Source organism: Notechis scutatus, chromosome 2 (assembly GCF_049901735.1).
Source record: "Notechis scutatus isolate UNSWTSFEM ecotype Mainland chromosome 2, rNotScu1.2, whole genome shotgun sequence".
NCBI classification, from domain to species: domain Eukaryota; kingdom Metazoa; phylum Chordata; class Lepidosauria; order Squamata; family Elapidae; genus Notechis; species Notechis scutatus.
In genome coordinates, this window is record NC_142010.1 from 154903372 (window position 1) to 154959399 (window position 56028).

At 40.7% G+C, this 56028-nt stretch overlaps 1 protein-coding gene across 1 annotated transcript; it reads left to right on the top strand.

The window, feature by feature from the left end:
• Nucleotides 1-39149: 39149 nt before the first annotated feature.
• On the top strand, nucleotides 39150-54910 carry LOC113430242 (intercellular adhesion molecule 1-like). The gene is made up of 7 exons (XM_087956912.1): nucleotides 39150-39732; nucleotides 42738-43004; nucleotides 43893-44210; nucleotides 44455-44733; nucleotides 46011-46280; nucleotides 49677-49919; nucleotides 52768-54910. The coding sequence occupies exons 1-7, from the start codon at nucleotides 39675-39677 to the stop codon at nucleotides 52962-52964; spliced, it is 1632 nt and encodes a 543-aa protein (XP_087813038.1). The 5' UTR covers nucleotides 39150-39674; the 3' UTR covers nucleotides 52965-54910.
• The last annotated feature ends 1118 nt before the right edge of the window (nucleotides 54911-56028 follow it).

The window sequence follows — 56028 nt, forward strand, 5'->3', positions numbered from 1 at the left end:
TTTAGACTCATAGTTCAGTGAGGACATTCCCGGAAATATGTGAGCAGAATTCTAGAAAATAGATAGAAAATACCTATTAGTTAGCCTAGGCGTCTTTTGAGCTAGCATTAGCTTAGGCTGCAGTTAGGCTGCAGTGGCTCTCCAGATGTCACTAAGCTACAATGGCCAGCAAACTCTCTCCCTCCCCATCAAGCCAATATGCTCATTAATACTTGGAGGACACATATTTCCATATTAGGCCAAAGGAGAAAAAAAATGAATCCATTATTGAACTAGGTGGTAGCAAGAGCAGAAATTACAATGCAATGAGGTCCAATTTCACTATCTAGAACTGCCATCATTAATGTCTGGCAGAGGATTATTCACCACCATTTTAAGTTTTCCATTGATTGATAGATTAAGTGCCATCAAGTGGTTTTTGACTCCTAATAATCACATAGAGATCTTTTCTTTATGACAATCTATTCCTCACCTATTGTCTCAAGTCTCTCAAATAGGGCACTCATCCACCCTGCTTGCTTTCTCTTTTTATCTTTCCTCCTACCTTTTCAGATTTAGAGCCTTTTAGGGAGATAATTTGAGCCTGGTCCATTTGTGTTTCAAGTAAGAACACTGGGCTAATTTGTTCAATGATCCATCCGTTTGATTTCTTGGCTGTGTGTACAGTATTCTCAGGAGTGTTCTCCAGCACCAAAGTTCAAAGGCATCAATACTTTTCTTAACTTGAAACTTTAAAGTTCAACTTTCACTTCCTTACAGGAAATACCAGTGTATCTCTAAAGGAAGGATGACAACTGCATATCTTGAATTGGTTTCATCTGGTGCAGGGAGCCAGCCAAGGAAAGGCAACAAGGAAGAAAACAAATATCAGGAACAAGAACAAAAGCCACTTCTCCAGATTTTCTGATGTTTTGCCAGGAGATCTCTGACAGCTGTCATTTTTCTGACCAATGAGCAGTTAGTTACTCATGGAGGCAAAATAATAATAATAGCAATAGCAATAAAACTTAATTATATACCACTTAACAGTGCTTTTACAGCCCTCTCTAATTGATTTACAGAGTCACCATATTTATTGCTGCCAACAATCTGGGTCCTCATTTTACCAACCTCAGAAGGATGAGTCAACCTTGAGCCCGGTGAGATTCAAATTGCCAAATTGCAGGCAGCCAGCAGTCAATAGAAGTAGCCTGCAGTACTGCATTCTAACCACCGCGCCACCTCGCAGTAATAAATACATAAAATAAAATAGCCCATTAATGATTCAGTTATTGCCACAGTTGACCTGGGCAAACAGGAATGGGCTAGGAAATAACCATATTATCAAACTCATTTCTGCATTTGGTAACCATGATATGATTGGGGAAAATGAAGAAATGGACCAGGCACTCTGGAATCCCAGTGTGAGGTACAGTGGTTGATAAAGTGATGGAGGGATACATGTTCAAGTCTCTCCTCAGCCACAGAACCTCACTGGTAGCTTTGAGCCAATCATATTCTCTCAGAGAAACTTATCTCACCCAGATGTTTGGGGATAAAATGGGAGGAAATCCCTGTATCCTCTTGAATTTCTAGAGAAGAAGTGAGGATATAAGTCATAGGACAAAATCTACAGAATATTTTGAAATAATGTGAAAATAGTGTGAAAAATTCATTAAAATGAGGTGATACTGCATAAAAGAGAAGGAAAAGTGGCAGTTGGCATTTTTTTGGTGGAGGGGGATGTTTACCTGATATTGGCTCTGAAATGGCAATAAATTCTGCAATTGGTGCCAATTGATCATTAGTTTGTTTTTTTCTACCCAATACCAGATCACTGTCACAGCACAGAATGGGAATATCTTCAGGACTGAACACTAACGTGACTATGAGGAGTTGACAGGGAATTAATCATCACAATTTGATAAATAAAATGTAGAGACTTTGGAAAGAGTGCAACAAAGAAGAACAACAAAGATAATTAGGGGCCTGGAGCCTAAAACATATGAAGAACAGTTGCAAGAATTGGGTTTGTCTAGTCTAGTGAACAGAAGAACTGGGGGTGACATGATAGCAGTGTTCCAAAATTTGAGGGGCTGCCATAAAGAAGAGGGGTCAACCTATTTTCCAAAGCACCAGAAGGCAAGGCAAGAAGCAGTGGATGAAAACTAATGAAGGGGAGAAGTAACCTGCAATGAAGGAGAAACTTTCTAACAATGAGAACACCCAGCAGAACGACTTTGCTTCAGAGGTTGTAGGTGCCCCATCACTGGGGCTTTCAAGAGGAAACTGGACAGCCATTTGTCTGGAATGGTATATGTCTCCTGCTTGAGCAGGGGGTTGGACTAGAAGACCTCCAATGTCCCTTCCAATTCTGTTATTCTGTTAAATCTATCCTCTTTTCTCTCGGTTTCTCTTTACTATGGATCTTTCAGTGTTCCTTTCTATATATATATAAGCCAAACATACAAATGGATTTTAAAGATATATATATATATCTTATATATATCATATATATATATATATATATATTTGTTTTCTTAAGTTTTCGCGGTACTTACATGTATGGTGTTCGGCTTGGTTCGGGTATTTTCCCACGTCATTGTAGTTCTTTTAAAGTTGTAGCAACGTTTCAGCAGAATCTCATCTGCCATCATCAGGCTTCTGTATTGTGTCTGTCTGTGGGTCAGACTTTTACAGTGGTTTCAGATTTAAATTTGGGGCAGCCTATTGCTGTGCCAGAATGGTTTTTCTTCATCCTGATTGGTTGGGAGTCTTGGTCTGTGTTTATTGGTCTCGGAGTTTGCTGTGTTCTGCTTGATGGGTGTTTCTGATATCTTCTGTCTGTTTTTTGGCTCTTTTTGTATCTTGATTGGCTGGCAGCATTGTGTTACTTTAATGGAGGTCTTTAGTGCAGCTTGGCTTCGGGTAAATGGACGGCTATCATTAGTTAGGAAGCTGGGTTTCATCTGGGTGCCTGGTTGGGGTGTGTTTGAGCTGGAGGTATCAGGGGGATCTGTTTGTGCCCAGGTGTTTGCCTGGCTTGTGGTGTGGAGATTTTTTGTTTGTGAGTGCAGGCTTCCAAATGATTGACAGCCTGGTGGAATCATCTCTTCTGTTCATGCTTTCTGGTCTTTTTCAATCTCTATGGCTTCTCTGATGACTCTGTGGCTAGGGTTTTCCATAGTGGCCAGGGTTTTGGTGCCATTGAAGTTGATGCTATGACCTGTAGCTTCCATGTGTTGGACTAGTGAGGAAGTGTGTTCCAGCTTTTTGACTGCATTTTTGTGTTCATCCAGGCGGGTACTTATTCTTCTATTGGTCTGTCCAATGTATGTGGCCGGGCATGATGCACAGGGACTTCGTATACGCCTTGGTTTTCCAGGTTAATTTTATCTTTGGGGTTGCTAAGGATGGCTGCTATTTTTCTGTCTGTTTTGAAGGCAGTCCTGATGTGATGTCTGTGTAGTACCTTACTAATTTTGTCTGTAGTACCTCTTATGTAGGGCAGGACAGCTGTTCCATAGGTCTGTTCATCTTCTGGGTCTCTATTATGTTTCAGTGTGTTTTTGTGGATCAAGCTGGTGATTTTGCTTTTGTGGAAGCCGTTGGCTGTCAGTACTTTAGTCAGGGTGCATAGTTCAGCCTTAATGTGTGTCTTGTCTGCCAGGCGTTTGGTTCTGGTAATTAGTGTTTTAGCCACGGAGTTTATCTGTGCTGGGTGGTGGTGGGATTGGGCGTTGAGGTAGCGGTTGGTGTGTGTTTTCTTCTGGTATATGGTGTGTCCTAGTGTGCCATCTGTTTTTTTGTAGATTAGTACATCTAGGAATGGTAGTTGTTTGTTTGTTTCTGTTTCCATGGTGAACCTGATTTTGGGGTGTGCGCTGTTTAGGTGTGTTAGGAAATTGTTTAGGTTTTCTTGTCCATGGGGCCAAATCACAGAATGTGTCATCGATGTATCTTAACCATAGTTTGGGTTTGAGGATGGCATTGGCCAGGGCTCTGGATTCAATTCTTCCATGAACAGGTTAGCAATGACAGGTGACAGTGGTGATCCCATGGGGGCTCCTTCTATTTGTTTGTATCTTTGTCCTTTGTATATGAAATATGTGTTGGTTAAGCAGTGTTCTGTTAGTTCCATGAGGTGTTTGGCTGGTTGGTATTTATTTTTGATGATTTCAAGGGTCTCTTTTATCGGGACTTGAGTGAATAGGGAAACCACGTCCAAAACTTACAAGCAGATCTTCTTGCTCCACGTGTAGATCTTTGATCATTTCCAAGAAGTGGTATGAGTTTTGTACATGTGAAGCTGCTGTTTCAGCATGGGGCTGTAGCTGCTTTGCTAGGTATTTGGCTAGGTTTTGTAGTGGTGCTCCTCTGGAGCTGACTATGGGTCTGAGAGGTATGCCTTCTTTGTGTATTTTTGGGAGGCCGTATAGTTTGGGGCATCTGGAAGATTTCTCTCTGGGTATAATCGTGTGTTGGATCTCTTTGCTTATGTGGCTGGTTATAATTTTCTTCTTGGTTAATTTTCTCCACACCACAAGCCAGGCAAACACCTGGGCACAAACAGATCCCCCCTGATACCTCCAGCTCAAACACACCCCAACCAGGCACCCAGATGAAACCCAGCTTCCTAACTAATGATAGCCGTCCATTTACCCAAAGCCAAGCTGCACTAAAGACCTCCATTAAAGTAACACAATGCTGCCAGCCAATCAAGATACAAAAAGAGCCAAAAAACAGACAGAAGATATCAGAAACACCCATCAAGCAGAACACAGCAAACTCCGAGACCAATAAACACAGACCAAGACTCCCAACCAATCAGGATGAAGAAAAAACCATTCTGGCACAGCAATAGGCTGCCCCAAATTTAAATCTGAAACCACTGTAAAAGTCTGACCCACAGACGGACACAATACAGAAGCCTGATGATGGCAGATGAGATTCTGCTGAAACGTTGCTACAACTTTAAAAGAACTACAATGACGTGGGAAAATACCCGAACCAAGCCGAACACCATACATACATACATATATATATATATATATATATATATATATATATATATATATATATATATATATATATATATATATATATATATATATATATATATATATATATAAAAAATCCATTTGTATGTTTGGCTTACAAATTTGAGATTAAAAAAGTTTAAAGTTTCATTAAAAACAGGTATTCTTTTTTGTTTGCAATGTTAATATACACAGTGTATAAAGTAATATATGATACATACTGTATAGTCTTCATTAACAATTTCCTGGCATTTATTTTGTTGGCCATATTTTCATGAATACACCTGTGGATTTCTCTGCTATTTAAATTCCATAGCATGTTTTTTTTTTTTCTTGTTCACACACATACAGTAGATTGTAGATAGGGCTCTATTCTGAATATTGCAGAACCATCTTTTTCAGCTTGGCAACTTTAAGATGTGCGGACTTCAACTCCACAAATTCCCTGGCTAGCATTCCACATTCCATCACACTTGGAAATTTTAAGATTCTACACTGTTTTGTTTGTGAGATGGCTTCAGGTAATGCAGACTTGCCCTGGAGCAGGGGTCTCCAATCTTGGCCACTTTAAGACTTGTGGACTTCAACTCCCAGAATTCCTCAGCCAGCTTTGCTGCCTGAAGAATTCTGGAAATGGAAGTCCACAAGTCTTAAAGTGGCCAAGGTTGGAGACCCCTGCCCTGGAGAATATATGATTGCATCCAATTCAGGATTAGAAATTAGATTGTACCAGTGGTGAGATTCAAATTTTTTCACTACTGGTTCTGTGGGCATGGCTTGGTGGGCGTGACAGGGGAAGGATACTGTAAAATCTCCAGTCAGAGGTGGGATTTGCTGATTCTTCGAACTACTCAAAATTTCCGCTACCGGTTCTCCAGAACTGGTCAGAACCTGCTGAATACCACCTCTGGATTGTACCCGATGAGAAATGAATATGGCTCCAACTCTTCTTTCTCCAGATCCAAACTTTGATGAGATTATTGTCTATAGTGGCTGTAAGTGCAAAACAGATGACCTGTCAGGTGGGAGAAGGCTACCCGAAAGAGCAAGAGGCTCTTTGCTGCTTGGAACAATGAAGTCAGGATAATCCATTATACACTTTCCTTACATTGTTCCACATTGAATTTGTAAGGACAGCACCATTCATCATTTCAGCAGGAAACAGAGGCGTAAAAAAAGACAACTGTAGTGCACATATTCTTAACATTTTTAAACTTTAATATTAAAAATATTTTAATTGGGGGAGTGCCAGGGTGCCAGGATACTGTTGATATCCTGGCACCCTGCACATCCATCCATCAATCCATCCTGGTAGTAAAAAAAATTTTTTACTACCAGTTCTGTGAGCATGGCTTGGTGGGCATGGCAGGGGAAGGATACTGTAAAATCTCCATTCCCTCCCCACTCCTAGGGGAAGGATACTGCAAAATCCCCATTCCCTCCCTACCCCACTAACCTGCTTTCCGGCTCCGTTCTCCAGTGCAGGGCAACAAAAGAAGACCCAGCCAATCAGCTGGGACTCGGGAGGCAGAGAATAGATGGGGGCGGGGCCAGTCAGAAGTGGGATTTGCTGGTTCTTCGAACTACTCAAAATTTCCGCCACCGGTTCTCCAGAACTGGTCAGAACCTGCTGAATGCCACCTTTGCATCCATGCATCCATCTTCCATTACCTATCTAATTATACATGTTAATTTTTTCTGACTGCCCCCTTTTAGCCTAATGCCATATTTAGACATTTGGAGAGAGAATTTTATTCCAATCCCCACCCTCGAATGTTCTCCTTTACATAGCAGAAATATACGCCTCTTAAAAGGGAGCCTTCTGCTATTGTAAATCTGCTCCAAACGGATTGCTTCCTCCCCATGAGATTCCCTTCGTTTTCCCTCTGGACTTCCCCAAACTATTGAACGATAAACAATCCTTGAAGCCCAGAAACAGATGGAAAGCAAGATTTGCTTTTCTACTGCTCAGAAAAGTCCCAGAGTAAAAAAATAATAATAAAATAATAATCCAAAGGTGCTGAACATGATTCACAGTGGCCTACAGTGTAGAATGAATGGAGGGGGGAGAAATAGCAAGGAAAGAAGCCAACTACTGCAGCAACCACGGAAAGTCCTAGCTGAGAAAAACCCATAGGAGCTTTTGGTGCAGACAATTGTTTCTTGCTGGCCGTTTTCCTCCCAGAGGCTTTGCAGATGAAGGGCCCCCATTCCTCAGATTCCTAAGGAACAAACAACTTTTAAAAAAAACACACACACACAAAAAAACCCCCCCTCTCATTGCAAAATCTCCAGCGTGGAGGATTTGAAATGAAACTATTTGACCTTGAACCAAATTCTGAGAGATTCCTGCTGAGATGATGGAAGAGCTGTTTGGAAGAGGGGCCCGGGCCAACCCTCACAAACTCATCTCATTTGTCACGGCTAAGTCAGGAATTTGGTAAGAGATCAAAGCCGAAACAAACTTAGTTTCAGAAGATTTGGGGGGGAGGGGTGGATTTTGTTTTCACAAAGACTTAAAATGCAGTTGTTTAGAGCTGGGGCTATGATTTGGGGACTGGCCTACTCTCCTTGACTTATAGAAGTTATTGAAGTTCTTTTACAAATGCATTTTAATGCTGAAGTCTTAAATTTTATGTATACTGTACTGGTCTATGACCATAGTAACCTGAATTGAATCGAAAAGATTGCTGTTACCTGGAATGGAAGGAGAGAAATAACACGAGATGTAAAGGTTTGGTAGGTTAGTGTCATGCCTAGTTAGAGTACCCAAGGCTTTCCTCGGTTCAAATTTCGTTTCTGCTATGAACTCACCAAGGAATCTAAGACCATCATTCACCTTAGTCTCCCCTTCCGCTATCTGCAATGTGGTGATAATGTGGCTGACAATACTCTGAAGCATCACTAGAAGGACTACAAGAAACAATGGACATTGGACACAGCATCAGGTATAATTACAGCAACCAAATCTGACATACTTGGGCAAATACCAGGGTACCAGGAGATGACTATACAACCTTTGACATCTCAGCAGACCACTTTCATTTTTATTGGCTGGTTGCTAACACACACATTAGACTAAGAGTAGTTACTACTCTTTTATTTTTCCATAATCCATGGCCCTCAATCTAAGATGACCTAAGGGGGCCTCGCTTATAGCTATGTTCTTGGTTGCTAAATCAAGTGGCAGGGCTAGGAAGAAGTTTTCTTCCTGGTGATTACCCTCCTCCTATTACACCCCCCTCCTACTTCTTATGAGTAGAGAATAAAGAGGACTTGTATGTCTCATGGAAACTGTTCCTCCCAATTTCTCAGGAAAACCATCAATAAACATGATAAGAAAAACATGATAAGAAGACCATGTTTGTAAGTATGGGAAAGACTTTGGACTACACAGCTTTTTGTGGATATTTATGGAGGCAGAGGTTATTACATAAGTTTATATATGCTGAAAGCTACTTGAAAACAAAATGCTTAGTGCCACTATGTTTAGCATCTGATGTGACTCAGGAAGAAGAGGAAATATTTCATTTGGTCATCTGAGCACATGAGCATGAACTTTCCCTTTAGCAGCAGAAACCACGTGTGTATCTAAATAAGGGAGAATATACAGATTAAAGTAACACCTACTTCACTGACATCAATTTAATAGCTCGTTATCAGAATGACAAGTTCTCATTTGTAATCAAAACCAAATCAAACACAAGCACTGGTAAATATGCACATGAAGACCCATTCCTTTGAAATCAGGGGCACTGGGGAAAGAAATCTCATTTCTGGAGTCTCCTGAAGTAGTTGGCACACTCCTGCTGGATCACAACTAATATCATGGAAATGCCATTACATATACAAGTAATTTTCTCTATGCATGATAGGATTCCTGTTATGGAATTTCAGTGACCTTGGAATGAAGAAACACTTAAGATATGAAGAAGAAACCCTAACCATAAATATGTTTCAAATCATATCTGTGTGGCCAGAACAAGTTTTGCTCTGTTTTTAAGCTGCCTTTTTAAGGTCATTCTTCTCTGAAGCTGCCTCTGGATGGGTAGCTGGTTGTTTGCAAAATGTACTTGTTGCTTCAGAAGTCCAACAAAATCATATAGCACAGTGCCATATATAACAGTAACAGGACCATGAAGTACATCATGAAAGATTTAGGAAATTATAGAAAAATCAGCCTGATATCAACATCTGGGAAGATCATGGAAAAGATAATCAAGCAACGTATTTGCACACATCTAGAAACAAGCAAAAGCTATTACTGGAAGCCAACATGTTTCTCAAAAACAGACCATGCCAGACAAAGCTTATTGCATTCTTTGATTAAGTGACTAAATTAGCAGACCAACGAAATGCTGTAGATATAGTTTACTTAGACTTCAGTAAAGTATTTGACAAAGTAGACCATAAACCTACTTTTTGATAAGATGGAAAAATGTATTACAGACAGCATCACCAACAGATGGATTCATAACTGACTGACAAAATGCTCTCAATGGGTAGTCCTTAATGGAACCACTTCTATATGGAGGGAAGCATGCTACCAGAAAGCATGTTGCATGCTTTGTGGAAGCATACCACAAAGTTCTACCTTACGTCCAATATTCTTTAGACCAGGGGTTGGCAACCTTGGTAACTTTAAGCCTGGAGGACTTCAACTCCTAGAATTGCTGGCTGGGGAATTCTGGGAGTTGAAGTCCTCCAGGCTTAAAGTTGCCAAGGTTGGAGACCCTTTCTTTAGACAACACCAAGCTGGGGGGAAATAGCCAATACTTTAAAAGATAAGTTCCAGATCCAGAAGGATCTTGACAGACTTGAACACTGGGCCCTATTCAACAAAATACAATTCAGTTGCGAGAAAAATAAGGTTTTGCACTTAAGCAAGAAAAAACAAGTACACAGATGTAGAATAAGTGGCACCCGGCTCAACAATAGTAACTGTGAGGGGGATCTAGGAGTCCTAGTGGATAATCACTTAAGTGCGAGCCACCAGTGTGTTGCAGTTGCCAAAAAAGCCAATGCAGTCTTGGGCTTCATCAACAGAGGGATCGTTTCAAGATCATGTGAAGTTTAGCACCATTTTATACTGCTTTGGTAAGACCACCTGTATCCAGTTTTGGTCACCACAATACAAAAAATACATTGAGATTGTAGAAAGAGAGCAGCAAAGATTATTAGGGTGATGGAGGCTAAGGAATATGAAGAACAGTTGCAAGAAGGATTGGGAGTGCAGTCTTCCAATATTTAAGGGCTGTCATGGAGAGGAGGAGGTCAATTCTCCAAAGCACCTGAGAGGAGACCAAGAAGTAATGGATGGAAAATTATCTAACAGAGATCCAACCTAAAGTTAAGGAGGAATTTCTCGTCAATGAGAATAATTAATCAGTGGAATGGATTGTCTCTGGATGTTGTGGGTGCTCCAATACTAGACATTTTAAAGAAGAGATTGGACAGTCTGAAATGGTATAGGATTTCTTGCCTAAGCAGGGGGTTGGACTAGAAGACCTCTAAGGCCCCTTTCAGCTCCCTTGGATAAGGGGAAATCTGAGTGCCTGAGCTTTGGGTGAGTTGTTATTTCACAATTCAGGTATATCAGAGAATTTAATCTTCTAATCAGTTTCATAATACCAAGAGTAAACTCTGAATTTAAAGTTCTCTATTGATATACATTGCTTATATCTCACATGCAGCAAAAACTAACATGAAGGCCATTGTCCAGAGTATTTTAGATGTGGTAGGATAGATGTAATGGAATTTCTGTAGTATCCAATCAAGAATGGACATTGTTTATACAAAGAAACTGATATAAACTTCTATAAAATGGAATCTCCTTCATCAGAAGCATGAAAGCTTAAATGTCAGAGATTTTCATCGTGTGGAGTAGAAATCCATCAACATCATTCTCTGAAAGGGTAAACTCTTGTCCATGAAAGTGTAATTTGCTAGCCATAAGTTCCTTTGTTTTTGCTGCTATCTCTCTGGAACTTTACGTTCTGTTCTCATCCATAATGGAGAAAAAAATGTAATAAAGCACATCAAAAATACAATATCTTGTCCACCTCCCAAGTATAACATTTAACCACAGTTACATTACATGACCTGCTATTTGTTGAGTGTAACAAATCTACACAATCTGAAAATCTCCTCTGCCTTGATATGAACAGGCTCTTTGTTATATATATATTTTTATCCCTCCTTCCCTGTATAGCCTGTGACAGATATAAATATTTAAAGAAAGTGACGTCACTTGATAAGTTCCAGAATCCCAGAAACATTCCACTTGGCTGTGCATACATACCAGCTTTGCCAAAGAATAGCAAAATGTTTACAGATCGTTCTTTTCTCTGGGATTGTTTTGCCTAGAATTTATTTATTTTTCTGTGATGAGGGTCAGAAGTCAGAAATAATCTTTTTTCCGCCAAATTAAATTGGAATTGAGGGGAGATGCAGACTTAGAGAAGACTCAATCACTAGTTTATTCTAATCAAGATGCACAACAGTAGAAATTTGAAAAGTGTCCCTTAGTGACATCTAGTTTTTGCCTCTGTATTTTAGGTGACCTGTATTTCCCAAAGGTGTGTGCTGTTTCTTTAAGAGAAATAGCAAAATAAAATTCAAGAAGTGTGCTTTAGTTGAGCTTTGCTGTTTCTGATCTGACTGAGACCTGGCAGTCTCAACTTGTCATTTCCTGAAATCCAGTCCTAGTTTTCGATGGAACTGATTTTAATAAATTCCTTTTGTGCTGAATAATGGTTGTTGCATCGCTGTGTGTTGAAATCTGTCTCAAATTCACATATAAAACTAGGTTTGCAAAGGCCAATGGCAATTATTTTACCTTTCTAATTCATGTGTGTTTAAGAAGAAGCCCCAATGAAATACAGGTAGTTCTCGACTTACAACAGTTCATTTAGTGACTATTTGAAGTTACAAGAGCACTGAAAAAGTGCCTTATGACCATTTTTCACACTTATAACCAGAGGTGGGCTGCACATACTTTAAAAACCGGCGCACGAGCAAAAATGTGAGATATATAGGATGGGATAGCGCCCGGGCAGATGGACAGGCCCAACCGGTGGTCATGACTACCGGTACGGGTGAGCCGGTCTGAACCGGTAGCAGCCCACCACTACTAATAACCATTGCAGCATCCCCAAGGTCATGTGATTTATACTGGGATGCTTGACAACTGACTCATACTTATGACAGTTGCAGTGTCCTGTCATGTGGTCCCTTTTTATGACCTTCTGAAAAGCAAAGTCAATGGGGAAGCCAGATTCACTTAACAACCGAGTTACTAATTTAAGAACGGCAGTGATTCACTTGACAAATGTGGAAAGAAAAGTTGTAAAATGGGGCCAAACTCACTTAACAAATGTCTCACTTAATAAATTTTGGGCTCAATTGTGGTCGTAAGTTGAAGACTACCTGTACCTATTGATGCAATGTCATATGTAATGCTGTATGAGGAGTGAAAATATTTGTGGGAAGTCATTGCACAAGAAGTTCTCTTCTAAGAAATGAAGTGGTGGTTTCAGCTTATTACCAGCTTTGGTGTCTTGTTCTTTCTTTCTTTCTTTCTTTCTTTCTTTCTTTCTTTCTTTCTTTCTTTCTTTCTTTCTTTCTTTCTTTCTTTCTTTCTTTCTTTCTTTCTTTCTTCTTTCTCTCTCTCTCTCTCTCTTTCTTTCTTTCTTTCTTTCTTTCTTTCTTTCTTTCTTTCTTTCTCTTTCTTTCTTTCTTTCTTTATTTCTCAGCTTTTGTCTGCTTCCTCTCCTCTATAAACACAATCGATTCTGATGTTTATGTGCACCTCCTTATGTGTACCTCCTTTCTCATGCTTTAGAGAGGTTTTTGACTTAAGGATGGGAGGAGCGGGAAATGACAATTTATTCTCTGAAATATTTGTTTAGATTTCCCATTCCTTCTGCTTGGACTAAGACAATGTAGTAAAGATATTTTATGATGATAAAGACCAACTGGATTTCTATACAGCTGTCAAAAGACGAGAGTGATTTCTTGATAGTTATAAAATACAGTGAAACATAGTCTTCACGCACGACTTCTTCACGAAATAAATGCTGATTGCTTCTGAACTCAATCCTAATTAAAACTTTGGGACTGGGTTTAGATATCATGCTTAGTCAAATCATTTTAGTTTTGACTTAGTGTGCAAATTAAGCTATTTAAGCTCAAAATAAAACATTCCAATTTTGACAGTCCAGTAAATTGTTTTGGCTGTTTTGGACATAATAAATTTTACATCAATTTAAATGTTTTATATATACATCATTTGAAAATGCACCATAGGCTTTTAGCCTTAGGAACTAGTGGGAATAAAGAGAAGGCCTTTTTCTTTCTTTATTCTACTCCAGGTTGGCAGGACTGGAGGGAGGTAGTACTGTAGCTTTTAATGAATGCTACCAGTAAGTTAGCTTGCATAAAGATTGGAGCTGGGAAAAATATTTTTGAAAATTCCCATTTTAGAAAGTTGTTTCATCTTCCTTTTCTGCTATCTTCCTTCAATTCAGATAGAGGGTTATTCTTCCTTTCCCTGGGGTATGTTCATTGAAAGAAATGTTAGGAGTCACTATTAGGCCATCATTCTTTAAAAAACAAACAAACAGAAGAACACACAGACCCAAACAGAACACATCATCTTAATCTCTCACACATTCCATAAACAAATTCCAATCCATTCATTTATACAAATGGCAGTTTCTTCTTTATTTTAAAATAAATCTCTTCTTAATCTAAATACATTACATGAAGTCAATAATGTAACCCTAATCTTGCAGAAAGTGAGGATGAGCCATCTCTTTTTCATCCAAGTATTTAAAGGTTTACCCAGAAAATTGGGGTAGTCTGCCTGCTCAGCTGCTGAAAACAAAGAATTGTATTTTGGGGTCAAGAGTGTAATCCTTTTTTCACTTGAAATGATAAAGGGAGAGAACAACTGCAGTGGGCAGTTCAAACAAACAGGTTCACCGTGCCTTTGCATCATAGATTACAATTATATCACAAGAGAACGCACAGAATGCCTACACACAAACCTAAGCTTTCCATGCCTATCAAACCAGTATCACACTGGCTCTTTTTGCATTTATATTCTGTCTTATTTTGTTCTTAAAGCTATGCACCCATGTACAATTAAACATGAAATCTCATTTCTCCATAGCAATCCTAGAAAAAAAAAAAGCAGCAAAAGTGTAGTTTTTAGACTAGAATAATTTTAAGATGTATGGATTTCCAAAATTCACTAGCCAGTATGGCCATTGCTAAATATTCTAGGAGGTAAGGCTCACGTTTCTCAAAGTAGATGAAATTGGAAAACACTATTCTAGACAGCCTGACAAAGGCATAATTACTGGGGGAGTAGTCAGAAGGGCTTTCTTTGTGTGCCATATCTTCTTTAAATATTTTGCTGGAAAACGCTACCCTCAGATCCCCACCCAACTAAGCTAATAGCAACTGGGATATAACTTGTCCTTACATTGCTCCAGGAAGGAAATTCCAAAGAAATTCCAAAGAATGACACCCCAGTTTCAAAAGGCAAGTCTTCAAATCACCTGTCAAACAGTTCAAACTGTTCCACTCCAGATGGTCATGTTTTGTCTCAGACTGAAACCAGGACTCACACACTAATGCTTAGTTTAGTTTTGTATTTGAATCAGCAGTATCTACATGGAGAGGTAAGGGAGTCAGAATAATGGGAGCAGTGTTGCACAATTGCAACAGAAGCCTTTGAGAAAAGGATGAGTGGGTTTTGCCTTTCAACACCAACCTCTTTGGGAGATACCGGTGATTTCAGCCACTTAAAAACACAACCATTTTGAGCTTGAAAGTCAGGATCATTTTGCACTTCCTTACTACCAAAGTGTAGGAAAAAAACTTGAGAGCATATTTGTTGACCACAGTTATAAAATACACACCCTTTTCAGGTACTGAAAAGGAAATAAGACTCACATTCCACTCCTGAGGGAAGGGATGAGCACATGGTAGCCCAGATAATCACATTGACTCAAAAATGATTAACATGTGCACCATGGTATGAAGTTGCCCCTGCTGAGCCATGGTTGAAGGAAAGCATGTCAATGGCCCACACAACCGTACCCTTGACCACTGCCTTACCTGGTGTTGCCGACTCTTTACCTCTAAGATTGCTTCCTTGGGCTGGCCCTTCTCCCCCAGGGACTGTCTTGTGCACACTCAACCAGTCCATTCTTTATTGCAGGCATTGACTAGTCCCACGGAAGAGTAAATTAAGCACACAGTCCATAGCATGAAAAACATGCTAGCAGTCTCCAGGCCTAAATAAGTCATCCCTGATCAGACTCCTGAAAGAGTCAATTGGATGACTTGTGTCTGCCATGAAAAGTGGGGTGGGGTTGTGTAAAATAGATCAGGTCTCTTGATCAGAATTGGAGAAGCAATACCTGGATAAAATGAGTAATGCCACAGAAATGAATCAAGCTCTCATGCTCTCCCAAGCAACAAGGGCATATCATGTCTCTCATGAGGATATTGCAAAATTTACCCTCCAAGCTGATTGGTGGTGAAACATGAAAGTGAGCCAAAAGAAACACTCATGCTGTATTGTTCCTGCCTATGTAAGGGCAAAATGATGTTCTGAAGGGGGGAAAAAAGCCATGCCATTACACAGTGCTGTCACTTTTTTTTTAAGTCTCCCAAATTTCTTTTCAATCATGTGATTGTGACTTTTTCTGTTTTGCACAATCGCCCTTGTGGCATATCAGTAGGACAACAGGAACATTGGCATCATTAGCGCTGATCTCACTGTGAATCCCCAGCTATATCAAGTAAGTTGCTGCAATCACAGATTTGTAGTTTCTCTTTTGAAGAGGCTTAAAGGTCAAAAAAAAAAAAACACCATCCAGTGTGGGATGCCACCTAAATGTATGTTATTTACTGAAAAGCTGTTTTAAAGGGCCAGTGTGCCTGCCTTCACCAGGAAACGTGAGGAGAAACATGAGGAGAAATAGTTTTCTCTCTCCCTCATGCAAAAGAAGTGTTCGTTGGTTATTAATGAAGCAATGCATTCAGCACAGGGTGGCAAGTTGCAACCCATGAGCTTTGTTACCGAAAGCCAAGATTTTAGATTTCTTTTTCTTTTGTATTTTGGAGGTGGATGCTAAGGGGCACAATGGCTGCCTTAAGCCTTGCCCATTTTCCCCCTCAGTTGACAGTTAATGGACAAAATTTTGCCCCTTTGGCTGCAGATCCCCAAAATAGATCTGTTCCAAACTGCTGACCCTGAAGAGATTTTAGGAAGCCCCCTACAGATTTTAGGAATAACAGAATGAAAGAGCTGGAAGGGATCTTGGAGGTCTTCTAGTCCAACCCCCTGCTCAGGCAGGAAGCCTATACTGTTTCAGATAAATGGCTGTCCAATCTCTTCTCCGAGTCAAATAAATTATAGTGCAGCTCCATTTCCACGGGAAAGCTGTACCTACCGATTCTGGGATCAGTGCATGTAAGTCTCGCATGTCATTCCTAACAGACTTAGAGACTTTATTGTCAATACATGGAACACTGTGGCTACAGATCTCAGATGTCCACAAGCTATGTTCAGCAGCCCCAGTTTCCCTGCCCCAAGCAGAAACTGAGGAGGCCAACTTTTAGAAATGCAGATTTGGTGATCCATTAGAAAGACTGGGTCAAGACAGAAACTCAGATAAGCAACAAACAAAAGGTTGACAAAATTAGCTCAGACAAACACCTGGGGTTTACATTTTCCCTTTTGCCTATAGAGCCAGCCATGACCCCTACATGACCCCTTAGGAATCCAGAAAGTATAAAACCCACCCACTCTTAACTCCATTTTGTCAGCTGTCCCAGAAGCACATGGTGTTGGTGGTTCTGCTCACCAATAAATCAACTTTCTTTCCAATCAGCCTCCATTTTATTCCCGGCTTGGAACTGGACCTGGATTTTTCTTCCTACAGAGTGTGTGCCTCAGAAGACACAGGTGTGGGCTGAGTCAGCTGACCCAGAGCTTGAACAAGACAAAGTCTAAGATTTGGGTCACATATGACGAGTTGAGCAAAGGAAGTTGACAGTCTGCTTAAGAAATGGAAGTATGACCCAGTCAATCATTCACCTGTTAGTCAGGGCTATATAAAAGTAATACTTATATCAGTGGTTCTGTTAATTTACAACCTGTGATTCTGTTTATACACTATTGTTGGATTACATGGACCTTTGAATTGGAAATTATAAACAATTGTTGAATCTTCTGGAACTTGGGATTTATGCCTCTAGCATATTTTAAAGCAAGTTCTAATAACTGCTTTCTACAGAGAAAGTTATTACTGTACAGTAGCTAAAAGATTTAAAGATTAAATCTAAATGTAAAAGCAATGTACCTTTAAATCCCGCATGCTGGAAGCAAAGAACTGGGGGACAAGGAAAAGAAATAAAATCCATCTTGTTCACTGGGGAATTTCAAAGGCACCTGGCTGTGTCTGAAAACCCATTGCTAGCCCAGATAAACCCCGCCACTGTTTTGGCTGCTGAATTGCCCAAAATTAGGTGATTGGTGTTTCTGGTACATTATTATCTCTTCTGAAGGGGGCTGCTTAGACTCTAGAAAGGAGCTCTGCCCAGCTCTGTTAGTCAAGATCCTTTTAATTACAGAGGACTCATATGTGTGAGCCACAGTAGCGCAGTGGTTAGAGTGAAGTACTGCAGGCTACTTCTGCTGGCTGCCTGCAATTTGGCAGTTCAAATCTCACCAGGCTCAGGGTTGACTCAGCCATCCATCCTTCCAAGGTGGGCAAAATGAGGACCCAGATTGTTGGGGGCAATATGCTGACTCCGTAAACCGCTTAGAGAGGGCTGTAAAGCACTGTGAAGCGGTATATAAGTCTAAGCGCTGTTGCTATTGCTATATTTCCAGCTTTCAGGCCAATGATGGATCACTGGAAGGAACAACAATTAGCACTGATGATTTTTTCTGAAGTAAAAACATTGGTAACCTAGAACTGTGCTGCTTGCTCATTCCCATGAATGTTTGCAGAGAGAGAAGTTTGCAGCCTAGCGTAATATTCTGAAGAAGGGGGGGGAAACTGTAGTTAAAGAATGAGAAAGAGAAATAATCATATGACTCAGTCTTTTAGCTCCTACTTCCTCAAACTGAAAAGAGAATGAAACACAGAACTGGAGGTATCTTGGAATCATTTTTAAAATCCTCTTCTTTTAACAAATGTGCATCTTTTTCACAGTCATAATTCTTTCCCATACACATTAAAACCAAATTCTCTAGTAACCTAATTCTCTAATAATCTAAGATTTCAGCAACTTTAGAGCCTTCTCAGTAGGAGCAAAACTAAACAGAGTAACCGATGGCAACAGCTAAAACAAACTAAGAATCCTGAAGTTTTGTTTTTGTTTTAGATGTAGATTTTGAAATGATTAGGGGCCTGTAGGTTAAAACATATAAAGAATGATTGCAGGAATTCGGTATGTCTTGTCTAGTGAAAAGAAGGACTAGGAGGTGACATGATAGCAGTGTTCCAGTATTTAAGCCACAAGGAAATGGGGGGAGGGGTCAACCTACCGTGTTTCTCATATAATAAGGCCCGGTCTTTTTTTTTTTTTGAGCCCCCAAAAAATGGCTAGGCCGTCTTTTCGGGGGTGACTTAATTCCCCCCCCTTGCATCTTCAGGCGGGCGGGCGGCGACGGCTTGGATGTTGACCTCGGCGTTGGTAGGGCACTTTGTATCGGGGTCAACGCAGGCAGCACTATATCCGGGTATGCAACAAAAGTACTTCCTAACAGCAAGCCCCCCCCGCCATTTCCCCCCCATTTCGCATGTTTTAATATAGACCTTAATTTGGGGGGAGGGGCTTAATTTCATTTCATGCCTATAAAACATGCTGGGACTTCCTATTGGGGGAGGCCATATTGTTGGAGAAACAGGGTATTTTCCAAAGAATCAGAAGGCAAGACAAGAAACAATGGATGGAAACTAATCAAGGAGAGAAGCAACCTAGAACTGAGGAGAAATTTTCTAACAATGTGAGAACAATAAACTAGTGGAATGGCTTGACTTCAGAAGTTGTGAATGCTCTATCACTGGAGGTTTTTAAAGAAGAGATTGGACATCCATTTGTCCATAATGGAATAGGTCTCCTGCTTGAGCAGAGGGTTGGACTAGAAGACCTCCAAGGTCCCTTCCAACTCTTATTCTATTATTATTCTGAACGTTTCTTCTTCTCTACCTGCGTACTGTACTAGAAGCACCAGGAAATGTCTGTTTCAAGCTTATAATTCAGAAATGGGAAATTCAGCTCAGTGGTCATCCAGATGTTGCTGAACAAAATACTGTAGTGTTTAGTCCTAACTTGGTACAATGGACTCTATCAGTTCAAGCTGTAGGGGAAAAAGTAGTTTCCATGCATGAAGCAGTCTTTCCATGCATGAAGCATTTGCTGCAGATCTAGATCAGCAGAGCTCAGGTTGGATTAGACACTTTTTCCCGGTGCCTGTTTAGTTTAATTTTAATGATGAATTAAAAATGCTGTTCCCTCCTTGCAAGTACAGTCCATTCCATTCAGAAACTTCCAGGTCTGAGAAGCACAGAGCTGAAGACACAAGCCTGAAGATGATGAATGAGACTTCATCGAAACGTTGCCTAGATACTTCCAATCTTACGCGGGAGAAAACCCGAATAACCAAAGATACACACACACACACACACATTATATGTATATGTATATATGTGTATATATATATATATATATATATATATATATATATATATATATATATATATATGTGTATATATATATATATATATATATATATATATATATATATATATATATAATCAATACACACACACACACTGCATGTGTACTAATATGATACTTACTAAAAATGCAGCATTTGTTAAATGTTAAAGTTTGCATTCAAATAACTTAATTCAAGCTTGATTGTACTAGGATATTTTTTAGTGACAGAGTTTGAAGGTATTCTTAAAGAATATTAAACTGATGAGATGAATGTGATCTACAACATCTTATAGGTTAATAAAATTGATTTTAAGCTGCCATAAAACTTTAAAATTTTGAAAGAATAAATGCTGATAAAATGGTATTATACAGGCCCCATATTTTAAATTTTTTTGAGTTTCTACTGAGAATTCAATGTATGATAAAAGGTTTTCCAGAAATGTTGTTACACCAGATGTCAAAACCACAACTTAAAAACAATTTTGAAAGGAAGAAGAATGATACTAAGGTAATCAACACCTGGCTGTAATTTTTTTTACAACAGTCCTGTTATTTCCCAAAATAACAGTTGAGGGGCCTTTCCCACTGCTGAGATAAAGTATTATTTCCCATATCTTTTGGCCACATATTTTAGAAAACAATGACATCCATTTATCTCCATTGCTTATCCCTATCCTCCTTTACCATACCTGCCCTGAGTCATTGCTGATTGGGGAATGTGCCAATCATTATGGAGAAGATGACCAGTATCTCTTCAGGCTTTGCTGCCAATTCTCTTAAATGGGGGATAACATCCATCAGCCACTGGGGGCCACAGCTTCTAGTTAAAATGCTGGAATGGGTTCGAATTCAAGATTCTGTTTGGGATTTTCTAAAGAGGTTTAAGAATAGCAATGAGAAGAGATTTTTGTTATATAAAAAGAGGGGCACAGTCAAAGACAGGGCAAAAATCTACTAAAAAAAGATATAATCAAGACTTGTATCTTTATACCTATATGTAAATATAGATAAAATATATAAAAGTGAAACAAAATTCCCAAATAGGTGATGGGTTTTGACCTCCGAACTAAGACCAGAGATTGTAGAAATTGAAGCCAACTCAGAAAGCTCAAACTGCCCAAGCAGCTTCTGATTCAGTTGTACGGAGGAATTATTGAGGGGCTGCCACAGAGAGGAAGGGGTCAACCTATTTTCCAAAGCGCCTGTAGGCCAGACAAGGAATAATGGATGGAAACTGAACAAGGGGAGATTTAACCTGGAAATAAGGAGAAACTTTCTGACAGTGAGAACAATCAATCAATGGAACAGCTTGCCCTCGGAAGTTGTGGGAGCGCCATCACTTGAGACTTTCAAGAAGAGATTGGATTGTCATCTGTCAGAAATGGTGTAGGGTCTCCCGCTTGGGTGGGGGGTTGGACTAGATCAGGGATCCCCAACCTTTTCGACGCCTTGCGCCCGGTACCGGCATCAGCTGGGCGCCGCGACCAGTGCACCGGCATCAACTGGGCGCCGCCATCTTTTTGACGAAAAAGTGCTTCCGGTGACCTCACCGGAAGCTGCGTTTCGTCAAAAGATGGCGGCGTTAGCGCTCGTGAGCTTTTTCGGGTAGAAATGGCTTTCTACCCGGAAAAGCTCACCGGAGCGCTGGCGCCGCCATCTTTTTGATGAAAAAGTGCTTCCGGTGAGCTTTCTACCTGGAAAAGCGCACCGGAAACACTTTTTACCAAAAAATGGCGGTGCCCAGCAACCAGCGGCCCGGTAAGAGTTGTTCCGTGGACCGGTATCGGTCCACGGACCGGCGGTTGGGGACCCCTGGACTAGATGACCTACAAGGTCCCTTCCAACTCTGATCGTCTGTTATCTGTTAAGTCTGTCATCTGCACCTTTATAACTGTCTGGTTTGGCTCTGCAACCGAACAAGACAAACACAAACTCAACGGATAATTGAGGACCTGTATACTGCATGAGTCAAAAAGAGGGCTGAGAAAATATCTATGGGGCTACCCGTGAGAATCACTCAGATGATGTACTTTATCTTTAATCTTCATTATCGCTACACATACACACATACATTTCACCCTGGTAATTTCATTGCTCTGCGAGTTGCACTGGTTGCCAGTGAACTTCCAAGTGCAATTCAAGGTGTTGATCATTATCTACTGCTGGAAGAAAAATCGGGTCCAAGTTCCAAGTTCCAAGCCAGGAGAAAGGCGTTGGAAATAAAATGGAGGCTGATTTGAAAGGACTCTGTATTGATGAGGAGAACCAACAACAGCATGTAGTTCTGGGACAGCTGACCCCTTGGGTTAGGAATGGATGGATTCTGAGATGCTGCAGGGGGTTGTACAATGTAATGAGACTTGTGCCTTTTGCTGTTCTAATGGTGGTGGATTAATCCTGTTATGTCCTAAAGGTCACGTCCCATTCTTAGAATTTGGGTGGGGGATGTAAACTTTAATCCCACCAATTGGAGCAGATGGTGTTTTGTGAATAGGCTGGCCTGGATTTCTTAATGGGCACAAAATATCCATCTCTAAAGACTTCAGGCATTTGCTGGAGGCTGTTGGGGATGCTTTCTGCCTTTGTTAAGATTGTTTTTCCCCATTTCTCCTTTGGGGAAATATATTCTGCCTCTTTTAATATTCCCGCAAATGTTCCATTCTCGGGAGGAGGGGCTTCCAACATTACAAAGCTCTTTGTGGCTTAGGAGCTTGTTATCTACAGGAGCATCTTCCTCTTATTGTTTCTCCTTCATCAAGTTCACGCTTGATGAAGTTTTCAAGTTTTCTGCTTCATAGACATGTTGGCTGCCTTTGTCCTACGAAATAGTGTTCCCGGAGTTCTATATGGCCCTACTCCAGTTAGGCTTTTGTAAAGCAAAGCAAAGCAGAGCAGAGCAGAGCAGAGCAGAGCAAAGCACAGAAAAGAAAAGAAAAGAAAAGAAAAGAAAAGAAAAGAAAAGAAAAGAAAAGAAAAGAAAAAAAGAAAAGAAAAGAAAAGAAAAGATTCAATAGCGCATAGGGGTTGCCCAATATTGGGAATATGTTCATGCTGGTTATCCTTCCCGACAGCAGCTTATCTTCTGTTATAGATTTGGTCTTTCTTATTTATTGTATTGGTTGTTTTAACTTGTTTTATGCAAATTCTCTACATATATGTTGGTGATTGAGATGGCCCACCAGCTCACAAACAAACAAATAACTACCAGATAGAAGCAAAATTCCAAATAACTAGTAGTAGGAGATACCTATCTTTGCTGATAACTCAGGGTCATCCTGACTTTTGCTGCACAGATATGGTAGCCTAAGATTTAAGCCCCTCTTTCTCAAAGGACAGATTTCCTTTCCTCACAGAATAAGGATTTCAGGTTATTCAGTGAATCATTCAAGCAATTCCCAAAACAAAAAAAAACCAGATTACCCACAACTACAAGGAAACTTCAATCCAAAAAGAGATCACTCTGACGGAAAAACAAATCTGGTCATGTTGCCAACTTCAAAAGCCAATACAAAAATGTATGCCACCAGATAAAGAGTGGATGCACCAATTATCACATTAAACAAGAGGAAAACCTTCCACGCACCAATTCCACCCGCGCTTTTTACAATTTTGTAAACAACAAACTAAAAGACTCAAGGTCCATCCCACCCCTGATAGGTCCTAATGGTAAAGACTGCAACGACGACACCATTAAAGCCAACATCTTTAACACATTCTTTGGCTCAGTATTTGTAAACAGCAATGGATCATGCCCAGTATTTCCTAGCCGAACCACAGAAAACTACAATGATCTAATACATATCGATTTTACAGAAGACAATGTTGAAAAAGCACTTCGCAATCTAAAACCATCTCTATCTGTTGGACCGGACGGAATATGTGCCTACTTCTTAAAAAAGTTATCCACTGCCATAGCAGAACCTCTAAGCCTAATCTTTGAAAAATATTTCAGGACCAGCTCCTTGCCTAACCTATGGTCACAAGTCACGGTCCCTTCAAAAAGGGAGACCCCAGCCTAGTTGAAAATTACAGATAATCTCCTTATGCTGCGTCACCTATAAAGTCATGGAATCAATTATTAACCAATCCATTATCCTCCACTTAGAGACAAATAACCTACTCTCTACATATTGGCAAAAAATAATAATCAGAAAATAAAATACAAGCTGAATAGTCAAGACCTTGTTGATGATCCAAGCTCTGTAAAGGACCTTGGAATACTCATCTCTAATGATCTAAGTGCTAGAGCCCACTGTAACTACATAGCCAAAAAGGCATTAAGAGTTGTTAACCTAATCCTACATAGCTTTTTCTCTGGTAATATCACACTACTAACTAGAGCATACAAAACATTTGCTAGACCAATACTCGAATACAGCTCATCAGTCTGGAACCCACATTACGTATCTGATATTAGCACAGTTGAGAAGTTCCAGAAATATTTCACAAGAAGAGTTATCCACTCCTCTACTCGTTGTAGAATACCTTATGCCACCAGATTTGAAATTCTAGATCTAGAAAACCTTGAATTATGCCATCTTCAGTCTGATCTAAATATAGTATATAAAATCATACATTGCAATAACTTACCTGTCAATTAATACTTCAGCTTCAACCATAACAGTACAAGAGCACGCAATAGATACAAAGTCAAGGTTAACCGTACCAGACTTGATTGCAGGAAATACGCCTTCAGCAACAGAGTGGTCAATGTCTGGAATACTCTACCTGACTCTGTGGTTTCTTCCCCAAACCCCAAAAACTTTAACCTCAAGACTGTCTACTATTGACCTCACCCCTTTCCTAAGAGGTCTGTAGGGGGAGTGCATAAGCGCACCAACGTGCCTACCATCCCTGTCCTATTGTTTCTTTTATTTTTCTTATATATACCCATTTCATATATACTTATACCTATTATCAAAATAAAATAAATAAATCAATAAATAAAATAATTGAATAATGCTACTTGATACTATTCAGTAACCGGTTTTCGTTGGCCCAGGTAGCAGATGGGTAGATTGGAGGCCAGAGGGGTTGAAGCACAGGAAAGACCACTACAAAAACACTGATCCGACAAGCAGGACTTGAGCCCATTCCAAGAAACTATTTTGAGAAAATATCCGAGGCAGGCCTCTCTCTAGTTCACACTGAGATAAGATGAGGGAGGGGGAAGCAAGTTCAGACTTGCAAGATACCTGTTATTGTTGCTATTACAATAAAAGCCGTCTTGACCTATAGGGCACTGGTTTCTTAGGTCTGGTCTACCATATAGAGCTGATAAATACACTGAAAAGGATTTACCGAGGATGGTTAGGCCTTAGGTGGGATTTAACTAGGTTGGAATACAAGAGGGTTTAGTGAGATCTGACCTCCATCTAAGTTAAGTAAAATAATAGGGAAGAAAAGGACTATACCAGTAATAACTATGGAGGTGTATTTTGATACAATGATATTTTTTAAAAGCAAGAGTAAAAATTAATGCAAACTAAAATAGAGTAAGAAGAAAAAGGAATAAATAAAAGAGAAAGCCAATGTATGAAAAGAAAAAAGAAAGAAAAAAGATACAAAGAAGTGGCTTCTGATCTTCTTTGCAGCAGTTCTAAGTACAATTGTAAATTTCCTGTTTCTCTAAAGTTACACTGTGACCAGAGGTGGTATTCAGCAGGTTCTGACCAGTTCTGGAGAACCGGTAGCAGAAATTTTGAGTAGTTCGGAGAACTGGCAAATCCCACTTCTGACTGGAGATTTTACAGTATCCTTCCCCTGCCACGCCCACCAAGCCTCGCCCACAGAACCGGTAGTAAAAAAAATTGAATCCCACCACTGACTGTGACTCTCTTCTTTCTATCATCTATCCCAGGGCTGTAAAACTCCCAGCCTGCAGGCTGGATGTGTCACGTGCTGGCCACGCCCATGCCCGGTTTAGTGAAGGGGGAAAATGTCCCAATATACCACAGGACGATGTGAGTTTGACACCCCTGATCTATCCTGTCTAATTATCAGAACTATAGCTAAATAATACATTCACTACATAGATATTATTGTTTCTCTAATCAGACAAGTCAATTTGGCCATGTTAACCAGTCCTATCATCTTCTCCAACCATCCCTCAATTCTAGGGATTGCACAAATGCATCATTTTAGACTATTATGTCTTCAGAAACTATTGCTTGCGATTCACAATGAAGAACGGTTTACAGATAAAGGAATTCTGAGTCAAGAGTACATCAGCAAAACCCCCGGGTGAGAATAGCATGACATGGTATTTTTTTCTTCTGGCATATCAAAAAAATGAGGCTTCTAACATTGCACAAATCAGGCTCAGTTTCCATTGCTCTGAAAAGAGACAAATACCTGGCAATTACACAACCATCTGCATCCTCACATGGCACATACAGACAACTAGATAATTGTTTGAAAGAAAATCTTGCTTCATGAGGTTTTTTAATGCCTCCCCCACGAAGCAAAAAGAATAACAGGAAAACCTTGAACAATTATTTTAGGCAGGATTATTTCCTTTTAAAGAGTATTGAAAACAAGTTGCATGTTCACAGAATGCTTTTCTGGTGGTTTTCCAAGAATGGCTAGAAAAAGGCCGATTAGGCTTTACTGTTAATGGGTGACTCACCAGTTTTTACCAGGCTACTTAAGATGTGTATTTAATACAAATAATAACCTATAAGAAGTAAATGTAGCAGCAACTGCAGAGCAATGAATGAACTTCAAAGGGAAAGACAGACTCACTCTGCAGAGAATAGGAACTGAATAATTAGAGGCTAGTTCAGGGATTCCATTGCCATGGTACAGTATTGAATAGGAAATTTTTAAAAAGAGAAGAATCAGAATCTGTTTTAAAGAGGTTCAAGTAATATGCTCTATTTATTAATCAGGAACTTTCAAGGAAAATACAAGAAGACAAGTCCTTATTCCAATTTATTAACAGTAACTCCACTGAAGTAAGGGTGATTTTTTTTTTTACTTGTACAGGAAAAGTTTTTAATTGACTTTATATAACAGAATAACAGAGTTGGAAGGGAACTTGGAGGACTTCTAGTCCAACCCCCTGCTTGCGCAAGAGACTTTATATCAGGGGTGTCAAACTCAATTTCATTGAGGGCCGCCTCAGCATTATGGTTTCCTGCAAAGGGCCAGTAACTTGGTTGCCACCACCAGGTGGGCATGACTGGGTGGGTGTGGCTGGGTTGATGCCATTCACTGGCTATGGCTGACTCAGGACAGCTGGGTTAGGATGGAAGAAGATGCACTGGCTAACTCAATGTGGAGACAATTCGGTTATTTTGCTTCGTTTCCATCCATTGGTTCTTGTCTTGCCTTCTGGTGCTTTGGGAAGAGGCAAGACAAGAAACAATGGATGGAAACTAAGCAAACAGAGAAGCAACCTAGAACTAAGGAGGAATTTCCTCACAGTGAGAACAATTAACTAGTGGGACGGCTTGCCTTCATAAGTTGCGGGCGCTCTACAACTTCTATTACAATATTACAATATTTTATTGGCAACTGGTTTCTGTTAAATAACAACCAAACAGCATTTGGAATATTGTTAAATATTGTTTAAACAAACAGCATATGGACTATTGTTAAATGTTATTAGGTCATATTTACATCTACTAAACATAAGTCATAAAATGATTTAGTGTTAGGGGAAGCACTCTTCCTTTGGTGAAGAATTTGAAAATACATCTGGATGATACATCTAACCCTCTTCTTAGGAGATCAGGCAGAAATGAAATGTTAAAGGATTGTTTAACTTGTTGTGACCCAGTTTTAATCACACCAATGAACCTGACCTATTTTCTTTTTGGGTAGGTGGATAAGTGGAACAGTAGAATTATTGTCCCAATCTTTATAAAAAGTTTCAGTGTATATAGCTTTCAATTTATTTATATATTTAAAACATTTTGACTATCACCCATCTTATACCAAACAGGCTCACAATTGTTATCCGTGTTAGATTCTGAAGGATTAAACAGTGAAGAATGGCATTTCCTTGGCAGAATAGGGTTCAGGAAGAAGTATTCCACACAAGATAATATATTTGTTCTAGACCATTTAGTTTGCAAATACAGTACAATTCTATCCCAAAATGCCAGATTCTGCTGATTTTGTTCACCTAAAGATGGGTTTTGATCCTATCATATTTGATCTAAAGGAGTCTATTAATTAGGATATATTCAGGGGTGGGATTCTACAGGTTCGCACCTATTCGCTAGAACCGGCTGTTAACATTCTAAGCAGTTCGGAGAACCAGTTGTTAGAAGAAATTACTGGCCTAATCCTGTAAGGAAGGCAGGAAGGAAACATTCTGGTGTTGCTTACAGAAACTGCCTCTCCGTTAAACCTTATTACATTCTTGGCAGGACTAGACTTCCTGTCTCAGGAACGTCTCTGGAGTTTTTTTCCCCTCCTTTGCTGATAATTTGCTTGTGTGGAGTGACCATTCAAAGTTACAATGGCACTGAAAAAAGTGACTTATAACCATTTTTCACACTTATGACTATTGCAGCATCCCCACAGTCACGAGAGGCCAGGCGAGGAGATGCATGCCTTGATGTGAGTGATGTTGAGTTGGCTACACCCAGCCAGTCACTTTACCACCAAGCCACACCCACCAACTAAGCCACACCCACAGAACCGGTTGTTAAAAAAATTGAATCCCACCCCTGGATATATTATGGAAAAGTTTCCATTGTGGAAAATGTTAAATAATAGAGATCTAGAACTAACAACTTTTATATCTCATTTGAGTTTTGTCCTCAAACATTTCACTATAAATCAAACTAACCCTGCTGTGATTCTAGGGGACTTAGGCCAAGGCTTGTGCTGACCCCTTGCTCCATTTCTATATTCATGACTTATTATAAACACATTTGTTTAACTTTGTGTATAATTAGGATTGAGCAACCTCAGGAAAATTGATAATCTTATCTTATAACTTGGAGGATTAATAGTCAAGGTAAATGTCTTAAAGTTTCAATGGAATTCTAAACATGTGATAACACTTTATTCTTTCATTTTGATTGTTGCATGTTATAGGCAAACAAAATAAATCATGACTTGGAAAACATTAAAATAATTATGCTTTTTGTTTGATCTGAATCTATAACCCTTTGAGTAATCCCATTTTACAATGAGTGAAAGAGGAGAAGAGAAGACATCTTCCAATCCATGTTGCCTAATATTAATTATGTTAAGTAATTTTCTTTCTTTTGTTCTAATGAAATAGCTTCAAATGTTTTAGTTTTTCCTGTAAAACAGAGCTTCTTGATCTTTTTATGCCTTGATATCTTTTTATATAAGGAACAAATTATCTTCATATCTAGTTATCAAAACATTAAAAATAACAGATATTTGAATTTATAAAGCAACAATTTGAACACCATTTTAATGGGTTTTAAGAATTCTAATCTGAACTCTCACCAATGTGAGAGCATGTATGTTCACTGTTTGCAAGATGAACAATTGTTTTTATTTCTAACTAGGCACAGTGTTGCTAAGGACTTGGCCAACCACACTGCTGTCTGAGAATGAAGAATGAAAGGGGCAAAGACTTCACAGAGAGCAAACACAAAGTATTGCAAATTTCCAAAATCTCACAGTTAATGATTTATGTGTATGCTTAGGTACAAAAAAATATTTCACATGCAAATTATTAATCACAGACTTTTGAAGAAAAGGAAATTTCACACAAAAAAATGGATTCTGAGGTTTTTTTAAATAGTATAATAATTTTACATAGTGAGATTATTGTTGTTAACACATATTTTTGGACTTTAGGGGCCATAATTTACTTTGTTGCCTACATTCTTAATTGTTTTCCCCCCTTTTCATAACTCTGTAATCCCTTGATTTGGGTAGTGTCTGAGCAGCTAAATGAAGCTGAGCAATTATTTGCTGCACACCCTTCCTGATGTCTATCTAGAATTCGCAATAGATATTTTCTCTTTGAGCCCTAGGAGAGAAACATTTGTCGCTACCTGGGATTAAATTTACCGTCTTCTGAATGGGAGGTGAGCATCTTCACCAGCAGTCCACCACGCTGTTCACATTCTTAGTGGTTTGAAACTGTAAATTTTAGCTAGAATATAGTGAAAGTAAAGTTGTGATTTTATTCCATCCAGATTCATAGACCCCCTGAAGTTTATCCACAGACCCCAGGCTAAGAACTCCTAATGTAGAAAAGAGAACCAGAAAAAGAAAGTTTGGGGTAGTGATTAAGGCACCAGATTAGAAATTGGGAGATGGTGAGTTCCAGTCCTACCTTAGGCTTGAAGTTCGCTGGTGGTCTTGGGACAGTCCCTCCTTCTCTCTCAGACTTAGGAAGCAGGCTGTTAAGCATGAATAAATTTCACCATTAATTTCACTTTGTATACAGGTAGTCAGTCCTTGGGTTATAACCACAATTGAGCCCAAAATTTCTGTTGTTAAGTGATATATTTGTTAAGTGAGTTTTGTCCCATTTTACAACTTTTCTTGCCACGGTTCTTAAATGAATCACTGCAGTTGATAAGTTAATGGTGGGATTCAAATTTTTTTACTACCGGCTTGGTGGGCGTGGCAGGGGAAGGATACTGTAAAATCTCCAGTCAGAGGTGGGATTTGCCGGTTTTCCAAACTACTCGAAATTTCCGCTGCTGGTTCTCCAGAACTGGTCAGAACTTGTTGAATACCACCTCTGGTCACCCTGTTGTTAAATAAACCTGGCTTTCCCATTGACTTTGCTTGTCAGACACTGCAACCGTCACAACTCCTTCTTGCTTAAAAGTCTGTGCTGACCAATTGGCCCCCATCTTCACCCGAATCTTCAATAGATCACTAGAGATGTGCTATGTTCCTTCCTGCTTCAAACGTTCTACTATCATCCCAGTGCCAAAGAAGCCCTCCATCAAAGAACCGAATGACTACAGACCAGTTGCTCTAACATCTGTAGTTATGAAAATCTTTGAAAGGCTTGTGCTGTCCCACCTGAAAACCTTCACAGATCCACTGTTAGATCCCATGCAGTTTGCATACTGAGCAAATAAGATTGACAGATGATGCTGTTAATATGGCTCTGCATTACATCCTATGACACCTTGAATCTCCAAATACCTACGCAAGGGTCCTCTTTGTAGACTTCAGGTCAGCATTCAAACCATCATTCCAGACACATTTCTAACTAAACTAAACCAGCTAGCGGTACCTGAATACACTTGTAAGTGGATCATAAGCATCCTAACAGGCAGGAAGCAGCAGATGAAGCTAGGCGGAATCACATCCGATACCTGCACAATCAGCACAGGGCCCCCCAAGACTGTGTGTTTTCTCCACTTTTTTCTCCCTATATACCAATGACTGCATCTCAAACAATCCATCTGTTAAAATATTGAAGTTTGCTGATGACATAACAGTGATTGGTCTCATTTGAGACAACGATGAATAAAACAGAATTACAAGTATTCCTGGGGTTACTGAATTTCTACAATATTTTCTTGCTGCAGAAAGCGACCATTGTGAAACCCCAACATCGGCTCCTTGATAAGAAAACAGCATGGACATGGGGGCAAAAAGAAGAAAATTCATTCACACAAATAAAAAATCTGTTAACATCAGATTGTGTCCTTGTCTAATATAGTGAAATCTTACCATTGAGGTTAACCTGCGATGCATCACCGTTTAGAATAGGGGCAATACTCCGCCATTGTATGCCAAATGGGCGGGAAGCCCCCATAGCATACTATTCAAAGACACTATCTAAGGCAGAAAGAAACTATAGCCAGCTAGATAAAGAAGCACTGGCCTCAGTTGCTAGAATCAAAAGATTCCATGATTATGTCTACGGGTGAGAATTCGAACTCATAACTGACCACAAGCCGCTTTGGGGGCTAATCGCAGGGGACTGACCCACACCACAAGTATTATCACCTAGAATGACATGCTGGACAGAATTCCTCGCTGCATATAACTACAGACTGAACTATAGACCTGGCAAGGAGATCGACCATGCAGATACCCTCAGCAGATGCCGCTGCCAGAGCCTGTGGAGGATCCAGCACCAGCAATGACTACATTGCTGATAGAAACTCTCGCGAGCACACCAGTCATGCCCACCAAGATCACGAGAGGTACCGTGAAAGATAAGACATTGGTGCATATTTTGAACTGGGTCTGGAAGGGTTGGCCGGAAGACAAACTAGTTGGGGAATTTAAACCATTCAAGGTGAGAAAGTTTGAGCTTTCGGGGTTGAAAGGTTGCTTATTGTGGGGAGATAAGGGTAGTCATCCCCAGAACATTACAAAAGGGCATTCTAACCACACTACATGAGGGACACCCACTCAAGATGAAAGCATTGTCCAGGAGTTATGTATGGTGGCCAGGGATGGACAGGGAAATTGAGGCATGGGTTTCAACATGCACACCCTGCCAGGAATCACAGCCAACACCACACGCAGCACTAACACATGAGTGGGAAAGCCCAAAGACACCTTGGTCATGCATATATATAGATTTTGCAGGACTCTGCCAAGGACATACATTCTTAATCACAGTAGGTGCATACTCAAAGTGGTTGGAGGTTGAGATAATGAAATCAATCATGACTGAGGTGGTCATAAGAATGCTCAGGCAACTATTTGCCACCCATGGACTGCTGGATGTATTGGTCTCAGACAACAGGCCACAATTTACTGCGAACCAATTTGAAATATTCTTAGCAACACAAGGGATCAGACATGCACTATCTGCACCAGGTCACCCTGGTACTAATGGTCAATCCGAACAGATGATATGAACAGCTAAGGAAACATTAGCGAGAATGGGCCCAGGGACATTCAAGAAAACATAGACAAAATGCTAAGAATCCAACACATCACACCAAGTGCAACCACACACCAGAGCCCAGCAGAACTTTTAATGGGGAGGAAGTTAAGGAACCAATTAGACAGACTACACCCCCTTTACAACACGGAGACCCCAGTAGACTTGACCAGCAAGTGCAGGTCATTCCAAGTAGGAGACAGAGTCTATGCAAAGAACTATAGTGGAAATCCCCTATGGGTGCCCACACAAATAAGACAAATCATGGGCCTGCTATCATGCCGGATTGAAACCGAAGATGGTAGAGCCTGGAAGCGACACATAGACCAACTCCGAGGCCTCATAGTTTGCAAAAGAATACATAATACAGGCACAGACCGCAGAGCTAGAGGGAAGGAATCAGCCAAAAAGAAACCAGGCCCTACACAATAACCTACCGCATATAGAACAACTAGACTCAAACCCAATTAGAGTGCAAAATCACTTACCTGAATTACGGCAGGAATGTCCAAGAGTAGAGAATAACCCAGAGAGACCACCAGAGGGCAAGGCAGGTAATATCCAAAAAGAAATGGCTGCGCCATGGGAAGGATTTGAGAGAATCCCACAGGTACCAGCAGGAGAGTCAGAGATTCCAACCTCTCAGGACAGATCCGAAGACTCGACTGAGCTGCGTAGATCAGGTTGCGCCCACAAGCGACCCGCCTACTTACAGGACTACATTGCCCGGGTGGACTCTGATTGGGTGATGCCTTTCCAGAAGGGAGGGGTGTTAAATATTAAAAGAAACCCGATGCGCCTGACATAGGACCAATCAGCGGTTTGGAGTCAGGCGCGGGAAAAACTTGCGTCAGTGGCTGAAGCCATGGACAGCTCCTTTATAAAGCGGCTGCCATGGCGAGCTGGGGCAGAGCATACTGAGCTAAATAAAAGGTGACTGACTGCCAAGCATGTCCTGTGTTCTTCGCCCACGATCTAACATATATGTTGTTCTATGTTCAGTTCTGTTTCAGATGAATGTCTAACTGTCTGGAAGTGGGAGAAAGATCTGGAGAGGCAAATCTGGAGCAGGAAATCTCAGGTAAGAAAAGGGTTAAGCACCCTTTGCTGCTTTCCATTTTCGGTTCCCCAAATTTTCCTACATGTATATACTGCATGTTTATGTGTGTGTGAGAGAGAGTGTGTGTAAGAAAGTGATTTCATATATTTTTTTCTGAATGTGCAACATGTGCTTTTGGCCTCTTGAAAAACCAGATACATCTATTGCTGACCAATAAGGTTGCTAACTCATGTAACCTTTTCAATCACTTTACCCGGAGGGAAAGTTTAGGTAACGGAAAGCACAACCGGCTCTGTGGTATAATGAGAACCAACTGTTTCTTTCCTTTCCATTTTCACCCCACCACTATCACTATCACCACCAACAACTTTGTAGTTTCCTCCTTTCTCTTTAGCTGACATATATCTCAGGTCATAAACAAGGCAAGTGTGATCTAGCCTGCTTAATTGCAAAAGAGAGGCTACTTCCTACCTTCAGTGGTTTTCTCTCAAAGGCTACTGAGAAACCTCTCGAGGCCTGCTTCCCTCCTCCCACTTGCTTCCAACTTCCCTCCTCCCACACAACACCCACAAGGCCTTGGGAAACTGAACAACATATCAGAGGTCAGTGCCAGAAAAATACAACGCTACCAATTGCTTGTACAGTATTAATAAAAAGTATTATTATTGCTCCTCATAGATTTTTGTTGTACACTGTTGCTTAGAGGGATAGTTACAGCAAGGTCCCCTAACCCCCCCCCCCGGGCCACAGACCAGTACCAGTCTATGGCGCAAAACCGAAACCCCCCCCCACTCCCAGTCTGTGGAAAAAATGTTTTCCACAAAACTGGTCCCTGGTGCTACAAAAATTGGAGATTCCTGATTTAGAGGAGATCTGGCAAAAAGTAGGACACACCCTCTGTCTGCCAGGAATAGCCATAAAATCAAATATTGTCTAGCACAGAAGTCTCCAAACTTGGCAATTTTAAGACTTGTGGACTTCAATTCCCAGAATTCTCCAGCCAGCATAGCTGGCTGGAGAATTCTGGGAGTTGAAGTCCACAAGCCTTAAAGTTGCCAAGTTTGGAGACCCCTGGTCTGGCAGCTTCTTGAGTATCTAAAATGCTTTCTGATCCTGAGCAGCTTTTCTCTGCTTCTTGATAAATTCAAACTACAAGTTAACAAGCTCAGTTCTATGTCCTTAATTAATTGTTTAGTATTCTCCTGCTGGCTTATGCTGCTGCTGCTGCTGCTGCAGCTGTTGCCTGAAATTGACAAGACAGGAATCAGCTTTTGACTCTTCTAGCACATTCTTGCCATTAAAAAAACCCCAATCTTTCTGATGCTGGAAAAAGTAATGTCCTATGCTGTACATATAGTTTGAGGCGCTCTGTTTTGTTTGTTTGTTCTTAGTTATTCAATGGAACTTTTAACATGGAGGTCAAGAAAATTAAACAATAAGTGTATTTCCTTCCTACCCTACATTTGTCTTCCTTTCCAGTTGTCCATGTCCTCCTTTGCCTGTTCTGATAAGTCTATTTAGAGCTCCATTGAACAGAAGTGGTACAGAAACTACATCAATCAATCAAATTGGTGTGCCTAGCAATATTAGTTTATTTGTGTTCATTTTAATCAAAAACAACAACATTCAAAGAGCAACAACATTCAAAGAGCTTTCTTGGCTTCCCCGTGAGGAGAGTAGTCTGGGTAGAACACATTTATCCTAAAAGAAGCCTCCTTGTCCTCCATTTTGACACAAGGAAGGAGGCTCCTGTAGGTTCTGTTACTGTCTTATGTTTTGAGCTTCCATTTCACCATCCTCTTTTCTCCATAAGATGTTGAAGAACCTGCCTCTGGAATTAAGCTGTCCCTGTTAGGGTTACCCGACCTAGGCTGCAAAATTCTTGAACGATCAGAAGAGGACAGCAAGGACACACATAAACCTTAACTCTATGCTGCCATCTTGTAATCATCCTGATTTCTGCAGCTCAGATTGCTCTGTTCACATGTTTTTGAAGAGGAAAGGTAAGTCCTTTCCTAACACACACACCCCTGTGCAATAACCAATTTTTTTTAAAGAGAGGGAAAGAGAAATTTATAAACTGCTGCTCTAGAGACTCTCAATGTTTTATATGAAACAAATCACAAACAAGGATATGAGCCCTAAATTGTGTTATCTATTGGTACTCTGTTAAAATTCAGCCATGGATTGACCCTTCATATGGATTGACCCTTGCAACTATGATTGCTTTGCTAATATGAATCTATTTTTCAAACTGTTTTCATTTTCTTCACTTATGAAAAATCTGAGAGAAGTGAGAAACAAATGAAATCCAAGGCAGAAACTCCAGTTCAGGAATAATTCACAAGTACATGGTAATTCTACATCTTTTACAATTGTTTTTTTCCCACACAAATCATAAACCAGCTATTAATTATTCTGCCCCATATTTTATTTCTATGTTTTTTAAAATATTACAGTGTCATGTGTGAGAATAATCTTAAAAACTTCAAAGCAGGAAGTATTGGCAGACAAATCTGGAAAATTGATGGGAGGCTAGATACCCTGCTGCGAGGTCTTTGTCAATTCTCTTTTCTGATTTTATCTTCAATTGCCATTTTGGTATTTTACACTTTAATAATGTTGTTTTTGTTGTTTTAACATTTTATTAGCTGCCCAGAATCACATTTGTGAGATAGGCAGTCATATAATCAATTAAACTCTACAAATCTAGAAGCAAGTGAACAACATAAAAAGTACAAGCCTGTAGAGATTCTCAGTCACCCAGGCCATGGTTGTCCCAAAGGTGCTTTTTCAGGAGGCAACTGGACTTTCTTGTTTTTCTTTTGAAGATGTTTCACTTCTCATCCAAGGAGCTTCTTCAGCTCTGACAGGATAGTGGGGAATGGAAGGGTTTATATTTCTTGCAGACATCCTTGTAGAGGGTTGTTGAGGCCACTTGGAGGTTTATCTGTGTCCTCAGGGTCACCTGAGTAGTGCTCCTGGTTCCAGCAGTCTGTAATTTTTCCTCCGGAAATCCATTCCTACTCCCACACCATTCAAAGGGTGTTCATCCCAAATTGTATAGCTAAAAGTTCAGCTGCTTGCAAGGAATATAAATCCTTCCATTCCCCACTATCCTGTCAGAGCTGAAAAAGCTTCTTGGATGAGAAGCGAAACATCTTCAAAAGAAAAAAACAGAAAAATCCAGTTGCCTCCTGAAAAAGCACCTTTGGGACAACATAGGAAGTAGTTTTTATGGTGAATGGAAGAATTGCTGGAGCTGCTGTTGCTGGACATTGCTGATCACCTTGTCCACCCGTAAAAAAAGCAGATATAAAGAATCAAACCGCTGGGCTAACTGCCTTGAAGCAGGGATTAGCCTAGAGAGGGGGGGGGGAGAAGAGAGAGAGAGAAAGAGAGGGAAGGAGGAAGGAGAGAGAGAGGGAGGGAGGGAGAGAGAATAGGGACAATCACCCAATCTGTCCTCCAGATTGTAGGAGCAGTGAAATGTGCATCGCAACCTTCCATCCCAATATAATAATGCACAGATCATCATTCTAAAGTTACAGTTTAGTTTCTCTTGGAAGTCCATGAGGGAAATGGGGTCCACTACATTTATAGCGAAAGCACATCAGCAGTTGATGCCCTTGCAGTTAATCAAGTGTTGCCCAAAAAAGAAACAGGTATATATTTTGGTGCCAGTTCTTCGTAGTGCAAAGTCCTACTTTGACACCTTCTCTTTTCCTGTTGCTCCTGCTACTCATAAGTGGCAGGAAAAGGGAAGTCCATCTGAGGTGCTTCTCCAGTTCTAAGAAATTTGGGAAAGCCAGACAGCCAAAGACTCACCTCCAATCTTCTCTCTTCCCTTGACTCCAGATGAACTGCCATTTCAAAGATCATTTCTCTTCCTACCACCCATGAGTCAAAGAAAAAAGCACCACCTACAGTTGGACGTAGTACACAAAATTATCTGCTACAATGACCTACCAGTCAATGACTACTTCATCTTCAACCGCAACAATACAAGAGCCCACAACAGATACAAACTCAATGTAAACAGCTCCAAACTTGATTGCAGAAAGTATGACTGCAGCAACAGAGTGGTCAATGCCTGGAATGCACTACCTGACTCTGTTGTTACATCCTCTAACCCCCACTCCTTTAACCTCAAAGTATCCACTATTGACCTCACCCCATTCCTAAAAGGTCTGTAAGGGGTGTGCATAAGTGCACCATGCTGCCTACCATTCCTGTCCTATTGTCCCCAATTATTTGTACCTATTTCCTGTATTCTTACTCATGTTTATACCTATTATCTTGTAAGCAACTGGCAAATCAAATAAATAAATAAAATAAAAATAAATAAATGGAAGAGGTGGTTTTTTTTTTGGCACAGACAGCTTTCAAAATCAGAGGCCAGGAACTAGTAGGTTGTGGGGCGGAAGGCAAGATTGTGGCCCAGTCCACAGTAGCCTCAGGTGGCCAATGGGAGAAGGGTGAGGCCTTACCCCAGATCTACCATGAAACAATTCACATAACAGATAATGAGAGTTGGAAGGGACCTTTTAGGTCATCTAGTCCAACCCCCCACCCAAGCGGAGACCTTACACCATTTCTGACAAATGGCAGTCCAATCTCTTCTTGAAGGTCTCAAGTGATGGCGCTCCCACAACTTCCGAGGGCAAGCTGTTCCATTGGTTGATTGTTCTCACTGTCAAAAAGTTTCTCCTTATTTCCAGGTTGAATCTCTCCTTGTTCCGTTTCCATCCATTATTCTTTGTCTGGCTTTCAGGTGCTTTAGAAAATAGATTGACCCCTTCCTCTCTGGGGTCTACAGACTTCTCAGCCCAGCAAGACAGACAGGGGTGGGGGTGGGGAAGCCTTCTGCAATTGAGCAAGAAGCTACAGGCTCAGGCTGCCTGGGTACTTGGACCAGGGTTGGGCCGAGGAGGAGGCTAGGCCTTCAGCAAATATTTCATGGGAAGCCTTTGCACTGGGTGAAACAGGAAATGGTGGTGAATCAGGGTAAGATTTATAGAAAGTTCTATCACCAACTCAGGAATGAAGGAGGGCCTGAAATGTGCAACTTTCATTTTTCATGGGATAAACTCATTTTTACAGTGAGCGCACAGACGAGGGCTGAAACCCGATTGTCAGGTTTTGAGGCAATCTACAGATAACTTGCCCTCTCTCTTTTGCCGGGAAAAAGTCGGAGTAAGTTGCAGTTATCTCTTAAATTAAAGCAACCTTTGACTCGCCTGGAATGGGCGAAGCGAAGGAAAGCAAAAAAAAAAAAAAAAAAAGTGTTGCGAGATCTTTAGCTATAATAATACATCACTTCCCGAACTCCTTCTTGGGAAAGGGGCTTGGAGCTCGGGGCTCGAGCCGAGCACGGTTCGTCCACCTTCGTGGGGCTGGTTATCGCTCTGAAAGCCCTCCTCCCGCTTTTTAACTTCATATTAATGTTTACTCCATCCTTGACTTTTTAAATCGTAATGCGCGCGCGCGCGCGCACACACACACACACACGATATACATTTACTTGTACGATCTACAAGTAAAAAAAAACATTTAAAACACACAGACACACACGTTTTTACTCGTCGATCGCGTCTGGAGTCCCTCTGCGAGGTAAATGGTTTTCAAAAAGCCGAGAGGTAAATGACCACACGAGGAAATCAACTTTAGTCATTTGGGTTGATGGTCTCGACGGGGGCGGGGAAGCGCCTCGTGGGAGCGTGTCATGAAGGCTGGAACTTTCCCCAGCCCGCGCGGAGGGTGAGAGGCTTGGGGCGAAATAAAGAAATCAATGGGGGTTTTCCGTGACCCTCCTGCGCGGGGGAAAGGGGCGTTTCCCGGAACATTTATAAAGAGGAGCAGCGCGTCTAGTCGGGTAAAAAGAGCTCAGGCGCCGGGCTTTGTGGGGCTCTAGCAGCAAAAGCAACCAGGATTTCAATTGGTTCCGTTTCCATTTCCACTTGGCTACATTCCGATCGCCTCCCGAGCAGACGCCTTTCCCTGAGTTTTGAGTTTCGTCTCGATCACCATGCAGCGGTCTTTCGTCTTTTTCCTCGTTGCTTTGGGCTCCTGGGCTTTTGAAAAAGGTAAGGCGGCGGTCGGTTTTTCACAATATCTTCCTCCAAACTCTCAGTTCCTAGTGCGAAGCGGAGATCCGTCACCGGTGGAATGTGGGATCTCTGGATCCTCTGCCTACAGGCTCTGCCACCTATCCAGAAACAGGTGGTTCTGGTCAGGAAGATTTTTGGGTCCTTAATTCAGGCTGCAGAGCTACTTTATGTCTCTGAAGAGTGGCATCGGGAAATGAATATATGAGATTGAACTCAGATCAAACCCTCAGCACCATTTAAGTCTTACCTAAACTACACCCTAGAGAACTACTTGGATGTAGTGGTTAGAAACTGGGGAACTCTGAGTTGTGCTTCTGTTTTAGGCATGAAACCAGGTGGGTGGCTTTGGGCCAGTCACTCTGTGGGCTAAAATCCTTTGGAAACTGCAAGTTAGGAAAATGGTCAAAGGGCAAACCACTTCTGCAAAACCTTGCCAAGAAAACTGCAGGTTCTAGTCCAAACAAGGCACAGCCACATGTACACAAACCATATGTTCACTTGTTGCCCTAAAGTTATAACTTTCTTTTTCTTTTCCTTCTGCCTATTCCTAGAAAAGAGCAGGAGTGGGACTTTAGGTGATTTCCCCAAAGCAGTTTCTGAAACACCAATTGCAGATTGTTTGTCTTAGGCATTCCTTCCCTCTGGTCTTTTAATTATTTGCCCGACCTGAAGGCTTGATAAGTATGGTTTCTTCTGACACACCTTCCCTGAATTCTTGCACACTGCAGTCAATATGCTAGAAGAAAAATAAACAAGAGGTTTCGCCCATCAACCCTAAGAATACTCGGTTATTTCCACCTCCTTGCATTTGATTTCCCATGAAAATACAGTTGGTGGGTTGAATATTGTTTGGTGATCGCATTCTTTGTGGAGGCAAGATACAGATTTTGTTGCAGGCTAAGCTTGTTAATTAAAGGACAGCAGGGCAATATTTAGATGCTGAAGCCCACCCTTTGAGTGCTGGCCAGACATTAGGGAGGAAGGGGGGGGGTGAGGTATCGTCTCCAGTCTGTGTTTTTTGTGTAGATGTAAGGTAGATTTGTCTCTTAGAGATACCCGTTGGCTGTTGATTCAGAAAATAACACAAAGGTTGAGAAAGGAGGCTTTGCTAGAGGAGGAAGAAGCATTCCTCACTAAATTTACTCTAAATTTACTAACTTTGACAAAGTGATGGATTTTGTAACTGGTTGACAAACCACACTCAATGTCTAACCCTCAATGGAACTACATCTATATCAAGGGAAGTAAGCAGTGAGATACCCCAAGGTTCTGTCTTAGGCCTACTACTCTTCAATATCTTCCTAACCAATTTAGATGAGGGAATAGAAGGGGAACTCATCAAAATTTCAGACAACACCAAACTGGGCGGGAATAGCCAACATCCCAGAAGATAGGTTGAAGATCCAAAAGGATCTCGACAGATTTGAACATTGGTCCCTATCTAACAAAATGAATGAAATTCAATACTGAGAAAAGTACACCTTACACTTGGGCAATTTCTGGAAAGGAGCTATATTTCTTTTAAGACAGTCAAGGAAAGGTGTGGCAGTTAATCCCAGACAGACAGGTACCATTTGTAGAAGATGGTAAAGCAAGTCAATGAGTCATTGTGCAAAGAAAAAAGAAGAAGCCTTGAAGCACCTTCTGAGTCACATCTGAGCACATCCAATGATTGTGACCCAGAGGCAACACCTCCAAAAATTACAGGAACAGAAGATTTCCACGTTTTCTAGGATACAACTTTTTTGCTGAACTATCAGAACTGCTTTCTCCAACCTGCCACACTCTGAAGTGTTGAGATTGCTTTGAGCAGAATTCCCAGTCAGAGCAGTGATACATTATTTTTTTTAAAAAATAAGACTTTGATTGCATGCCCATGGTTGCCATCTTGACTTTTGGGCACCCTACCCCTACCCCTATGGAGACTTCTGCTGAAGCACTCAAGAGTGCAGGAACGTGCTAAATGAACTAATGAAAAACACTTGCAAAGATTACAGCAATATTTTTGGTGGCTGGAGAACAAACTTCAGGGAGAAAGGGATTTGTCAGATTCCAAAGCAATCTGGATTCCTTCAAATTCAGTCCACTTCCTCCCTATTCTGGAGATGCGTCAGAGGGAGAGTTTTGGATTAAAAGTGACTCTGTTTTTGGGATATCAGTAGGTGCAACAGCCAGGATTGAAAATTCCGAATTGCACATTTTTGGGAAGGCAGATCTTCTCCTTAGTTTGAACTTGACCCCCTAAATTGTCCTCCCAAGAGGAGTATAATTCCTCCCTAACAAAGCAGTTAGAGCAAATATTGAATGGTTTCCTGCAATTTTACCAGTCTTTGGAAATGAGACATAACTTGATACTGATCAAAGAACTGAGTTCCTGATATTCATAATAAAGAAAAGGCAGGAAATATCTAGCTCTTAGTTCTGCAAAGTTATGCTAAGATATCCTAATTCCTGCTCAGAATTCAGGCAGCAACTAAGTAATGTTAAGAGAAAATTGATTTGCCCTTGAGCAGGTCCCTTCTCTCTAATCCAGCATTTCTCAACTTCAACTACATTAAGAAGTGGACTTCAATACCCAGAATTCAGGGAGTTGAAGTCCACACCTCTTAAAGTAGCCAAGGTTGAGAAATGCTGCACTAATTTCTTGGGCCTGACTTGGACGGAAGTGGAATTCTTGCAGGTAGACTTGTTTTTATTTCAGGATCAGTGCTGTGTCTTATCAAACCCATAACAGCTATTCATGTATAATGCTCAAAAGCCTAATTGACCTTAACAGAGAGACTTGAATAAACAAATAAAAACTTTATTGCCTGCTTTATTCGTCCACATTCGTTAATGCCTGTTATTTATGCCGAAGTCATTCTGGATGATGAATACAGTTAATACTAGAAAATTAAATCCCATTGCTTTCAAGCCCTTTCCACTCTTTTATAACTGTATTTTTATGCAAATTGTGTATTTATTTATTTTTTTAATATCAGGATTCGCAGAGGAAAACGTTGTGAGAATTTGGCCAGAAAATCCTGTTGTGCAATTTGGAGGTTCCCTTGAGATAAACTGCAGCACCAATATTGAAGCAGATGCGATTGGCCTTGAAACCCCCTTCAGAAGGGAAATCATTGGAACTGGATCCAATTGGAAAGTCTTCCGTCTCACCAACATCAGTGACTTTCAGAACACTATCTCATTATGCTATGCTGAGAAGGATCACGAGACAAAATCTGCAAAAGCAACCATTACTGTTTACAGTAAGTCACATGATGACTGCAAAAGCAGATGAGAAATATTGGGCATCTAAAGTACCCAGAGTTCAAATTCAACAGGAAGACACAAGAGTCACTTAGTCCGGTAGGATCAAACCTTAGCGCTGTTAACTGCAGTGGTCAAATAACTGAGTAATAAACAACAGAAACCAGAATAAAAGCAATGAACAAAGTTTTATTGAACAATTTGGGATACTTATGCGGGAGAGTTTCGTTCTGCACTAGTTGCGATCGATTTATTTCCTTTATCAAAACTATCTAGCTGACCATCTCATTAAAAGTGGGAGCAGTACATAAAGTTAAAACAGTGAAGGAATACATGAAGTTGCTATGCAGGGCAACTGGAGGAGGGGAGGCTTTCCTAGGCAAGATTTTTAACACTTCAACATTTCTCTCCATCTCCTCCCCTCGAATCCTTTTGGGAAAATAAGACAGGCTGCATAGCTTACATTGTAAAGTGTTAGAGGCGGTGGGACAGTCAGGAGAATATGTGATCAAGTGTTGGGGAATTGACAAAGGAAACCTATAGTTTAGTGAGGGTTACCTGCATTAATGTCTAGCAAGAATGCAGGCACTTAGCTAAGCCAAAAGATGGGAATAATTACCTAACAAAGGCAAGCAAATAGAAATAGATCTTTCAGATGACAAGAGACAAGATATTTCTTTTGGGAAAGCTAAGGCATGCCACCCACTGCCCTTTACAAGTATATAGAAATTTAAGTTTGACTTAGAATGTACAGGAAAATATACCCTTAGGTAGAGAGAATTTCATCACATAGAATAAATAACAGAAGAGCCGTGTTATTGCTTGTTCATACTTCTAGCATATGCTAATCAAACAAAATTGATTTAGAACATTTTATTTCATTTCAGAATCTCCAGAGAAGATTGAGCTGGATCCAGTACCAGAAATGGAAGTGGGCAAGCAGTATAATTTGACATGCCGGGTTTCTGGTGTAGCCCCCATCCGGGACCTCACCGTGACCTTGCTGAAAGGGGAAGAGCAACTTCTGGTAAAGACCTATAAGGATCGTACTGACCGTAAGGCTGTTCCTGTTGTGGTGAACCATCACATGATAGCTCAGAAAGATGACTACAACAAGACAATCACCTGCCAAACATCCCTGGATCTGAGACCAACAGGACCACTCTTGAAAAATACTTCCCACAGCATATCATTATGGACTTTTGGTGAGATCCCATCCATTGCTCCAGTTCTGATTTAGACACATGGCACCCTGTGCTAAACAATGCTAGTTCTCTACAGGAGGGGTTGGTCCACCTATTCCACTGTTTTGATTTTTGTTTGCATAGATCTGATGTCCCCTACAGTTGCCCCAGCACTCACCTCCTGAGAGGCTAGGGAGAGGGTACTATTGTGGCTGTGATTTCTTTTGCAATAACTGACACATGATTTATCTTACTTCCTTGGCAGATTTTGCAAAGGCTCCCTTGCTCCACACTGGCCTGTTCTTAGAAGCTGGGACCCTGATGAAAGTGACGTGTGATGCGCCTGAGGCTTCCCCAGCCGATGAGGCCGTGTTTGATTTGCGGTTTGCAGGGAAGTCCCTGACCTTCAACACCACTGTGATGGGAGGCTTGGCAAGTGCCCAGGCTGTGATAGCCTCTTCCTCAGTTGGAGATCATGAGTTGATTTGCACGGTTTCTCTGGGGCCAGTGACCAAAAACGTGAAAAAGACAGTGAATGTGTTTGGTGAGTCTCATATCTATCGTTACTAACACAGAGAGATTTAGAAGAGTTTTCTTCCATCTATTTGAACAAACCTAGAAGAAGTTAGAAGTTAGATTGATTTTATTTTGGAAAACAAAATTTCAATAATGGGTTGGATCAGTCTAAGTAGCTTGAGAGAAAGCCCTTTGAAACCTATGGAATTGGAGGGATAGGTTACTCAACCCTGTTCTATTTTCATTGAGATCCAAGAACAACTATTGTAGGATGAACCAAAAAATATTCCCATCCAGATTAAATATAGAGAGAGCTTAGATCTGACCTAAAGCCATTAGACCTAAAGCCATTACAACTTATGATTGCTTTGTTTTTACTGTTTTGCATTTTGACATGCAGTATTTATTTAAAGAAGAGTTCTCCACTCCTCTACTCGTTGTAGAATACCTTATGCCACCAGACTTGAAATTCTAGAACTAGAAAACCTTGAATTACGCCGTCTTCGGTCTGATTTAAGCATGGTATATAAAATCATACATTGCAATGTCCTACCTGTCAATGAATACTTCAGCTTCAACCATAACAACACAAGAGCACACAATAGATACAAACTCAAAGTTAACCGCACCAAACTTGATTGCAGGAAATATGACTTCAGCAATAGAGTGGTCAATGCCTGGAATACTCTAACTGACTCTGTAGTTTCTTCCCCAAACCCCAAAAACTTTAACCTTAGACTGTCTACTATTGACCTCACCCCTTTCCTAAGAGGTCTGTAGGAAAGCGCACCAACGTGCCTACCGTCCCTGTCCTATTGTTTCTCTTATTCTTCTTTTATTTTTCTTATATGTACCCATTTCATGTATTCACAACTATGTATACACTTATACTCATTATCTTGTAAACAATTGGCAAATAAATAAATAAATAAATAAATATGTTCTAACCAAATAGAGAATGCAGAAATTGAAAGAAACAGCCACTCTCATCCATTTCACTTCTTTGGAACCTCTGGTATCCAGCCATTTCAAGTGCTCTATTTCTAATGCTATTTTGCTTACAAGAAATCTGAGATGAATGTGGACTGAAAGAGAGTGTGAAGGTGAAAGTCCTTCACTAAGCTTCCATGGTTGTAGGTGGACTTGAACTTAGGGTTCCTCTATCCTAGTCCTTAATGACTCTTTTCATATCTAGGACAGGAGGGGGAGAGATAGCCTTTAGCCAGCATTTGTTTTAACTATTTTCATTCATCATTTTATAACCATCTAAGTACATTATCACTGCTCTGCTCTATTTCTTCACAGCTTTACCAAATCCCATCTTGCAAGTTGGCAGTTCAGAAGCTGGTCAAAAAGTGAACATTACATGTGGTGCGGAGGGCAGTGCTTCTCCTGGTTTTACAATGCAGATCACGGACACTGCCAAAATATTAGCATCTGGCAACGTAAATTTCCTGCAGCATGAAATGATTGCCCAGCAAGAGGATGACGAGAGGGAATTCATCTGCCAAGTAACCCTGACCGTTGACGGGCAGGTCAAGAAAAGAAGCGTGTCTCAAATACTTACCGTCTTCTGTGAGTAGGAAAACAAAAATACACCTCATGTTTTATTCCGAGAGATTCAGTAATCTTCAAATAGTGTGGCAACAAATTTTACAGCTAGGATGACCTTTGGAAATTGGTAACATTGCATAGTGTTATGTAATTGCAGGTCTCTGCACCCCAGAAGGTGGCTAGGAGGATCATATGAGTATGACCCAATGGTTCCTTTCATATAGGAACTCACCTAGTGTTCTTCTTGTCCTTCTAAATTACTGAAGTACTGGGAAATTGTTGTTTATTTGTTAAATTTATATCGCCACATATCTTACTTCTGAGACTCTGGGTGGCTATATAGATTTAACAAATACACACCCAAAAACCCTCAATATATAGTTTTTGTAATAAAAACTACAATAAGAAAAATCATTAAAAACAATAAAAATACATTTAAAATTACATGGGAGAGCGCACTCAAGTTTCCCCTACAATACAGGTACTTTAATAGCTCCATATCCCTGTTCCCAGATCCCCAAGCCAGATGGCAGAGCCACGTCTTCTGGAAGGCCAACAAGCCTTTGGGGTCAGTCTGGCCTCAGCGGGAATGATGTTTTTAAAGCAAATGGACCTCTCAGCTAATTTATAGAGATGCAAGTGTATTGTTGCAATGAGAGTTAGAGAAGATGTACATTAGTTATTGGGTTTAGTTATTCCCATGAACTAGGTAGGCACCCAATGCAAGGCTGCCTTACAAAGTGGCAAATAGACTAGTAGGTTTGATGCCATCAGGAGGATTAATCTCTGACATCCAAAGCATTATGTCCCATTGTGGTACTATTTATGTTTTTAAACAACATCAGTAAATATATTTTCTGATTTCCCTCAGTACTCTTGGAGGTACATATACCCCTTTATGTTCTCAACTTAACTGGTTATTTAAATCTATTCAGGTTGTGTGAAAGAGGAGTTACTTGCTTCTGTGATGTGTTTCAGGCTGGGGATGTGGTATACTTTGACTTCCTTGATGCTCGGGGTCTTTATATTTGCACACTCTTTCATTAGCCAATCAGGAATACAGGTAGTCCAAAATTATGGCCAAAATGGAGCCCTGAATTGTGGGCATAGGTTGTTGTGGTCATTAAGAGAGGCATCCATGTGACCACCTTGCTCAATGACCTCATTCCCAGCTTTTCCCACTGTGGTCATTAAAGAGAGTGTGGGCTGCCCACTGAGGAGGCCCTGTGCAAGCCGAGGCCCACATTGCAATACCCCTCAGTTCAGACATGGCCTACCCCCAGACATGGCCTACCCCATGCACAGCTTCTCGCCCCATCAGATTCCACAGTCTTGGGTATGTTTTCCATCCTGCCGGGTCCCACAGGCCTTGGGCCCTATCACACTTGGATCCACTTATCTCTTCTGAAGAACTCTGTTTTGAAAGAACACCCAACTGATGTGATACAAAGGCTGCCACATGGCTTTCTGGAAATGGTGCCATTCTTGCGATCTCTTAGAAGGGTGTGATTTTCCACATGGTGCAAGGTGGCCCTCTATAGAAAGCACCCATATTGCATTGGCTTTGGAAAAGGCATTTTTCAGAAGAGACAAGTGAAGCAAAGTGTAATGGGATAGAAAGCAGGCCCAAGGCCTCTGGCACCAGCAGGGTGGGATGTGGGGAGGAAGATAGGCAGGTTGGGGTAGTTGCTGTGTCCTTGTGGTTGGTTGTAAGGCCAGATGGACTGCCAGGCACCCAAATTTTTATCACATGAACATAAGGGCCTTGCAAAGCCCATAACTGAATACAGGTAGTATTTTGTTCACGCCATTATTCAGAACCATCCTAATTTCAGTGACTGAATGAATGATTGTAAGTTGAGGACTATTTATAGGCTCCAGAATGGGATCCTGAGTATGTGCTGTTTTAGAGAGGCGTTTGAAGCAGCCCTTAAAAGATTTGCAAAATTTGTATAATTTCTATTCTATTCTGATATAATATAAGAAGAGTGATACTCAAATGTTCCATAAACTAAGAAAAAACCCTTGTGCTGCTTTATCCATTTGCCCAAAGCAATGATTTAATGACCAAGGAGAACCATACAGAATTCATGTAGTGTATTCAATTTGGAAAAATTATAGACAAGTTAAAAAAAAAAAAAAAACCTTTGCCCCAGCTTTGTAATCCTGACTTAATCCGTTCTATGGTTGTTTTTAGCATTTTGAAAATGGCAAGAGACTCAAAATGTTCATGACTCCAAATATTACAATTTAATTGTCCCTCAGGTAAAAATAGATTCCAGCATTTCTAAAGATATGGCAATTTTGTCTATGGGGCTTGGATTTATTTACTTATTCAAAAACAACTCTGAGTGGCTCCCAATCAAAAGTTCAGACAACACATAAAACCGTATTAAAAGTTTCAAACTAAACACACTAGAACATTAAAAAAAAGAAAACCTGGTGCCAAATCAAAGTTCCAATGTGCAGTCATCCAATTTTATCCTAGCACTTGTGGGTCTTCCGTGCTTTTCGGAAGGCTTGGAAAGTTGAGGCCTGCCGAACTACAACGGACAGAGTGCTCCACAGGGCAGGGGCTGCCATAGAAAAGATATGGTTCTTAGTCCACCAGATGGCAATATTTAGGGGAAGGGACTGGGAGCATGCTCAGTCTATCTGATCTGGTAGGATGGGTCGATTTCTCTAGGGAAAGGGGGTCCTGCGGCAAGTAGAAGCATACAACAGTTTGTACAAAGTATCTGTAAGAATTAGACTGTCAGCTGGTGCTCCGTTCAAAATCCAAGAAAGAAATACTTAGACTCTTGTCATTAGAGAAAAGATATCTTTTACTGGAAGTCAAGTGGTAGCAACAAGAGAATTCTGAATCTGAGGAAATAGGCATGTACATCACATATATCAAGGGATGGAAATGTTCCCACCCCCAATAGTTCAAATGGTTCTTCCAGTTAAAAGTTGTGGACCTCATCATGTGGACATCCTCAGGTGGTGATGATTAGTTGACCTTGGCCTACTCTGATAAAGGTTTGCAGCTGCGCAGAGAAGAGAAAGCTAAGCAAGAAATAGAAACCCTCCTCAGTTTATACAATATTAGTTAGTAAAACCTCCAGCTCGTTTCCCATACTTTTCCCCCTTCCTCCCCCCGTTACTCATGACAGCCAGAAAGAAGATCTTGAAGGCTGACATAGATTTGGGATTCCCAAACGTTGATACTAGCTGCTGTATACTGCCTTTGGAGGCCATGTTCCATCTGTGAAGGATCATGGTGGTATCCTTATAGTTTCCAGGATCCATTGAGAATGAACATTGTATAAATTGCAATAGATTATCACCAATGCTTCTGCAGTTTTGCAATGCATAGTTGCTTCATTACATCCATTATTACCAGTGAAACTAACCACATTCCTTTCTCCATTCTAGACCGGCCCCAAATGGATGATTCCAGCTGCCCCCAGACATGGACTTGGAAGGAGGGAAGTACGGCAACACTTACCTGCTCAGCCTTGGGAAACCCCACACCGACTGTTCAGTGCTGGAAAGATGGGAGACTTTATAACATCGGGGAACCACAGCTGATCCAGATAGAGCATGGTGGCATATATCAGTGCAATGCTACTAACCAGTATGGATGGGATGTTAGAGATGTGACCGTACACGTTGAGTGTAAGTTCACTCCTTGACCTAAAGAACGAGAATGACCACAGTCTTAGGTCCTGTAACTACCGGCCAAATCTGCATTTGAACGGTAGACTTAAGCTAGTGAAACAAACTGATAAAAATTCTGGCCATCACAGCCCTTCCATCTATAGCCCAGTCAAGAAAAAATTGGAATAGTTCTGGAGCTCAGCAAAGATTCATTGTGACAAGACTATTTAAGAAGGGTTTAGAACAGGGGTGTCAAACTGAAGGCCCACGGGGTGCTTACATCTGGCCTGCAGGGCTGCCCTGAAAACAGCAACGGACTGATCCTCCCGAGGTCTGTTTTCGCTGGCAGAGGGTTGCAGGAGGCCGGAGCAACCAAAAACTGAGCTCGGGAGCCTGTTTTGACTGGCAGAGCACTTTGATCACCCAAGGCTGTGATGTCAAGCTGTCCACTAGTCTCCTATGCCAGCATCCTGCTCATTCAATTGCCTTCCAATAATTTGCCATTATCCTTATATCTACTTCTTCACATATTGTTGAATTTCATCTTTAGTCATCTTTAACTAAGATGATCGGGTTTTGGAATTAAGCTTTTATATATATACATTTCCATTTGAATACACCTGCTTCTACATCTTAATATAGCAAAGGAACATTTCCTGGAAGGGCATGTTGGCAGATATTTGGCATTAATAGCATTAAACAGTATCAAAGTTAGAAGGCTGAGTAGAAGTTTGGAAGGCAGAGACAGGAATAGGAGAGCTATGAATTACTCTTGCTTTATAATTCTTGAAAGAAATGTCTTCACATATATCATTTGGCAAAGTGAAAGTCTTCCCTTTCAGTCATCACATATACATCAGTTATTCCATTCATTTCTCGCTTCCCTGTATTTATCCCTACTTTCTTTTTCTTCCTTTTCTCATCTGCTAGCAGGTACTGTAGTTCTCTGCCCATTTATTAGACACCCTGAAACATGGCTGTCTGCATCCTCTATTGGAAAAAACAAACAAACCCCTATCTGTTAGTCCTTTCATACATTCCCACTTTTGCCCATTGTGTTTTCTTCCATCCCTATCAAAACTCCTTGGAGAATATACCTTTCTCTCAATTTCCTCCTCAATTTCACATGCTTGTTTTAATGGCGTTTTCATGTAAGGAGTTTTCATTCTATCAAGCTGACTTGGACACATTATAGTCAATCTCCTGGTGCCAACACAAATCACCTACGTTCAGTGCTATTATTACCCAATTTATCTGCTGCATTTGTTTCCTCAAATCGATATTATTTTCCTATGTGAGTTCCCTTAGTAATATCATAACCACACTGATTTCATACCTATTTATCTCAGTTTTCTTTCTCTATTATGTGGAACGATTCTATCTCCATTTTTGTTCCTCTTCATCCATGAGTAATCCTTAGGACTCTGTTTCTGTTTTATTTTACTCTATCTCTTGGGGGTCCTTTCATATTTATTTTCAATTATACAGTATGCAGGCAAAATCCAGGTGTGTTCCTCTGTCTCTATTCCAGATGACATAGTATTAGCATCTTCTAAATGCCTTTGTAGGGCTGCATAGATTCCTACCATGAGAAAACAAACATGCACAAGACAGAGACTGCTGTATTCCTTCCTGGTCTTTCTTTTCCATTTTCTGAGGTGTTTTTTTCCCCCTAGCTGCTGGGTCTCTTAGTGGTGAGGAACCTAGAAGTCCAAATTAATGATGGACTTTCCTTAAAGATCTTCATCAATAAAACCATCCCCATTTGAAGTTTTCATTTAATCAATGATTGTAGGATCCACTGTTCCCCACCACTAAGATGGCAAGGCAGTCAATCATCTCATGTCTGGATGATTGTAACAGTATGGATTTATCTGATTTCTCTCTTTATCACCTGATTCATTTCCAGAATTCATTGTTTAATGTATCCCTAATTCCTACATTGGCTGGTGTTTATTCAAGGTCAAAGTTTAAATTGCTGATATTAACTCCCCTGGCCTTAAACATACCCATTGTTTCTTTTAAAAACGCTTGTGGCTTCTGTACCAATGCAGGTAGCCGTCACTAATCAGGGACCAGGAACTCCATAGCTAAGTTATGCATTCGTAAAGCATGATATTGACTCCACTTGCTATCGTTAGGAGATTCCTGCACATTGCAGCATCCTGTACTTATATATTCATCATTCACAACCTCCCGCCAGCTTCCCAATTGACTTCGTGTGACTGTGCAACACTACAACATTGTAATTGTTAGCTGGTTGCTGAACACACAAATCGTGATCATGTGACCCCAGAGACGCAGGGACATAAGTATGAGGATCCTTCATAAGCAGCCCTCATTCAGCACCATCATAACTTGGTATAAAATTCAGCAAGGACTAAGTGTAAATCTCAGCTGATTGTCAAGATAGTGCTGATTTATACCTCCTTACACTAAAGTAGGCATATTATGCTTAAGAGGGTTTTTTTCCCCATCCAGTGCCAATTCTGTAGAACCAACTTTCATTTGCCTATTTTTTTCAAAATTTCAAATATTTTTTTCTCAATGAACCTTTGATGTTGGCTTAAGCATCAGCTCCCCGTGCAGAATTCTTATAGTGGTTCAGATGTAAGTCCCCATGATGGTTTTACATGTTTTGGCCATTTCCTTAGTGAGGCCTTATATTTTGTGTTCTCAGGTTGGAATGTACTATATTATTCAACGTACTGTATTATTGTACCAAATTGTTGAAGTTGTATTTTATGATTATGAGCCCCACCTGAAAAATAACGGCTACTAACTACTGCCTAGTTGGAGAACTGTAATGCTATGGAACTATTCAATGCTACATTTTAATGCATTTGGTTTTTTTTCCCCTTCGCAGCTCCTCAACCCATTGGCCATATCATTGGCTATATAGTTGCTGGGCTGGTGCTTATTGCTCTTGTGGCTGGTGTAGCTTATTGGATAAGCTATCAAAAAAAGATTGGGGTCTACCGACTGTGGCAGCAACGGAAGCAACAGCAATCGCCACAAAACTCAATGGAGCAAAGATTCCTGAATGGCAATGCAAATGTCTGAGCAGACCTGTGTTTACTACCAACTGAAGGACCACTTGTCCCAATGCCAGCAAGATTATAGCTGTGTTCGGTGTTCATCACTCTACTTAGCTACAGAGGAAGAGGATGTTGATTACATGCCATCAAGTCATTATTTATTTATATTTATTTATTTAAAACACATGTAGCTGGCCATCTTTCAACAACTCTGGGTGGCTCCCAATCAAAGATTATGAGCCACATGGATAGATTTTCTCCATGATGTGGAAGAAGAGATACGGCAAACTGTTCTTCAGCTCCTGAGCATTGGATGGGCAGTGGTCCAACTGGCCTTTGTTTTTGGACTTTGGAAGGGTGTGCTGTCCAGACAGTTTGGAGTTAATGGGATTTGGATAGTTAGGTAGCAATTGTGAGCTGTCCCCTTAAGGGAATGCATCATGATAAATGTAGTTAAGGTATCCTGGGAAATGTAGTCCATACCACATGACCACATCTGTAATCCTGATTGGTCATTAAATTGACCCTCGATGGGTGGGAGGAGTTGTCCTATCTCTTGGCTGAACTCAGGGATTCATGGTAACTGTTCTACTTCTATCGCCACGAGATGAGAGAAAAAGGATAGAAGATAATCATCTTTTTACCTACAAGACAGATATACAAAGGATTGGTCATTAAAGAAGAACTTCATCACAAATGTGAATTATGAGGATACCTGATGAACCAATAAATGTACTTTGTTATGGACGTTTTGTTGAGTTTATCTATCTGCATCTGTACAGAAGACAAATCCACCACTGTACAGAATACAGAATAAAGGGTGAATGATGGTAGCGTCTGCACTTTCAGAGAGTGGCGGTGCTTATGCCTCCTGCTTTTCTTACTGAAGATCTCATCCACCATCTAAGTGGACTTTCAGACTTTTCCTTGAAAAGGCAACCAGGAACAAAAGGTGGTCTAAAAGGAGGAGGCATTATTGGGAAGCCACTCAGAACCGCTAGGAAGAGGGTGTCTGCAACACACCAGCTTGGGCTTTTCCTGCAATAATGGACAACTCAGCTGTAGAGTTTAAAGCGTCTTCCAGATTTCTCTCCCACCTTTCTCTCCTTTGTGCTCTCCGAGCTTGGATATTTTCTTACAGACATTTCATTACCCAACTGAGTAACATCATCAGTGCTAGAAGGCAGTGGCTCTCTATTTATATATGGATGGTCTGCCTGTCATAATGACAGGGGTGTTCTTGGTAGTTCCTTAATTAGGCTGTTCTTTGTTGTTTGTTCGGGTTAGTAGTTCATTCATTGTGGTATTGTTTGCTGCTTGTTGGTTGGTCTGGTATTAAGCTTTTCTTATCTGGGTTTTGATTGCTGGCGAGGAGGACTTTCTGCTTCCTGTTTAGCTTTTTAATTGTCTCTTTTAAATGAAATGTAGATGTCATTTTTCACTATATGTCCGCTGATGGTTGATTTGTCTGAGTGCCAGACTTCCAGGAATTCTCTATAATTTTTGGGACTTAGCTAGGATGCTCATAGTTTCCCTTATCTAGGATGCTCGTAGTTTCCCAGTGGAAATTATGGGTAAGTCTGTCCATGTGTTGTGTAATTGAGGAGTTTTCATTATGTCTTCAGACTGCTAGTCGGCGTTCTCAAAAACTCCTTTCTATTTTTGCAAATTTGCACTTACAAATTTTCACAGCACATGCCAGAAAGTTAGAGCCTTTTTCTATTTTTAAATACTAGTATGTGAATTCATGATTATCAAGATGACACATTCCATAACTCTAAGTCAGATTTCCGAATGCCGGAAAGAAATCCCTGAGGTACAATGTTTCAGAACTAGCCTCTCCCAGTGGTGGTTTCACAACTCAGCAGGTCTTCTAACCGTCTCATGTAGTTCTTGGTTTTACACATGTGTTTTATTGTTGGGAGAAGAAAATAATGGTGTGAAAATAATAAAAATGATTAAAAAGCTAAAGAGTAAAGTTAATATGTTTTTTTAAATATTGCATAAAAGAAGGAAAGTGTTCCCTGCATGCTATGTTGAATGAGTCATGTTCCCAGGAAAATATGAGAGACGGTAAGAGCACTATTTCTGTTCTGCTATCAGCAGGAGTTCCGTCATGGTACACATTCTTATTGCAAAAAAATAGTACGATCTAAATAAAGACCATAGAGGAGAAAAAAGATCATTCGGGGTTTTTTTTATAACTGAGTAAAAAGGAAAACCACCTTTTCTTCCTCCCCCCCTGCCATCCCCAATTCAATAAAACAAGCTGTTCTTCTTAGTTTGCCCTTGTTACTTTTCACCTTCAAAACTTTCCCCACTCTTCTTGGGCTGGGCCATCTAGACATTTCTAAGTAAGAGCATTTGTAAAAGCCCAGTGAAAGCATGCAACCACAAAGGTGCATTCCACCACCTCTTCTTGATTTTGTTGAGGAAATCCTACTCTGAGTCCTACTTCATGGTCATCTGGGAGGAGAAAGTGTCTTGAGGCAGAGGGTTTTATTTTTTGTAGTGCATACTTAGGCAGTTGGTATAATTGGACAGCCTTCTTCAGGGATACTTTACTTTGCATCCTGGCACTGAACAGGGGTAGAACAGTAGTTCCAAATTGGTTGCATGCATGCTGCAGAGGGGACTTAGAAGTAAACCGAAAGTACCCGTATGCAACTCATCTTCATTGCGTAACTCATTGAAACTTCAAGCCCTCAAATGACTGTGAATGACAAGTATGACCACATAATACCTGTCAACCAGTGGTGGGATTCAAATATGTTTACCACCGGTTCGGTGGGCGTGGCTTGGTGGGCGCGTTTTGCATGCGTGCACACACTTCGCATGCGTGCACCAAACGCATACTTTGCACAGGCACAGAGGTGTTTGCGCAGGCGCAGAGGTGTTCTAACTCACCTCCTGCAAGCCTGAATGATCCCGGTCACTTCAGCAGCTGCCGCGAGGCACTCTTCTGTGCCGCCCAAAGCAGCTGCGCTTCAAATTCAGAGGATAAAGGTGAGTATGGGAGCCTGGGCGGGTGGGCGGGCCCAACAGCAGAGAGGCGGAGAAAACTGGTTCGATCTCTGCTGCTCATCACT

What these genes read in the sequence shown, in the direction of transcription:
- LOC113430242 (XM_087956912.1), top strand. Translation starts at nt 39,675, where the DNA reads ATGCAGCGGTCTTTCGTCTTTTTCCTCGTTGCTTTGGGCTCCTGGGCT. An exon ending in TCAAATACTTACCGTCTTCT is followed by an intron (nt 46,281 to 49,676) that starts GTGAGTAGGAAA and finishes TCTCCATTCTAG; the next exon opens with ACCGGCCCCAAATGGATGAT. An exon ending in TGTGACCGTACACGTTGAGT is followed by an intron (nt 49,920 to 52,767) that starts GTAAGTTCACTC and finishes TCCCCTTCGCAG; the next exon opens with CTCCTCAACCCATTGGCCAT.